This window comes from Electrona antarctica (assembly GCF_951216825.1).
Source record: "Electrona antarctica genome assembly, chromosome: 5".
Classification (NCBI taxonomy): Eukaryota; Metazoa; Chordata; class Actinopteri; order Myctophiformes; family Myctophidae; genus Electrona; species Electrona antarctica.
Window position 1 is genome coordinate 34,671,396 of NC_136810.1, and position 62,500 is coordinate 34,733,895.

General features: G+C 42.5%; 3 protein-coding genes across 5 annotated transcripts in view; all 3 read left to right on the forward strand.

The window, feature by feature from the left end:
- The window catches only part of tln2b (talin 2b), an 80,945-nt gene extending 71,627 nt beyond the window's left edge, over nt 1-9,318 (forward strand). Inside the window, exons 51-56 of the mRNA XM_079500629.1 lie at nt 658-782; nt 2,927-3,052; nt 3,142-3,204; nt 3,299-3,481; nt 3,718-3,843; nt 6,915-9,318. Coding sequence (XP_079356755.1) covers nt 658-782; nt 2,927-3,052; nt 3,142-3,204; nt 3,299-3,481; nt 3,718-3,843; nt 6,915-7,043 — 752 coding nt within the window. The 3' untranslated portion in view covers nt 7,044-9,318. The remainder of the gene's footprint in view (nt 1-657; nt 783-2,926; nt 3,053-3,141; nt 3,205-3,298; nt 3,482-3,717; nt 3,844-6,914) is intronic.
- A 16,140-nt stretch (nt 9,319-25,458) lies between these two features.
- tpm1 (tropomyosin 1 (alpha)) lies at nt 25,459-38,443 on the forward strand (the record flags this gene model as incomplete). 2 transcript variants are annotated; one of them, XM_079500637.1, is made up of 9 exons in its annotated part: nt 25,459-25,686; nt 26,392-26,517; nt 29,946-30,079; nt 30,593-30,710; nt 31,055-31,125; nt 31,944-32,019; nt 32,226-32,288; nt 32,408-32,477; nt 37,292-38,443. In XM_079500637.1, the coding sequence occupies exons 1-9, from the start codon at nt 25,573-25,575 to the stop codon at nt 37,372-37,374; spliced, it is 855 nt and encodes a 284-aa protein (XP_079356763.1). In that variant the 5' UTR covers nt 25,459-25,572. The 2 variants fall into 2 exon arrangements, with proteins under 2 accessions (XP_079356763.1, XP_079356764.1); XM_079500638.1 differs by lacking the exon at nt 37,292-38,443 and adding an exon at nt 33,190-33,272 and having other exon boundaries at nt 25,462-25,686.
- A 7,622-nt stretch (nt 38,444-46,065) lies between these two features.
- lactb (lactamase, beta) lies at nt 46,066-50,218 on the forward strand. Of its 2 annotated transcripts, none has more exons than XM_079500630.1 (6): nt 46,066-46,575; nt 47,816-47,900; nt 48,602-48,792; nt 48,895-49,198; nt 49,300-49,465; nt 49,568-50,218. In XM_079500630.1, exons 1-6 carry the CDS (start codon nt 46,129-46,131, stop codon nt 50,091-50,093), a joined length of 1,719 nt encoding a protein of 572 aa, XP_079356756.1. In that variant the 5' UTR covers nt 46,066-46,128; the 3' UTR covers nt 50,094-50,218. The 2 variants fall into 2 exon arrangements, with proteins under 2 accessions (XP_079356756.1, XP_079356757.1); XM_079500631.1 differs by having other exon boundaries at nt 47,834-47,900; nt 49,568-50,217.
- The last annotated feature ends 12,282 nt before the right edge of the window (nt 50,219-62,500 follow it).

Sequence of the window (62,500 nt, forward strand, 5' to 3'; positions counted from 1 at the left end):
TTCACCTCTCTAATGTTTCCTTTGCTCTCTCTCTCACTCTCTCTCTCTCTCTCTCCTTTCCTTGTTTTTCCATGCCTCAGATGGAGGTAAGTGGAATATAGTGTGTTTTGTTCCCGCAGATCACCTTTCATGCACTCCGAGGGGGGAAAGAGCACTAGAGGGAGGTGGAGGGGTGTAGTGGAGCAGATTTCCCCAGGGTTGAAGATAATCTACCAAAACATCATTCCATCTGCTTCCCCAAGCTGTTCCCAAACAACTCCATGTTATGGCCACTTTAAGACCTATAAAAAGACAATGATCCATCAAACGTGCATTTGTTCTCTTAGCCCATCTTATTTAACTTTAAGAGGCATTCATGTAGCCTCTGAGTAGCCCGATTGCAACTTTGGAATAAATCGAGCTGGTGAACTCTGTTGCAGTTCAGAGAGCTCGAGTTGCACCATCATTATGCATGTCTGGATTTCATTATTGAATAGCAAACAAAAACGTCAGACTGTCGTATGTTTTGACATGTTTTGTGACATTGTTTTATAGCCGTCAATCTGTGTGTTTCGTAATGATGAAAAGACATTAGACTTGGGTTAGATTTAGTGACCCATTGTGGTCCGCTCGTATGAAGTGTGTGATGATCTGTTCTTTTTGGTTTTGTTTTTTCAGGTTCAGAATGGGTGGACCCTGAGGACCCCACGGTCATCGCAGAGACTGAACTCCTGGGGGCCGCAGCCTCCATCGAAGCTGCAGCCAAGAAACTGGAGCAGCTGAAACCCAGGGCCAAACCGAAGGTATTAGTCCCCCTCTCTGTACTCCATGCCCTGCTGCTGCTTTTCCTATTTGGTCCAAATGAATCAGCAGGAAGGGCAACATTGACCAGAGGAAGGAAGAGGTGACTGTGACTTTGAAGTGAAGTCATCTTTTTCCATCGACCCAGCAGATATCTTGATGTCTTTCAAATTAAAACAAAAAGGGGTTTTGTTATTTTGAATCAGTCAGAGAGCTTTGTTGAACTAACTCCTGACGCAGAATCAGAACATTCATATAGGGCGTAATCTACAGTAGTGCTCTTTGGGAGAGTATTTTGAGTTATGTTGCCAGGAGACACAATTACATCGCCTGGTCCTAAAGCTTGTGTTGGATCAGGTTCAAATGTATGATGAACTCTCCGTGGCCCTTATTGAAGGAGAGGTCATCTGTCTTATTGAACCTATTTCCTTTGTTTTTTTGCAGCATTCCTCTTTTCTAAACTGAACCAAGAAGCCTGTTATTCCACAATCCCATAAGGTTCCGTTGTGCAAAAAATAAAGATAAAGAATTGGCAGAGAAGATTCAAACAAAACATCATTCATGATAGTTGCCGTGACTCGATGAGACAGAAGTTGCCTAGCTTTGTGCAAAGGCTCTGTATAATATGTGGTGAAGTTAGTGGTGTGTTGACTGCACGATTGTCTTGTTTGTTTTACCTTTCTGACTGGATAGCTAACTCCCAATGTCTTTCCCTGTGCCTGGAGTGCTTTAACCCCTTGTCTATACCTCCTAGTATACTGTACTGTACATACTACATGTGAGTTCACTTACACTCCTGTCTGTCTGTCTGTCTGTCTGTCTGTCTGTCTGTCTGTCTGTCTGTCTGTCTGTCTGTCTGTCTGTCTGTCTGTCTGTCTGTCTGTCTGTCTGTCTGTCTGTCTGTCTGTCTCTGTCTGTCTGTCTGTCTGTCTGTCTGTCTGTCTGTCTGTCTGTCTGTCTGTCTGTCTGTCTGTCTGTCTGTCTGTCTGTCTGTCTGTCTGAAAAACAGCAGTATCCAGGAGCCTCCAATTACTTTGGAGGAACGGTGTCAAAGTCTGTCATGCCATAATTCCATATTTATATACTACACTTATGAGGTGCTTATTATTATTATTATTATTAATATTATTATTATTATTATTATTATTATTATTATTATTATTATTATTATTATTATTATTATTATTATTATTATTATATCAGGGAGGCTTACTAAGGCCGACTAAAGACTTTCTGGATGTCTGTGTCTCCCTCTAGTGCTATGTCTGAATATTGCTTCCAGTTCTACTACAAGGCAATTAGTAAGTAAATAATGGCAATAAGTTTATTCATATAGCACATTCTGAACATTAAGTTACCAGTGCTTTAAGAAATTAATTAATAATTAAAAATAAACAAATAAATAAACGTAAGGTAAACATAAAAGTGAATGCACAATGCACACATAACGTAAAGATGGAAAGGGTTTTAAAAACGTAATTCTGGTGGCCATTACAGCAAAGGCCTGATCACATTTAGTTGTTGTTTTTTTTGCCTCAGAGTCGCAACATTTGTCTGAACTCGTAAACGGCACAGCAGGTGTTCAGCACACATATCTAACTAAAACTCCTTTTTGTTTCCCTTCTTCCTCCTTATTCTTCCTCCATAACTCCTTCTCCATGCGTCGTCCTCTCCTTGCTGTCTGCCCTCGACATAGAGAGAGTGTCTCTCTATCTCTCCTGTTCTGCAGCCCCAGCATGTTGTACCCCCCGCCCCCGCCCCACCGCCCCTGCTCAATTCTCTGACCGTTGTAGCCCTGGAAGCCGTCTCTGCAGGGCTCTGTCTGATATGTTTGATATATTAGGTTGTTATTCAGTCCAACTATATATCAAACATATTCCTACAGTGTCCCGCCCTGTCTCCAGCCACGTGTGTGCCTTAAATGTTAATGGAGATCGGTGGTCAATGATCTGTCGTTGACTGAGGCAGAGATGGCCATTTTATAAAATTTCCCTTGAGCTGATGTTGTTGTTGTTGCTGTTGTTGTTGTTGTTGATCTTCATAGGGCTTCTGTATGACAGTGTGGCGATGCTCTAGTCAGTTATACATTCACATTGTTTTGTGCATTTAGCCAGAAACCTAAACTGATGCGTGGTTGTGCTTTCAGCAGGCAGACGAGACACTGGATTTCGAGGAGCAGATCCTAGAAGCAGCCAAGTCCATTGCTGCTGCGACCAGTGCTTTGGTGAAGTCTGCATCAGCCGCTCAGAGAGAGCTGGTGGCACAAGGCAAGGTCAGTGAACACCCACTCAGTTGCACGCATCCCACAAACATGAGAGTAGCGAGCTAAGAAACCATGTTTTCTCAACCTCTGCCCTCCAGGTTGGAGCCAACCTCGCTAATGCAGTGGATGACGGCCAGTGGTCGCATGGCCTCATATCAGCTGTGAGTTATTCTGAGTAACAGATACTGTAGGTCTAAAGTATATGTTGAGTTGAGCCTGTACTCAAGTTTTCTTTTACCCGACTCTTCCCTTCAGGCGCGTATGGTTGCAGCAGCCACCAGTAACTTGTGCGAGGCAGCCAACGCATCGGTTCAAGGCCATGCTAGCGAGGAGAAGCTAATCTCCTCGGCTAAGCAGGTAGCAGCATCCACAGCTCAGCTCCTTGTGGCCTGTAAGGTGAAGGCTGACCAGGATTCTGAGGCTATGCGGAGGCTGCAGGTAACCACATCACATCATGGCACTGCTGTTTCATTGATTTAATCACTTACTGACTTACTTACTGTAAACTTTATTTTGCCCCCAGGCCCCCGTTAGCCGATCTACAAGCTTGCAAAGCGATGCGTTGTGACCTTACAGATGTATTACTTTTGCGAATAGGGATGCTAGGGTTCATATTGTTAACTGTGTACAAATGCAAAACAGAGCTAACTTTGACTCTCCTCTTCCTCCTACAGGCGGCTGGCAACGCAGTGAAGCGGGCGTCAGACAACCTGGTGAAGGCAGCGCAGAAAGCAGCATTTGACAAGGCAGATGATGACAGTGTGGTGGTCAAGACCAAATTTGTTGGTGGCATAGCTCAGGTAAGGCAATAGAGTATTGGCGTCAAATCAGAAATCTTGCACTCGAGCATGTCGGAGGGGTATAGTGTTAAGTTCCCACCGGAACACAGCTGTTGTTGTATGATAATGGGGAAGGGGTTAGGGGAGGGATGATTGTATGATATCACTAAAGTGGTGTATTTCGATTGGGCCTTTTGACTCCAAAGGTTTTCAGCTTTCAGGAAGAAACCAAAAATACACAGGGAATATTATAACCACACCTGGGGGTCTATTAGACTAGACTAGTAATGTTAACTCCATAGACACACACAAAACAGAAAAAGTACAAAAATCACGGCACTCCATCTTTAACAGGAGGAGTAGGACGGTGGGGGCTTCTCAGTGGCAGGTGAGCCAGTTGTGTACAATGCAGCGGTAACGCAAACATGTGCAGCGGGGAATTAAATGACATAGCGGCGAAATTGGGAGAAAGAAATTGTTACAAAAAAGAAAAAAGAAATGTTTGCGTTTTTTTGTTCTCGCTCCCAGGGTGCCTCTAACTCTTATGTTCAACTCTTGACATTACTGCTAGATTAAAGTCTTGGTCATTGCATCTGTACTGAAACTGATTGTGAAACGGCGGTGAGCCGCTGTGGACAAACAGCCCATCAGCTGTATTTCTGGGCTGTGGTTTACCAGGCATCCACACAGCTGCATGCACACATCCACTCTCTGAAGGGTTTTCACATTCCTCCTTTAGACCAAACGACTTATCCACTTCCTTTTCATCCGTGGCCAAACGGAATGTAATTGAAGAGTTGATGGCTACTCATTCAGGAAGCCTGGGGCCCCCTCCGCACCAAGCTTTAGTTTTGATCTGGAGTGGTTGAACCTGTGTGTGTGTGTGTGTGTGTGTGTGTGTGTGTGTGTGTGTGTGTGTGTGTGTGTGTGTGTGTGTGTGTGTGTGTGTGTGTGTGTGTGTGTGTGTGTGTGTGTGTGTGTGTGTGTGTGTGTGTGTGTGTGTGTGTGTGTGTGTGTGTGTGTGTGTGTGTGTGTACAACCTTCACACACACTTGCATTTATTCTCACACATATACATGCTGACACACACACAAACACACACACAGAGAGATTGTATTCGTACCCCTCCAGGGACATCTGTCGCAGAGCTAGTTTTCCTAAGGCACTAATATAGCCCACCCTCCCAAATCAAGATAAATAAATACTTACATTACTGAAATTCCATTTGTTGCCACAGACAAACTGTGCTGATTATAGGTTTTCAATAACCCGCTTTAAAGGAACCCATGACTTGGACATTCTGTGAGAAGAAACAAGCCAAAACCCCATGCAGTGTTCTGATGAAAAGTGATTGTTTACATTTTGTATCCAGATGTTGCCAAGCTATGGGGAAATCAGTCCTTATGAGCATTTTTGTGTTAACAAGATTTCATTACACTACAGCAGGGGTATTCAACTGGCGGCCCGCGGGCCAAATGCGGCCCACGGAGCGCCCCCTAGTGGCCCTTGGAACAATTTTGAAAGGGGGGGGGGGTGTTCATTTGTTTTTTTAGAGAGAGCTAATGAAAGTTACAGGTATGGTGTGTGCGATATGAAGTGTGAGATTATCAGTAATCCTTAACCCAGGACGGGAACCCCTTTTGGTATTTTAAGCATTATGTTATACTTTATACTACGAGCTTGTAGATCTTGCTGTGAAATATCTTGAAAATGTGGTGCAAATCTTTGAATATATTCTTTCACAGCAAACGTTTTTAAGTCAAATATTTGCTTCTGGGGGGTCCCTGGAACAACATATTTTCAGATGTGGGTCTGAAAACAGTTTGGACATATTTTTAAGAATCGGCCACGGGTTTAAATGGGTTAATCATATTCTATCATATTCAAGGGCTTTTGGAGAGAAACGACAGACACCAGTCACTTTAGACTAGAGTACTGCTGGTGTGTGTGTGTGTGTGTGTGTGTGTGTGTGTGTGTGTGTGTGTGTGTGTGTGTGTGTGTGTGTGTGTGTGTGTGTGTGTGTGTGTGTGTGTGTGTGTGTGTGTGTGTGTGTGTGTGTGTGTGTGTGTGTTCAGCTGGTGTTCGTTGACGCTCGTCAGTTAATGTCAAGGCAATTATATTCATGCACAGTCAAATAGGTCTACATCTATTTAAAGGTAGCATATACTTGTATAGACATATATCACCCTGTGCTCGTACTGTGCACAAATGTATTACATAAATCTTTGTGTTTGAACACAAAATGCATTTTGAGAACGCACACATTTGTGCGGCCCCCCCACACACAATCACAGTTGTGGCCCCCGGCCTAATCTAGTTGAATACCCCTGCACTACAGTATACATACAGTATGCTCTCTCTCTCTTCAGCGTATAGCCCAAGACCCAACAGGGCTATCCACTTTACCTCTCTAATGTTTCCCTCGCTCTCTCTCTCTCTCTTACTCTTGAGATCAATTGAATGATCGATAAGTGTTTTTTTATATCAGCAAATTGATTAGACTGATTAACCATTTAATCCCTATTTACTTTGTCGTACAACAATGTCACGCAAACATTGTGGAAATTACCAATCCACAAGCATCGCAACGCGCCACATCACATTGTTAACTTGTAAAAAAGGTTTATTTTTGATAGATCTGCTGTATTAAAAAAAGATAATTATTGTATTGATTTATTTCATTAAAAAAAATATTTTATTTTTTAGAATTAATTCATTCTATTAGTTCAATTAGCTATTGCACCGCTATAGAGGGTATGCATGTGTCATCATACCCGGAAGTTATGCGGGAATGCCTACTGAGTGGCAAAAAACTGCTTCCTGGCCTTGACATCCAAACAGAAAAGGGGACTGCCCATAAATCCGACCTCCCGTTAGTCCGACCTACGTGGCCGGTTAAGACTGAGGTTAGGGTTAGGGTTTGGGAAAGTGTTAGTCCTATCTGATCGCATTGAATGACGTTAAACTCACTTTACCACTCACTTTGCCAGTCGATTTGCCACTCACTTTATGTTGTGTACTATGTTTTGCGTACTCTATTGCAGGAGGTTTTTTGACAAAGTATCCCTCTTCCTCTCCTCCTCCTCCTGCAGATCATCGCTGCCCAGGAGGAGATGCTAAGGAAGGAGAGAGAGCTAGACGAGGCCAGGAAGAAGCTGGCTCAGATCAGACAGCAGCAGTACAAGTTCCTCCCCACCGAGCTGAGGGAAGACCAGGGCTGATGATTGGCTGAGCCAGCCGGCGACACACTGCCTGGGCATCTGATTGGACCGCTTCTTGTTACAGAGAGCGATGCGGCCAATGCACAATTGGCTGCTTTTTTTTGTTTGTTCCCCCTCGTGTATAACTGATGACTATACTCGCCACTTGATACAGGTCTGTTCAGCAAGAGGAACAAGTGCCTGTGCTCTCCTGTGTGTGTGTGTGTGTGTGTGTGTGTGTGTGTGTGTGTGTGTGTGTGTGTGCGTGTGCGTGTGCGTGTGTGAGTTTGCATGTGCGTGCACTGTGTGCCGTGTGAGTGTATATGTCAATATGTCAGACTTCGATAAGGAGAGGGTGGTTATAGCTGTCACTATAAGCAGAGGTAAGGACTGTATATCTTAATGATCGTGATAGGTTATATATGATATTAGGCTTTGTGAGTGTTACTCTACATAACAATCATGGATCGAAAGTGTTCCAAATACTTGTTGAATGTGACAACGAACGACAGGTGTCGAGCAAACAGAAATGAGATGAGACAGAACTGACCCCCAAGGTCTGTTCCACATCCAACACCCACCCATCGTAGCCAATCAAATGGCAGGACCTCTCTGCAGGACCGTCTTGCATGCACCATAATGGCTACCGTTTAAATACATATCAATGAAGCTACTAACCAATAGAGTAGTATTGCATTTTACTAATGTGAACATGAACTCGGGGGTCTGCTGTTGAACTGGCAAACTTTTTAGTGTGTGATTTGATGGAAATATATTATTGGGAGGGGGAGACTTCAGCTTAAGACCAAACGGTGCGTTAATCTTACGGAAGCCGACGATGAAGCTGTAGTAGTCAATAATCCATGATGTAATACCCCGTTATGTGAATACAGTGATAACAGTCTGATGTCTAAAGAAACTGTCTGCTTTGAACCCAAGAAAGGTGAAACGTGGATTGTTCAATGAACTAAGGTATATCTTTAAATCTTTCTTCTCCTGGAGAACACTGCCTTGTTAACCTCTCCCCCTGCCACCACCCCTCCTCCTCTCATGCACACTCCAAGCTGCGTGGGGAAACCTGTGTTTACATTGTTTGTTATGTTTGTTCTTTCTTGTCTGTGGTGTTTTAATTCCAGTCCTGCTGACGGTAGCCAGGATTTGTTAAGGAGCCCCCCACTATTTCATTACTCACCACCACCGGTCGCTGTTGGCTCATCGTGGTACATTTTCACTTGAGACGCCTATCTATAGCAATACGTCAGCGCTAAATACTCGTAAGCCAATCGATGAGAGTCTGTGTCGTATTTTTAGTGAAAGATTGTGTGCTGCCGCTGCTGTCATGTTTAGCTCTGGGCTAATAAACGAGAGGAAGGCTGCAGTATGCACTGTGGAATGCACTGAGACCCCCCCTTATGCACTGAGGAACGCGATGAATGGCTTCCCATAACGGCAATGTAGGACACTCTCCTGACAGAGACATTTTTTTGCTTGAGAATCTATTTAAGAAAACAATTATTCAATAGTTATTCTGTTTGTGCAGTACGTTATTTTTTTATCTGGTGGTAAGGCAGTGTGCACACGGGACCCATATGGGTGTTGTTCATTTAAATCCCAGGTTTAAATGAACATGCCGTGTTTTTACCGTGTTGTAGGTCTCCTCTGTCCTTTTCTTGTCAGTGTCTGGTCTGCATTGTGTACTAGTGCCTTACTGTGAGTCTGCTATGTGAGCGGTGGACTGGACGAGATCATCTGCCTTTGTCCTTCCTGGATCAGAACGTTATGCCTGACCACAGTGAAATCCTCAATGTTTATATCCATTTGGGAGTGTACAAATGCAACAACACAATGTTACATTTCTACACTCCTAGAGTTAATAAAAAGCAAGGCTTTTGCACACCTACCGGTGTGTAGGAGAAGGACACTCAGGTGCCCGACGTTCTGAAAAAGGAAAAAACTCACAGTGTCTTCAAATGCAGTTGAAAGGTTTATTAAGGGAACAGCAAAGTTTCGGTGTATTTAACCTTCACCAGGCTATCTCTCTAATAAACCTTTCAACTGCATTTGAAGACAGTTTCCAGGAGTTTTTTCCTTTTTCTCTACACTCCTAGAGTTAAATGAACACTCAGGATTTTACAGTCTTTGGCTATTAAATGGTCACCTACTGTAGTCCTATGCCATCTGCCCCCCCATCCCCACCCCCCCCACCCCATGTTACCTACAGTACTGATAGGGGCAAATAAGGGCATACCCAGATACCTTAGGACTTGGAGACTATTTTGGAGGGGACTAACACTACACTGCATTCCATGAGCATGTGGCAAGATGTGATTAAAATATAAACATCAGATATGGCTCTGCCTTGACATTCATTACAGTACCAAGTCCCTCACAGTAAATGTTTGATTAAATACGTTCCTTGCTTCATTGTTTAACCACTATGTTTTTTTTTCTTTTTATCAATAAATGTTATCCTGAGGTATATTGTCTACTCTAAGCAATTGGTCTTAAGTATTAACTGGAATAGGAAAAGTTACTAGCTATGTTATGAGTAAGTGTTGTGCTTTCTTTAACAGACTGCATTTGTTTTTATGACTTCATGCTGTATGTATAATATTTATCTGGTCATAAAAGTATTTTTGTTTTTGTATCCACCAAAAAAAGAAAAGGAAAAAAAACTTGAAACAACCACGTTGAGTTATGATTGTTTTGTGCTTCTTGTGGTCTATTATCTCACATCACTTGTTAATCTGTCATTGCAAATTCTTTCCAGTAGATGACAGTATTATCCTGCATAGTTGAGAGTGATGGGGTAAGGCCAATAATGGTCATAGCATAACTTTTTCCCCCTTTTCCATCCATAGAACAGGCTTCTCTGACTTTGCACTGATTCTCATTGGTAGAAATTGTGATTTCTGCTGCATATTACAGTACATAGCCTGATCTGGATAGAGGAAGGTGAGAAATAAAGGCGCTTTTGTGCACAGAGGCTTTTAAGTATAGAAATTGGACTTGAATTTACCCTGTTCTCCTGAGGTGACAGCTATTCCATTCTGTACCTGTCCCTCTCTGTCTCTTATCAGTGCCTAGAGCGTATAAAGTGTAGCTATAGCCTGATTTGTAGTTCGTTCTCGTGACCTTGTAGATATGTTACTTTCGGTGCGTGACAGCCATACGACGGAGCATATGGTTGGAGGTGCTTTGCACAATACACAGAACCTTACTAATGAAGACCATATTTGGTTGTTACACTGTGTGGGTCTCATGCAAGGCCCGGCCACACAGTGGAGAGGGGAAACTCAAGCCATGTGTGTAACAGGGAGGGAGTGGAGTGCCGCTCGGCCACCACATCTCTCCCTGTCTCTCTCTCTCTGTGTATTTCTGTTCTGCCTCTATCTTTTTTCCTTTCTTGCCCTCTCTCTTTCTGTCTCTCCTCCACGCATACCAGTTCATAGGATGATGAACAGGAGGATGTTTGTCTGGTTACCGTTAACTCAAGCTCTCGCTATGAGCTTTCAACAGCCTCCCTATATGAGTAATGTTTAGCGGAGGCCACGGTGCAGCCCAGACTGTCCACTTATTGCCATGAATTCCATGATTGCAGACTGATTTGCAAACCACTGTATTGCAATCAAGTTTCCACATAGGCCACACTTTTATAGTCCTGCCCTGCAAAATGTGCACTTGGCACAGAAACGTGAATACCCCAATGGCCACACTATGATTGTTCTAATAGTGATCTGATTTGGTTTTAGTGTCATGTCTTCCTTCTTTCATATTTTCACGTCCTCTAACTTATCTTTTATATACAATACACACACATATACATATAGGCTGTGTGTGTGTGTGTGTGTGTGTGTGTGTGTGTGTGTGTGTGTGTGTGTGTGTGTGTGTGTGTGTGTGTGTGTGTGTGTGTGTGTGTGTGTGTGTGTGTGTGCGCGCGCGCGCGCGCGTGTGCATGTGTGCGTTCGTGCGTGCCAGATTAACCGGCCGCTAGTTGCAGCTGCACTGGGGCACTTGGCAAGGAGGGGCAGTTTTTGAGGGGCGCTAGCCCCTCCTATATACAGCTTTTGTCCCCACACGTCTCAAGATTTGCCATTGACAATGAAAGGGGAATTCAGGTCTAATGTCCGCTAAATACAGCTCGTCCCCACATGTCTCATATACTGCACTTTTGTTTGTGGATTTTGAAATAAAAGTCCAATCATATTCTGTTTGCCTTCATGTAATTTATTGTACTGGGTTCGATCCTGGTTCAGGATAACTAATGTTACACATTTGGCTAGGCCTGGTCCATAGCCCTAATGCTTTGATTCTGCCCTGCATTAATGCAGGGCAGAATCAAAGCATTAGGGCTACTAGAATGGTCTATACAGTGGTGCCCGTTGGGCACTGGCCTACTTGGAACAATGCAAGTTGGAAATGCATGCCCCACCTAGATATTATGCGTTGGAGCCTCTACAGCTGTGCCTGTTGGGCACTGGCCTACTTGGAACGATGCAAGTTGGAAATGCATGCCCCACCCAGATAATATGTCTGTCTCCCTTTTATGCCCATATGGAGTTCTGTGTCAGGAATGCCCAAATATGGAGTGTTGTGAGGTCAGAACAGGCCAGCTCCATATGTGGATGATGGGCAGGGGCCCGGTCCAGAGCCCGGGCAGAGGCCTTTTGGGGGCGGTTCTGGACAACCGTGGGTCCGACCGACTTGACACCGGGCACTGCACCCCCTGCTGTGGTGGGGAACGCGTGTGTCGAATTTGAAGTCGGTGGGGCTAACGGTTCTCAAGTTACGTGGATCACACACACAGACATACATACAGACAGAGACTTGGTGCATTTATAGATAGATAGATAGATAGATAGATAGATAGATAGATAGATAGATAGATAGATAGATAGATAGATAGATAGATAGATAGATAGAGAGCTAACATTAGGCCTATATTGATGTGCTTATTGCCTCACTATTATTATTGCACTGAGTGTATTGTGTTCTTACCACCGGCCCAAGCTGAGCTGTGCTGTGCTTTGGGTTCTTTTTTTTGGGGGGGGGGTGGGTGCCTTTTTATTGGTAGTGGTAAGAGGAGAACGACAAAATGAATGGAGAGAGACGGGGAGAGATACAAAAATGTTAATCAAGAACGGGACTCAAACCAGCAATGCGCTGTCAGGCCTGCCAAGGTTCCGGACCGCTAGGCCGGCCCGGGCCATTTCTATATTTATCTGTCTAGCCTTGAAGAAGCTTTAATACGAATATTTTACAATTGATACACAGGTCACTGGAATTCACTGAATCTATCTAATCTTGATAGGTTGATAGATGCATCAATAGAGGCATATATTTATATATCTAGCTATGGAGAACATTAATCGAGAATCTTCTCGAAGACTCCTGAGTCCTGATAAAGTTTCTCCAATGCATGGATGAATGGAGGCCTCGCTGGAAGCTCATCTGTTGACATTCAAGAGAGTTCCTGCTCATTCACCCCTATCCTCCTATCCAGCTCATTCATGTATGGAGACCAGATGCACCTTGTCTGCACTGGGTTTGATGTCTGATCTCTTACACCACGCCGTATGCCATTAATAACAGCATGGCCACCAATAGGGTTTGTGTAGGTTTCCAAAAGGCCCATGGGACATACATTGATCCTAGCAGCACCCACACCAAGGAACTCTGACCTGTGTTGTTTTAGCTGTGTGGAGGGTTGTTACTTCATTGCAGGTGGTATGTATTGTGCTGTGCCTAATCCTCACAGCCTGGCAGCCATTTATTCCAGGCCTTGTTCCACTCTTAAATTCACAATGATTAACCATGCCAGGAGGGCCGTGGTAAAACTAGCTGCTGACAATAGGCCACATCATCCCACCTTTACTTTTTTGGTCAAATGTATCATTGTGCAAGTTGGGATATAGAGTATACTGCACACATGGCTCTTAAATCTATACTTACTATATTTTCTATACTTCTAACTGTTGAGGTGTGTTGTGTTTGATTTATTGAGAGAAATGGAGTCAATTGCACTTTCGTCATTTTGGTAATAATCTCAGTATACCAGTAAGACGCCCTAAGGGCGAGAAGCGACCACGTGCACGCATCCTCCTGGGTGATGGCAGACTGCTGGGCGAGCGCTGGCACTTTGGCATGAGGGGTCAGATCAACATAATGGAATGAATTCTGTACTGGCCAGATGGAGCGTGTTTTGAGTGTACAGGGTTTGATGAGGTCAGATCAACATGTAGAATGTCAGAACAGGAAGGACGGGTGGGGAAGGATCAACATATGGAATGTCAGAACAGGTCAGCTCCATATATGGAGATCTAAGGGTTTGAGGGAGTTGCAGGTTTTCATAGTAATCAGCTTTTCTGTTGGTCTTTTGGGTTTTGCTTATCTATAGAGTTGTATCACTAGACTAAACAGACACAAGTGGTTTATAAGATATGACGTCTGGATTTTCAGCATGTCAGAAACCCATCATGTGTGAATGGCCTCTGTCTGCTTTGCTGAGGTTTTTGTTTATTTATTTTTATATAATTCTTTCTTCAATGGCATTGTTTTTTCTCATCTACTGTACCAAACAGGCAATATAGAAGCAGTTACCGCCCACACAGTGAAAAGGATCTGTTACTTCTCCTCCAGAACGTGGAGAAAAGGGAAGCAGCGATTAGTGGAGAAAAGAAATTGCATGTCAGTAAAAAAGGAATCTGATTTGGTTTTGGGTCACATTTTTTCTACAGGCTGTTTTGGAGCTCTGATAGTGTTAGACTGAGAGAGAGAAGGCACAGCAGGCGAAAGCCATTGCCTGTACACTTTGTTCAGGTCCATTTGGTTCCATTTGTACACTGTTAAGAGTTAAATTAACACTTAGGATTCTACTGTGTAGTTGGTGTTTAGCTTTCGTCCTTTGCGGTAAGATGGCCCACATAGTGCAGACCTCAGGGCGGAGAGCTGGTTTATTTGAATTGAATCCCCTAACTCAAGTTGCACATTCATATGTTATTTTGAAGGTTATGAAGAAGAAGTTATCCAAACCTCACAGCCATTTTTGTCCTTGTCTTAGGTATTTTGACAGCTGGTTTGCCAATGCCCCCACCCCCCAAACACACTCTCTCACACATGACACACACACACACACACACACACACACACACACACACACACACACACACACACACACACACACACACACACACACACACACACACACACACACACACACACACACACACACACACACACACACACACACACACACACAAACGGCCTAGTACCTCTGCATTATGTTACATGTTTTATCATAGCCTATATCCATACATCTGTGATGAAGCCCTTCATGGTGGTCAATTATGTAGAGACCACCATCAGACCAGAATATCACACATTCCATTTCTGCAGCAACCAAAGGTATCTTTCCTTGTCAAACCTCCTCATTTCGCCAACCTTTTAAGATATAGTATATCTAGAAATGGATGCCATAGTTGGAAAAACTATCTACCTACTCCATGGAAGGGATTCCTAATTACAGTGTGGTAAAATGAAAACGAAAGGGCTCACTGAAAGAATTCCTAAGCTACTACTACACAGTAAATTCCTCAGGGTTAATTTATTGATGTGTTACTCAGAGAATGTACACATGTAAGGTTATGTGTACACTGAGTTTAAAGGACAACTTTAGTTTTTTTCAACCAAGGTTCGTGTTTTAGGTTGTTATTAGAGAAAGTAAAAAATGAGTGTTAATATGTTTTTCATTTGCTGCTTTCTTTCGTTTTAGCAATTTTAGCTATTATTTACAGGGGGGGGGGGGGGGGGCATTCGAACATGGGGTTAAATCAGCAAAATCTTGCAAAATGTTATTGCGATACATTTTTATTATTATTTACTATTTACTATAGTCCTACTAGACCCCAGAAAATTGCATATGGCCACAACAGATCACAGGATCTATTGAATGTGAAGGGGGAGGTGACAAACTGACATATTGAGCCTACAACACAGTATGGCAGCCCCCTACTGTCCTTTAATTAACACAAAGTGCAGTAGCCAATTAGGATTGTACTGTACCGTCCTAAACCAGATCATTGTGTTACAGAGTGCCCCTCATACATGCGTGCATACATACCTCTTGCGTGGATAGACAAGAATCTGTCTTGAGAAGGTTATTTTGCTCCCTAACATAAACTGTGTTGACGGCATCTGATGGATCTTTTCCCCGGGTCTGGAACGCATGACTATTTTAGGCCATCAGCGAGGGCTCTCCCAGCAGTAGGCCTACACTGGCTCCATAAACCATCCCAACATCCAGCCTGCTACCGTACCTGTCGCCATGAGAATTGTAAACAGTCCCTGTAGGGATATGTGGTTTGATAACCAGGAACGGGTCACTGTCTGGTTGGGGTTAGCTTTAGTCTTGTCACGCCTTGAGTACTGCCTATAGTCATTTGGTCATCCGCTACGAAGAAAGACATACACAACTTGCAGCTTTTCATAAATGTTTTAATTGATCAAAAAACACAGTATTCGAGGCTTTCTTCACCCTCCCAATGACTGATTGTGGGGGTTAGCAGAGATGGAGTATTTGTAGAGAGGCTGGGGAATTGGGAATTGGCTATAAATTGGGACTTGGAGGGGAGAAAATGTTTTTCTTTTGTCTTGAAGGGGCATGTTTAGCACAATAACAGTCTTTTCATTATGTCTGTGCCCACAATCTCTGATTCATACAGTAGGCTACATTTGTTTACCTCAGTCACTGATACTAAAATCTGATTTTTTATTTTTATTTTTTCTATGAACCTGTGACTTGACACCCATACTGTTATAAAACGGAAATAAAAAGATTTTGAAAAGAAAGAAAAAACACAGTATTTCTTTGACCATGGAGTATAAGAGATGAACATACCCATATGACTAAACAAGCCAGCTGGTATCTCGTAGCACCTATAGACCAAAAACACATGCATCTTCTCAAATCTTATATCTATAGAGCTGTAATAGAATGGAACACATGTCTGTCATTACATAACTAATACAAACACAAAATTCACCTTTAAGAAAAGGTTAAATGAACACCTTATGCAAACAAGCCTGTACTAATCCGCAGAGGCACAACGTTTCACATATTGTACAGTAAAGGGATTTTGTTCAGTTTTAACTGTACTACTTTTATCAAATTTTTACTTAGATTATAGTGATTGTAAAGTTGATATTATTAATGTTTTTTGTTAAAATGTTTCTGTTGCTTCATGGCAATAAACAACAGCATTTCCTATACACCATATCACCAAATCAGCTTACAACGCTGCAATGCATTGTGTGAGCTTGTAGATCTGCTATTTTTGCTAAATGTTCACCTCAGAAGATTCAAAGGGTGTTAAACCCATACTTTGTAGTAGCAAAAATGTGACTGTAGATCTTCACTTCTATATATATTTGGGAGAATTTTGAAATGTTCACTTATATGACATGCCCAAAATAGGAATGCCAGGTTGAAATGGTTGAAGTGAGATCAGAAAGTAAAAATCACCCCCGTGTGAAGTGAGGGGCGCTCTTATCAATGCTATGATTAGGTGATGTAATGATGATGTAAAACAAACGGTGTCAAAACAAACATTCAATTCTCTTTATTGTTAATGGGATTTAATGTTTGTGTTGGGGACAAGATTATGTAAATTTTCCCTTCATTGTCAATGGCGTTTTTAAAACAAACATTGAACTAAAAACAAACATTAAACCTGTATATAGGGGCTAGCACCCCTCAAAAATTGCTCTGAAGTCTGAACTTATGTGTTCTTGGATAATATAATTCTGGCTAATTGCACTTTCATACCTGGGAAATAATGAGCAGTTTGTCATTGTTGAACTCCGGGGACAACAGCATTTGAGGTTATTTTTATTGATTAGAATTGATCATATGCAAAACATTGCTGGTTCGACAGAAAGATACATAGTTGCTTCAAATTAGCTATATTTATTCATATTTGAAACCCTTTATATTTCCCCCAGGCTCTATCATTGTTTCTACAAGCTTGTAGATTTGCTATTTTCGCCAAAGTTTCACCCCAGGGACGTTAGGGTTCAGATGGTTGAAGGCCAGAGGCTATTTGAGAAGCGACTGTAAAAAGTGGTCTTATAGCTGGTGCATCATTCATGCCTTAGCTGCCCTTGTCATACATTGTAAAGCAAATATTTTGGAGTGTCAGATTGCAGGGCGGTCTCCCGCATTCTAGGCCATTGGTTGAGTACGTTTTCAGAAGTCAGAATTGTGCCATTTCACCAGATATATTTAAACAGCTGTCATGTGCTTTGATATACAGTGTGGGCTCACGGCAGGTCGGTCACCTTCAGATTGTCCTTCTGTTGGGTGACAGCATTTGCTGTCCATGTCTCCTGAGACGTCACACCAGCTCATTTAGCTATCATTTAAGGACGGCATGGCATTTCTTAGTCAGCAGTGACAGCAGGGCTATCTTGGTCCAGAGCTTGGAAGTGGAGGGGCTAATTTTGGAAAACCCTTGCAAGTAACAGAAGGTGTATCAATTAAATTGTATGGTCTAAGTCTAAGACTCCCAACACCCCAGTCTTCCAAACACAGCCTTTCTCAGAGTCTGTATAGTCGTTTTTCCCCTCCTTTTTGCTGGTTTTAGATCATTTCTGAAAGAATGAAACAAAGTGTTGAGTTGTGAGTCGTGGGAGAGGAGAACTGCCTGCTCCATTCTGTGCAGCAGACTGGAACTGATCGGTAGCGTCTCCTGGGATTTAAACTGTAGAGAGTGAAATGTAACTCGTCCATCCAATCCCGCTCTGTCTTAATAAGGAAACTTTGCTGAAGGCCAGTTAGATGAGAGGCCTCATTTCTGCACAGAAAAGTCCTTGGCTGCTTCTCTCTCTCTCTCGCTCTCTCTCTCTCTCTCTCTCTCGCGCGCGCGCGCTCTCGCGCGCTCTCTCTCTCTCTCTCTCTCTCTCTCTCCCTCTCAATCCTGTGGCTTCCCCACCCTGTATTAAAGCTGAATAAACAGCTCCACTGAATGCTCAGCAGAATTTTTCTGTACTCCAATGCCATTTTTCTTGAGTGGATTTAGACTGAGAACAGACCAGAGTGATTAATCAATGTGACCCCATCCTAGTCTTCCGCTGCTGTATTTACCCAGCTGAAGATTGACCCAGAGACGACTCAGATTTTTATTTTAAAGAGACATCCAGGGCATGATCCCAAGCCTACATGGTTTGCTCTGTCTTCAGACCTTTTCCCATTCTCTTGATGGGAGAGATGTTTTCGTTCAGCAGCCTCAGAGGATAATTACACTCTTATCATACGTTGTTATCTTAGACAGCTAAGGCCTTAGGGCAGGAACCAGCCAGACCACACTATAGTTGGATGTCTATTTTATTCTCATGTCTCATGCGCCATTCGCATTGTTTTACGACTTTGCACAACTGCTGTACAGATCGCTACCTGGGCCTTTTTAGTCAGGCTGGGGAACAGTCACAGCATCTGAACAAACACAGGGTCATAGACAGATATAGGCTTTGTTATGGGAATGCAGGTACTTGCAGAGAGGGTTCCTGGGGGCATTCCTCGCTGTAGGAAGACTACCAGTCACACCACACATCCTGTCAACTCTCAAACAGGCACCCAAAACCACACTGGAATGTCTCAGCACCACAGATTCTCACGCAGGCTACAAATTATGGCATTGCTATATGGACATTTCGGGTTTGGAGTCCGTTCACATAAACAAGCTTTAAACCTTCAGTTTCTAATTACATTTTCAGATTAACTTTATTTATTTTGTATTTTCTTTTATTCAAAACAGGGAATGGACCTGATATTCTCTTGAGATGACTTCAGGGCTTTTCTTCTCTTTGATGTCATATCAAAGATAACGCCAGACGATGTCAGAACAGAATAGAACATGATCTGCCTGACTACAGCAATCCATAACATCCTCCTCTAATTGTCATCGTTTCATGTCTCTGTGTGCCGGAACATTCTGATAGGCAGGAGTGTAATGGGGGAGAACAGTGGCTCGGCTGTAAGTACATACCAAAATGTTTTATGGAATGGAAAGTATCAAGTACATCCTTAGACCTCATAAAAAAAGCCTTGGTACCCTAGCCCCTCTCCGTCTCTTCACCTCTCTTACACAGAGCCATTACACCAGAGGGTCCTTATATGGACACATATATGGAGGATTCTCCCTCTGTGCTCAAACACGGAAAGTTCTAACCTTGTGACATCATGGAGAAAAAGAACTGAGGCAAATATTTAAAGGCTCTTATCAACACAATGTTGGTTCAAGAGCTGAATAGATACAGAACAAGTAAGGTGGCAAAATACAGCAATTATACAGAGTACCTGAACCGTCAAGTGCAGGGAACTGTTTACAAAGTAGCGCTTGACAACATTTTCTGTTCAATAATTTGGAAAGTATCAGTAGAAAGCTTTCGACAGCCTCCGATCCCTGAAGGAAGAAAAGCCCTGATGCTGTGTGAGGAATTACTTTTTCTACAGCTGGGTGAAGGTCAAGCTGGCCATAAACAATCATTGTGTCTTCACTTCAGCTGTTGGTTTGACCCTTGATGTGCACAGTACAAGTTCAAAGGTTGGCTTCCCCAATTTGAAGTGTGATTAATATGTAGGTGGGTATCCATGCTGTGACATGTCTAGTGCTTCAGTGCATTTTATTTTGAATCGGGATTCTCATGCTCGAACGGCATCGAGCATGACTTGGAAATGAATCGTGACAGTTCCCCCCTAATGCACCCCCGCTTTTAGTCCACGCTGACAGAGCGGCATCAGATATGGCTCACATTCCTGCCTCTGAGCGTCCCCATCGGTAGAAGGGGAACACAAACAAACATTTTGGGAGGAGTCCTTTGGTTGGCCACAAATATTCCTCCATTATGACTGCCACCCACAGCTGCCTTTTCAGTGCAGGAAAACCTTCACTTTTGGTATTTTTATCCACATAGCTCTGCTTGTTTTCTTTGAAAAAAGTCTAACTGCCTGCATGGTATCCCTGAGGCTGCAATCATCCTTCTTAGCAAACCCTTTTCTCTACAATACAAAAGGCTAAACTGGGGGAGGTTTTTACTTTTGTTGATGTATATTTGGAGAGCAGTGCCAATGTGTTTACAAACTTTCAAGCTGAAAATAGTCAAGTAATGCACAGTGCACAGATCAACTGAGGACTTGCTTATTGCCGTTGACTTTAAGGGCGCCCTATAACGTATAATGTCAATCTGGCTGAATTTCAATAGGGGTCTCGGCAGTCCAACCGTTGATGGAGCCTTTCCATCATCAGTCTCCACTTGTGCTGCAGCAAATACCTCACACAGGTGAGGGCACCTGCAGGAGAAATATGTAACCTCCCTGGCCCAGGAATTTGACACCACAAATTATTGCAGGGGTCTCATGAAAAATCATGCCTGTTGAACAGTGTACCGTAAGTCCCTGGGAGAAACGTAAGGGTGATGTTTCAATGACAGATTTATCATCACACGTGATTGCAGTATTGCTATAGTGCCATCTACCTGGTCATCTAGCTTCCAAAATTAGTCGTCATGTTGCATACTGTATGTTAGGCGGTGCATGTGCATTGGTTGGACTTGGTTAAGCCTCCACCTGTGTCCACCATGCCACACCAGTGGAAGTGTCAGGACTCTAAGCCAATGGAACATAACTGGCGCTCAAGTTACGGGCTGGATTGCGCCCTCCAAGTGCCCCCCTCCCCATTTGCTGCTCTAAATGAATATAGTCCTGCATCAGCTATCTAAAACTTAAGGGTGCGGTCACAGAGATCCAAGGCGCTCTATATATATATCTGCGCCCCCATGTCTGCATATCCTCAGATGGTATTCTACAAGAAGCCCTCTAACACTCTGCTTCTTAGAGGTTCAACCTGTGGACTTAACGCATTAATATAATTATTCTCAGCTTTAGATTCCCCAGATAATTTCCTCTTCAGATGGTGATAGTACGTTACTGTAGTATAGTGGTGGCATATACACAACTACTGCCCCATTACAATAATATAGTTACATAACCAAATGTTGTTGTTATTTTGGCCAAGAGGGCAGTGTAAAGACAAATGTTCTGTCTCAAGGAAGGAGTCAAAACATGCAGAATAATTATAATATACCGTAGACATAAAGATAAGGCTTAAATAATGTTCTGTCTCAAGCTAGGAAGGAGTCAAAACATGCAGAATAATTATAATATACCGTAGACATAAAGATAAGGCTTACATTATAGACATAATGATTAATTTACAGTGACATCGATTCAGCTGTGAAGTTTTTTTGTTTTGTTTTTCCTTCTTCTCCCAGAGGCCCGTTATGCGAACATATTCTCACACACAACAACTGAGTCAAGTTCAGCTCCTCCCTGAGTAGCCAACCACAGAGGGAAACCGGACATTCCATATATAGGGGAGCCTCACTGTACCAGATCAACTGATATACCACTACCAGAGCCATGAAGACAACTGGAAATAGTGCTCTGTGAATGATACTGCTACTGGGGTGTAGGATAGCTGAGTGGTAGGATATGTACTAGAAAAGAAAGAATATCTTCACACCGTTTTGCAAGCCCCCCAAGAAACTTTATTTACCAAGGCGGGGTAAAGAACCACAACGTTTCAGCCTGTGTAGCCTTCGTCAGATATATGTACCACATAGGCTTTAATGTCTGACAGTGAGTCCCCGGTTTGACTCCCGGGGCTGGGTAGACCATTTGCTGCATGTCACTCCCCTGTTCTATCCCTGTTTCTCTGTGTCCCTCAGAAAAAGACCCCAAAATAAAGTATACACGCAACTGAACCTGCCCTTGTTTCTAAAGTTGTCTAAACCAGATTGCATACAGATAATCGTTTTAGGCGCGCTAGCCCCTCCTATGCACAGCTTTGTGTGTTTGTAACACGGAATGTGATGATTTGATTGCCTGATGTATGATGATGCATGATGATAAGAGCGCCCTCACTTCACATGAGTGTGATGTTTTCTCTAATCTTGACTTGAGTTTGAATACAATAATTGTGTTATTGGAATCACTATCAAGTCCACTGTCCATCCATGTAAAAGAACAGCAATTGTGCTATCATGACAGGACTAATTCTTGCAGCCAGACACAGAGGAATGCATTCTTGATCAGGAAATGTCTGGACAGAGCATCTCAGCTGTCTGCCACCTAGCAGGGAGAGCACTGTGTCGATTCCTATAGCTTAACCTGGTGATCCTCACGCATGAAAGACACACTGTTTTGACCACTACACAGCAAACTATTATTATTATTATTAACTCCTGTCTTCATTGTTGTCCAAAAGGAACCAAATTTACCTGTAAATTAAGACTGGGATTTTATAGTTTTTTTTATCTGAATGAGATTTGTATACAGAATCATCTTGTACTATTAAATGGCTTGTATTTTACAATGCAATGCTTTTTGGAAGACAGCATTAGATTCTCTGACAAAGGCTCAGAAGCAGACTTGACTTTGAGTAGCTGTGGGTTGCTTTTTTTCCTCCCAAAGAGCACAAAATTATATACCTCTGGAGAATTTTTAACTTCAGAGGCATGGAAAGGGAAACTCTGTAGCTCCAGAAAGCTGCCACAGCCAAAACACTGACAGTACAATTTCAAAAGCTCTCTCTCTGTCTGTTGTTGCCATTTATTATAATGCCCTTTAATATGGTGAAATTAAAGACAACCTGAGCATGTCTTTTGATTTCTTTCACTATCTCCAGAGCGCACCTGTAAATAACTAAACCTGTACGTGTGAGCACAGTAACGCTTCCATTACCTCTAATTTTCCAACATCTGAGTTTGGAAGGCAACTCTAGACAGAGAAAAAGCTTTGTGACTGCTCACTTCAAAGCAGGCTCAGGACCTAGGGCTATTTTTACAGTTTCAATATGTTGAAGGAAAACATGATAATGGAGGTTATTTTCATTCCCAGAATGCCTCAGCAAATCCAGCATGCCACCACAGACCTCCCCTGAGTAGTGAAACTAAACTACTATACAATTAGTATTAGATCAAATTGCAATTCAAAAGTAAAGAAGAAAGTCATGCAGGCCCAAAGCGCTTACTGTCAGTAATAAAATGTAATGGTATAATTTACACTTTATAACACTTACAGATGAACAATGTGTCATTATGCAGTCCTTGTTTGTACTATACTGTACATGCATTGTTTGTGATATAATCGAGTAAACATTTTACCTCACAAACATTTTACCGCATTGCTCACGCATTGAGAAATGCATGAAAGAAGAAAGTGTAACAGAACACACACTCTGCCAAGATTGGTATTCTGGAAAATAATAGGGAGAAGCTGACCACAAACAAAGACAAACCATAACCTACAACCTTTGTTTCTTTTCATTTTTCAGTATGTTCTTCAAATAGAACAGCAGTGAGACAGGAAACGGAGGGCTGAGAGGAACAAGGACACAACAAGTGTAAAATAAAAAAAAACACGACGAAATGAATACATGTAATGTAATGTTTTTATGACCAAAATAAAATAAACTGAACTGAACTGAACCCAGGACTTGGTTGACACTATTTCGCCCCTATTATCAGTATTCCTTTTAACAAATGCCTGCCTGAGACTGTACAACAGGTGCTTGCAGGATTATCAGACCTCGGTATAAACCTTTGTTTTGCTGTGGCATTCAAAAGTGAATCTCTCTGCCTGGGCCGCCGCCGTGGTGGTCTGGGCACCCTAGGGCCGGGATCGGGATTCGAACCTGGCTGGCAATGCAGCCTAGGGCCTAGGCTGCATTGCCAGCCAGGTTCGAATCCCGATCCCGACAACCTTTGCTGCGTGTCACTCGATCCCCATCTCTCTCCCCATTTCCTGTCAGTCTACTGTCCTCTCAACAAAGGCATAAAAGCCACAAAAATGTATCTTAGAAAAAGGGAATCTCTCACTGCTGGCTTAAACCTGTAATGTTGCTGTTAGTAGAAATAAACACAGAAGCACCCAGGAGGATATGGACTAAGAAAAGGGAGGAGCCAAGCAGAGTTCCTGTTTTACACAAAAAAGGAGGAAGAGCCTCCAGAGGCAAAAAGAAAAAAACTTTTTTTAAATGGGTTCCCAGGTCGCTCAAAAGTGTATGACAATTTTAAACTTGACAGTACACATGCAATACATGCTTTTATTGCTGATAGTTATTTATGCAGGCTGTACTACCAATGTAATGACATAAGAAACAGACACAACATTAGGTAGGTTACTATAGATGGAGGATATAGAGGATTATTTTCAGGGCATATCCCATAGCAGCTCTACTTGGCAGAGAGTATTAGTGACACTTTACTGCATGACCAAGACAGGTGTTTAAGACGGCAATACTAAAAATATCTGCTTGAGAATCTTTGCAAAGAGCAGAAGAGGCTCTGTAAGAACCCATGTATGTAGTCTTATCATACTGGCAGTAAAACTGTTTGTGTTATAAACCATATAACAGAACGTCTTCCACACTTAAAAATAATAAAATACAATATCAATATAAAATATCAATTGATTGGTGGATTAGTGACATTAAAAGTTTATAGTATATTTAACATTTCTCTTCTTCAACGAACAACTGCTTGGTGGCTATAATTAGGTTAGCCTACAAATACCATCTAATTTGACTGCCCCTAGAGGGCTACTCAGCTACAGCCACACATCAACAGTGTACAGGGGGGATATCCAATATATTATCAGGTAGCCTAAGTAGGCTATTCACCTCCCTAATCCCTAGATATTTTACATATCTCAGACTGTGAACAATGACTCTAGGGCCTGTTTGACTTCAGTCTCTCACTGACAGAAGCTATTTTACTGGAGTAATGCTATGCATCCCTGAGGAAGTGTCTCTGCACACAGTAGCTGTAGCTGATGAAAGCCTGACCAGATTGGTCCAGATCCCAGCCTGCCAGGGCCCAAAATGAGAAATAGCTAATGGTAAAGCGAGTTACCCTAGGATTAGGATAGGTGACAGATTTTAATCAGGGTAAATCAGCCAGTAGGACATGACAGTATGAAAGCCAAACCTAATCAGGAATAAAGTGATGTCGTAAATAGAATTGCATTAGATGATGCTGAATAAAGACACAACCACCAACTTGTTACACACTTCTGCACTACAGATAATAGAAGCTGCATCCAGCCAGTGGCCCTCAAGTTAACTGCCTCCATCTTCTCAGCCCGTTCAGTGGCTTTTATTACATTGGGAATAGGAAGGCTTTCTGTATAGGAGCTGTTGGCTTGCCCATCACACCCCATATATAGGCATATCAGCGGTCAAATGTCTGGAAGCGACGAATCGCAGAGCTGATCCTTAAAAAAAACGACAGGGCACGCTGAAGGCACCGCGCACGCCCACTCCAAAAAAGTAGTGGATGTCCAAAAGGAATCCAGTGGCCCCCCCTTGAAAGTACATATTTGACAGGGCACAGTCAGGAAGAGCTCGCACTCCAGCTTTGCGTTCAGTTAGGCACAGACGCTCGAAACCTCCTCTCCTCGATTTCTTTCGTGCAGTAACAACACAAATAAACAGCCATGGATGCCATTAAGAAGAAGATGCAGATGCTTAAGCTCGACAAGGAGAATGCCTTGGACAGAGCTGAGCAGGCAGAGGGAGACAAGAAAGCCGCCGAGGACAGGAGCAAACAGGTCGGCATTTGTTTTTTGGAACGTCCCAAAGAACCGTAGAAAAAAGCAGGAGTACCGGTGGCTGAGAGCCGCAGCACTTCGGTTAAATGGATCGTCTCCTAATATGGATTAACTGATTTCACCGATGATTCCGAATAAGGATTTAAAATTAAGAATAAGCATTTTTTTCCTTGTTTTTGGGGGATATTCTTAATCGTCTCAACTGGCCAATTGGTGGTGTGAAAGTGAATGATGCCAATAATGATGTTAGCTTAATTATGTATAGGCCTAGTAGCTTAATTAATTGACTCTAGTGAAGAATAAATCTATTTTAGTTAATGCATGTTTTGTTGTAATTTTTAAACGTATACTAGCTACTTAATTGAGTAAGTTATGACTTTTTCTTTATGCATGTATAGTTAGAGGATGAAATGAGAGAGATGGAAAAGAAATTACGCATGGCCGAAGACGAAAGAGATAAAGTGTTTGAGGAGTTCCAGGCTGCGGAGGAAAAGTTGCTGAGCGCCGATGAGGTGGCGGCGAAGGTAATCCATTCCACTTGCATGAGTTCTTCTAACTTTTATCTCCATTCTCTCTTCTCCATCTGTCTGTCCGTCTTGTCTCTGTCATGCGCTCTGTGCGCCCTGTGCGCCCTGCACCTCACGCACTGTTTCCCGCTGGTCACCTCTGAAAACTATCTGCACTTAAAAAACACGCGCACCTCAGCTTGAGGACGACCTGGTAGCTCTGCAGAAGAAGCTCAAGGGAACTGAGGATGAGTTGGACAAGTACTCCGAGGCTCTTAAAGACGCCCAGGAGAAACTTGAGGTGGCCGACAAGAAGGCCGCTGACGTAAGTAATGAAGTTGGACACAAACTAATGCACCATTTATTCCTGCACTTTAATAGCTTTCTCTTCACATCTTTGGCACGTCCTGTTTTGTCACTGTGAGTTTGTGAAACGACAGCATTAACGTGACTGGACTATACGTTCTAATTGGGATGCGTTACCTGGGTATAGATGTTGCACACTTGCCCAGCTTATAGCCAATAGATTGTCAATATGACACACCGTTAGGCTACTGACAGCAAATCATGTTATGTTATAATGTTAATGTTACTGTTGTCGTTTCACTGTTCACTGGCTCACAATCCACAATCACTCACGATTCGACGCAAAGAATGTATGGCTAGAGACCTATCCACAATCTGATCTAATTTATTGTATTTATTTGGGCTTCGGCTATAAATTGTAGATATTTTCATTGTCGTGAACTCTTTGGTATATCACAAAGTGAACTTGCAGAATCAAGCCACAGTCTTCCCGGAGCGCAGAGACGCTTGGATAAATATAGCGCACTGCTTTATATGGTCAAGATAGAGCGCACATTTCGGGGCTGTGGCCGAGTCTTGCGAGTGCGACAGGATTTCAGTTCAAGCCAAGGAAATGTATATTTAGACAAATTATTGAAAAATCTTCATTCAATGAATAATTAATTTAATCTCCAGTTCTCAAATAATCTGAACACCTAGGCTACAGAATATTTTTAAATGTTTCGATAATACAAAATGAAAATTGAAAACTATGCATTGCCAATGCTTAAAAAAGAAACACTATACAGTAGGCCTACATTAGCATTGAGAGTGAACACGCCCATGCCAAATGTTCATTAAAGTTATATATTTAAAAAAATAAATAATATTTTTTGTATTTATTTTTAGATATCGTATTATTAGCCATATATTTTCAAAACGACTAAAATCCTCTTGGAAATAGGCTGACTGAAAACATCAACTCAACATATGTCAGAACCACTAGAAAAAATGGGTTTATGCATGTTGCACAAGCATTAAACATATGACAATGTCATGCTGACAGACAAACAACAACGTTCAACAATGTATCAATGAGAAAGATGACAGTCAAAATGTGGGCAGTTTAGGTAAACAACCGTCATGTAAGATTAAGCATATCAACAGCAGTTTATAGTATGGATCGACCAATAGGCTATCCATTGAACCGGCCTGGTACAGTATTTCCACCACTTATGTGTACTTCTCAAGCACGTCCGGCAGAGGGCGTTGTAGCTCAACCCAAGAAACCTCGCCATCAATCCAAAAGAGTCTGATGGATGCTCAGTAATAGTATAATAGTATACTGCTGGGCGCGTTCTAGCAATTCAAGTGACAATATTAGTTTAATAACCAATTATCGCTCATTCATATTTAATGTGCGTACACCGCAGATGCACACAGCAGCATAATGCTAAAACACTAAAAAGAGTCATTGTGTAAACATTGTTACTTCCGGTGGAAATGACTTGCCACTGTTGAGTGCGTCTTTAAAAAGCTGGCGCACTGTTCCGCCTGTCTTCAAGCAGAACACAGTGCATTCCAAGGCGTCATTTTTGGCCGCATGTCAGTTAAGGGACTTCTCTGCAGTAACAACCAATTTTAGTATTTGTTATCGTTATCATCGTTGTTTAATAACAATGTCTGGACTAGCGACGGTGCAGTCAGTTAAGCGAAAAATCAAAACCCTGCAAGAGCAGGCAGACGGTGCTGAAGAGAGAGCCGAGAGATTACAAAGAGAATTGCTCTCTCAGAGGAAAAGCAGAGAAGACGTAAGCATGTTTTACCATTATTTTAGAAAATCAGTTATTATGGCGGTCGTGTCATCCGCTATAACGTAACCTGTAAAACAAATATGAATACGTATTTGGAGGGGATGCGATGCTAGCAGGCAGCCCTCCATAGGGGAACGTCTGCTACCCTTAGAAGCTGCTACCCCGCAGTGCTGTAAACTGATCTTATTTAATCGTACAACGGTGTGTATGTCAGTCCCACATCACGGTTTTATTGCCCAGACTAACGTTAGCCCAGGGTAAGTGATCAGTTGCAGTGACATTAATATTGTTCTGCATGCATTTCCTCACCAGGAAATGCATAGAGGAACCAGTGCATTGCTGTGTAGTGTAGCCTATACAATGCCCTTATAAGGACAAGGGGTGTTCTGTTCAAAGAGTGAGTTTCCTTCCTACTATGAGAAACCATGCAGCAGCTATTAGGAGAGGGAAATAAATATAAATCTATGTAGAAAATGTTTTTTAACTGCAGTACTTTATAATCTCGACAAGCTCAATATATGGCCTATCTTTAGTAGATTTGAGCAAACATGGGGTGTTTTTTTGGGGGGTGGAGTTGAAACCAGTGTTTGAGCTGATACATTTATCTGTTTTTCACTGGTAACTACAGTCACGACTCTTTTGTCACTATTCACGACTTGGTGCACTTTGCCCCTGCACAGCACACTCAGTCTTTACAGAGTGAGTTACTAGGCTAGCGAGGTGAAGAGACCTTGGAGTTTGTCTTCTTAAAACACACACACACACACACATTGCACTGCCTCACCACACATTTTCTATTGTAAGATTATACATTCTTACCACAGGTCTCATACACAGGCCTAGCCCAACAGGCCAGTAATGGAGAAGTGATACAGGTTTCCACAGGTCCAGACAACTTATTTAATAAATACAGTAATTACTCATTGAGCAAACTTTACTATTGTGGTTCTTCTCACGTCTCTAAGTCTCTTAATGATGACCATCCTTAAATATACTAATTCCGTTTAACTTGCAGTACTTCTTACACCCTATGGTCGTGTACAATTTAGTAAATTACAGAATAAAACACATTGGCGCTTCACCTTGGGACAAATCTGTGATTGTGTGTGCATTGACAGTAGTAGTACAGTTGAATAGCCCCCAGCCTTGTTCTCCAGGGGCTTGACTAATGAGGCTAGGTATTCAACCTTCTTGCATCCTGGGACGTTGTTCTCATTAGAGATTCTCATTGAGAAGCATTTTAACAATGTTTACTTTCAGCTCAGGGCCAAAAATGACATCAGAGACCTCAATTGCACTGTAAACTCTGGAGTGTTTGTTAATTTAACTCTTAACCACTTAAGCCCTATTTTATTCTTTGGCTATTTAAAAACGTTATTATTATTAAACAGAAATTTCACCTAGATAATGGCATGCCCAAAAAATAGCATCAGGATTAATGTTAAGAGTTAAGACACTTGGAATTGATGCCGTATAGTACTACTGTAGACATTAGGGCATAGTGGAAAAAATCTAACTCGCCTGCATTCTTTGCATTGATGTTTTGTATTTGCCTTTGTGTGTAGACATGTGTGTATATATCCGTGCGTAAACCCTGATCTTGTTTTTGTCTACAACATTTCTTACATTCTCATCTCCTCTTCTTCCCCATTAGGCTGAGGCCGATGTCGCTTCCCTTAACAGACGTATCCAGCTGGTGGAGGAGGAGTTGGATCGTGCTCAGGAGCGTCTGGCAACCGCCTTGACCAAGCTGGAGGAGGCTGAGAAGGCTGCTGATGAGAGCGAGAGGTGGGTTCCTTTTAGACAGACACACATTTGGAATCTCTTTATTGTTCTCCTTTTGTGTACATTTTGCTCAAGCAGCTCCCCAGACTGTTTGAGCAAACATGAGCTGTATTCAGTGGCAGGCAGACTGGGATGCTGTGGATAAATAGGCCATGTGGCTGTGTTTCCCTTCGCTTTTGTTTTGGATACAAACAGCCCCTCTGTGCAGCAGAGCTTAATGTTGTCACAGTAGCAGAGCCTGACAGTGTACAGTCCTTTACTGTCATCTCAAATGTAAAACTATACTATATCCCATACCTCTGCTGCAGAGGGAAGCTGTCAGCCCTTGACTTTGGAAGGGCATATTAAAGATTCACCACCCAGTATTAATGTGTGTCCTCCGGGAGGACCCGTGTCTGGCATCTTCCCACCTGCGTTCTGTCTGCCCGTCCGGGCGCATTGATCCGCATTAAGTTGCAGCTTTTTTACATGAGTAGGTGACTCTTAACGCCTCCTGCCTGTTTTTTCCTCTCACAGAGGCATGAAGGTCATTGAGAACAGGGCCATGAAGGACGAGGAGAAGATGGAGCTGCAGGAGATCCAGCTTAAAGAGGCCAAACACATCGCTGAGGAGGCTGACCGCAAATATGAGGAGGCGAGTTTCCCAGATGTTGGCAGACTTACAGGAGCCACCCCATGCTTCCATGCTTACAATCATAAATATTAAAAAGATTGAAGTCTTTCATCTGTAATCACAAAGTATACATGCCAAGTTGCCAACCTACACACTACTGTACATCAAAAAAGTACACGTTATTTATTTATTTATGTTACAAAAATATTATAATAAAATCCATAATTTAACTCTGAGAGTGTGCCAATGTACCCAAATGGAACCGTAAGGGTCCATTTGGGTCCATTTGTACACTCTCAGAGTTAAATTAATACCATTTGGTGTGTATTGACTGTATTGTAACACTTGTTGTGCTACACCTAAAGGTCGCCCGTAAGCTCGTCATCGTTGAGAGTGAGCTGGAACGCACAGAGGAGCGTGCTGAGCTTAACGAGGGGTAAGACCTCTACACACATCTACACTTCTAACCTGCATGGCTGCTGAGGTTTCTTAACAGCTGGTTTTGTAATAACTAATCCTCAAAACACAAAGACCTGTTCTCAATATGTGCAATGTGCCCTTTGTTCTTATTGCATGTGCTGGTCATTTGCATGCACACTGGTTTGAATGGCTTTGGGTATCGTATGCCACACCCACTAACAGACGGACTCGAAGAGCGGAGGAACAGCTCAGAGTTTTGGAGCACAGCCTAAAAACACTAGACTCATCCGTTACAAAGGTACTGCAGACATAACGACAGATGCATCTTTGGTAGGAGTCTCTTCTCTTTTGACTTTCATTCACCTTGTTGAATGAAATCTCTGTCTTGTTTGTTCCACTTGTTGGGCTTTTCATTATTCACGCTTATTTATTTTATTCCGGGCATCTTTGACTCTTTCACACCTCTAACTTGGCAGGATGTGTGCAACAATTTAAACTCTCATATTTAAAGAGACTTATGTGAAATATATTAACTACATGAACTAACTTTTATACTAAAGCATGTTTACTTTTAGACTCTACTAAAAAAAAAACGTTGCATTCCTGCCCCGTTGGGGCACTTTGGGTTTCTCTCTTCTTTGAATCTACTTAGTTCTTACTTTTTTGTTTTTTCTTTCCTCTACCCCTTTTCTTACTTTTCCTATCCCTTTTTTGTGTCTATCCCCTGGTCTGTGTACTTCTTTATCCCCCCCTACTTTGTCATCCTTTCCGTTTCCTCCCATCCTTCTTCTATTCTTTTGCACTTGACCCCCCTCCCCTTGTCTAAAACACCAGCAAATGCGCTGAGCTTGAGGAAGAGTTGAAAACTGTGACCAACACCCTGAAGTCACTGGAGGCCCAGGCTGAGAAGGTATGTGTGGCTTGTAGACCAATGCATGCCCATTGAATCCCTCAGCTCCTCCATGTCCTTGGTGGGTAGGGAACAAAAGAGCCTGGAGTGCCACACAGAAGTCCTTTATTTCATAGGCAGCGACCATCTTACATGTACTGTATGAAAATAAGCCGACAAATTGCCATTCATGTATTTGACTCGTATTACTCTTTTCCGTCTTACAGTACTCGCAGAAGGAGGACAAGTACGAGGAGGAGATCAAGGTCCTCACAGACAAACTGAAGGAGGCAAGTTTCCCAGGGCCTTATCTGGAGATGTTGGCCAGAGGCCATGTTATTTTATACTTGCTGTAGGATCAGCATGACACTGTGAAAGAGTTCTAATTAAATCTGTCCCTCCACCACAGGCTGAGACTCGTGCTGAGTTCGCTGAGAGATCAGTAGCCAAGCTTGAGAAGACCATTGATGACCTGGAAGGTATGATTTTCTTAATTTTCACTTCAGAGTGGTATTGTAGAACTTTCCTCAGTATTTTTCCAAGGTAATTAAGTTTTAAGTCACATTGATGAGGGTAAGTGGTTGTTACAACTTTTTTTTTCTCTCTGCAAAATTGTCCCACTTAAGCTTATTCATTTCTTTGTTTCAGAACCATTTCCATTTCCTCCCTTTATATTCATTACTGTTCTTTTTCAAACCCAGCTATATATCTTCTTGTCGCGGTCCATAACTTTTCTGGCATAGTGTACTTTGTTTCTGTAGGTGGAAGTGAGTTATGGCTTCACAGTGTTAGGATATGTTTACTTCTTATCAGGATATGCAGTTTTACTGGTAGATTATTGACTTCGGGCAAGGGGTGAAGGTAAATCATGTGTGGGTAGAAGAATGTTTCACATGGCTGTCATAGTAATTATGAAGGCTGAGGCAGTTGCTGTTTTGGTATGGAAATGGGTGTTACATTCCTTGGAACGCGGCGTGTAGGAATTTGCCATGGCCTCTGTTACAATTCTATTCTGTCATCCTCTGCTATAACTTCCTTCTCTTTTCCCGTTTTGTTTGTCTGCCTGTCATGGCTTGTGTATCTTCTCTCTCTGTGGCCTGGTTGCTCCACTCTTCACCGCCTACCTTTCCATGTATGCTGCCATCCCCTCCCACCACCTCACCTCACCTGTACCCCCTGCTACCCCAATAGATGAGTTGTATGCCCAGAAACTCAAGTACAAGGCCATCAGCGAGGAGCTGGACCACGCCCTCAACGACATGACCTCCATGTAATTCACTACCACCTACTCCTGCCTGCGTGTGCCCTTTGTCACCCCCTCCACACACCCAACCCCCACTTCCCCTCTACATTCAAGCACTCTGCACTTGTCACCCTCTCATGTCCTGCCTGTGCTCATGTATACGTTCATTATAGCAAGCCCTTCCTCCATCTGTCTCTGTTCCTAAAATTTTGAGACTATTCATCCAGCTTAACATTCAAAATTATTTGTATAGGCCAAGTATAATACTAAGGTGGTATTAAAAGCCACTGCTGTATAGTCAAAAGTGAAACCACAATAACCGAAAGTGGATTAGTCACTCTCATATACTTCCTTCCTGACAAGTGTGGCTATGAAGAAATGCTGCGTTGCGTCAGCAGTGTCAGTCCTTGTTTGAACAGAAGACAGTATGGAGGGTCTTTATTTAGGGGTTTATTCTCTTTCGACTGCATTACTCTTTAAATTGAAAGTAATCAGTGTTGTTTCAACTGAATTACTTTTAAGTTGAAGGTAATCGGTGTTCTGTGTGAGTTTGTGCATTTTCCCTTTTTCTTGTCTTTATTATTCTTAATTAAGTATTGACTATAGTTTTGTAAAGCTCTCCAGCATGTGAGAATTCTGTTGATGCACTAGATTGTATTCAACGAAAACCTTTAATGAGTCTTGTTGATTATGCTTGTAGTCCAGGGTTAATCCCTCTCTATCAAGCATAACTCACTCCCTGTCACTTGTTTTGACTACTAACATGGTCTACTTCTGTCTGGAAGAAAGGCCACTTGTATGTTTGTGGAGGACCTTTCTTGTTGCACCATTTTATCGGTTGAAATGTCATGGTCTACCATCATCCTGGCTGGTCTCCCCATGTGAGATTCACATGGTACACTGTTTTAAGAATGACTTGGTGTGCTTCTCCACACAATTCAACAACAATCAAGGGCTGGTTATTCCAACCTTGACTTTGTGTGTTGAATCTTGAGGCTGGAATGTATCTCCACGTTTAAACTGGCGTCCATTTTTGGGGCATGACATTAAAGTTGAACATTTTCAAAAATCTTAAGTGGTTAGGAGGTGCATCGTGGTTCTGCCGTGCGTGGATTTGTGGTGCGCATCCCAATATTTCACTGCCCCTTCTTGCCCAGCAAGCCCCCCTGGCTCACTCTACTTCTTCTCTTCCACACAGATAAATTGTTCACACCACATCAAAGACGCCTCCTGCCGGCTGAGCGGCATCTGTCCGCTCTCTTCAGCCTGCTCTCCATTTTCCCAGCCCCTCTCTGTCTTTTTTGCTTTCCTCTCCTCATGTTTTCACCTCATGTCAACGTTAGTTGGATCCCATCTCTTGTACAGAATCTTAGAATCTCTCTGCGTTGTGTAAAAATAAACGTCCTTTCCTTCTATGTAAGCTGTATCTCTTTAATCTGTCCTTTTTCTTTTTTGAACTTTCCTTTTTTTTCTATTCTCATGGCTCAAATAAAACCAGTAAGCCTTAATTTTATGTATTTCATTGTTTGTTTGTGAAACTGAAGACCGTTTTACTAGTTCCAAGTATAGTCTCAATTTCGCGGGCATTGCAACCATAGTAGCTGAACTGAGTTGCGACTGCTCTCATGATTTTAAAACTGATGCATGCTAGCACTTTTCAACACCTTTAGTATTGTGGCAGGAGTAGAAGACATTGGAAATGTTTTGAAAAGCAGAAGGCATGAATCAGCGTTGATTGTTACAGAGAATGTGGCCAGGTGGAGTAATCGTTGGAAATGGAGAGGATATAGTGCAGTATAGCCTAATCTGTGCTTCAGTGGAAGAAGTACTGTGCGACATGCCGTTGGACGAGGGATGTATTTTCAACTGGATAAAATATCATCACGAGAAGCATCAATGAGGCTTTTGTAGGATCTTTTTAGCCTCATCGTGGTGGTGGTGGTGGTGGACGAAGTACTTTAGGATGAGAGATTGTTTGAATCCATTGGGATGCTAGTGATGACTCATGAGATCTTTGTACAGTATCCTGTCACTAATCTAAATAAATTATAGATTTACACTTGCTGGTTCTTCTTTGATTAAAACTCGTATATTCCAGAGAATTTGGAAAACATTTGCAGTTGCCCGTCTAAAAGTATTGGTCATGAATGATTAATGCTTAATTTTTTTTAAAGTAAAACAGTTAAGCCAACTTCCTTATGGTCTCAAATTTGTCTTCACGTTTATAGTCGGATACAGTGCCTGTGCTAATGACTGTTATCAGATGTTGATTATCCATGAGAATTGACCACGTTTGACTGCTGATATGACTATATAGAATGGTATATGGTACAATATCATACTCTTCGTTTATTTACCTAAACATCCTCATGTAGAAGTATTAAAGGGATATTTCACTTTCAAATGTGTGTAACTTCAAACTCTACTTGAACCATGATAGATTCATTTAAACACCTGTCCTTGGTTCTAGTGACTGATATTGTCAGTGAGATAAGCGAGTGAGATAAGTGAGAGGACCGTGATTTTTACCATACCGTTTTATTACTTTATTTATATATATATCCCTTTTGATTTTCATACATCCCGGTTGCTCAAGCCTAATTTATACTTTGCCGTACCTCATTGTCACTTACCGGTCATTTCAGTTGTTAAATCGTTTTGGGAAGCATAAGACTAAATTATTTAGTCTATTCTTGGTTGCGTACGGTGTCGTGCATTGAAAATGGCTGATCTGCTCAGCCACCGACTGAGCACACGACTAAGTATAAACCAGGTCTTATGCTTTAGCTTCAGTAATACAAGTTCTCATGGGGGGGTTCCTACACTGACCTGTTCCAGATGAGGTAGGTACAGTAGTACAACTGGCATGGTACATTCTCTGCACTTTTCCAGTTTTCCACTAAATCCTCTTCTTTTCTTTCCTCCTTTCTACTTGCTTTCTGACTGCAAAGATCCTCTCTATCAGCAACTTGAGAAAAAACGCCTTCTCACTAATGAACTAAGATTGGTCTTGAATGAGGACTAAACAGTGACTGTTACATTTTAACCATGTACTTTAAATGTGTATACTGTACAAGTATTCAGGAAAATTATGTTTGCATTGTATGATGCCTGCTCTGCTCGAGATATTGTGTTGCTGCTTGTGTACACACAGTATTGTGCACTCAAAATCAGGGATTACTAAAGTACGCACATTAGACGGAACCTATTAAAAAACAATAACGCTGCATTATATTGGTGGATTTATATGGATGTAGTGTATATTGTATTATATCAATGCATTCTATATATAGACAACGTTTTGTCGTAAGCTGTAATCAGTGTGCATGGTTTGCTTGCCTGCAATCACCCTTGTTATGTCTGGTTTGATCAGTGGTTCGCAAATGTTTTAGCTTGAGATCCAAAAGATACATTTGGTGTAGGGATGTACCGATATAGAAGTTCTTGGCCAATTCCGATGTTTAAAGTAACAATTTAGCCCATAGCCAATACTGATACCGATACGTGATTTAGTTTTTGTTTCCCCCTTTTGTGCCAGGGGAAACAAATACATCTTCAATACAAGAAGAAATAAATGTTCAGAATTTACACAAAATGTATGCTTATCAACAAAAGATAAATATTGGCTACTGCCATCCGTTAATGTCAGTTGTATTTGCCGATACCGATATTGGCCGATACTGATATTGACCGATAACGGCAAATATCGTCCGATACAGATATGTGGCTGATATATCGGTGCCACCCTAATTTGGTGTCTACCTGGCACCCAAACTTAACAAAAAATATATTCTGAGCCTATTCTCAAAACGGTGATAATAGCCCATCTACAAGCTCAAGCATGACACGTGCCCCTTAAAAATGAGTCTGCGACCCCAAAATTGGGCCAGACCCATTGTTTGGGAACCACTGTGTTACATGATTGGTTAGATTTGTGACTGACCTGATACATTGTGGCCAGCTTTAGTATTAATGCAAACTAAACATCTGATTGAATAGTGCTTGCGTGTTTGTGTGATAGTTAATGTTGTTCATTTGATGTTCTCACAGAGAAACTGTCACATGCTAAAGAAGAGAACCTCGATATGCACCAGATGCTGGACCAGACTCTAATGGAACTGAATAATATGTGAAAACATTGTCTCTCTCACTCACACACACACACACACACACACACACACAGGTTTTGGCTTTTTGTACCTGCACCTTGCTTGCCATAAACCACCCTCCTTCCATTCCATCTCCATGGAGTACAAACGGCCAGATGCTATTGTTATTGCACCGTACTGCTTTAAGTGGAACTCAACCGAAGAACAACGGAACACAGTAAAATCCTCAGTGTTCTTTTAACTATAAAAGTGAACAAATGTAAGTTACCAAATGGGTAAATTAACAGTGAGGATTCTACTGTGTAAAAGGGATGGTATAACATTTCCTTAATGAGACCCAAATTGAGAAACCGTTCTTTGCGAGCTGATTTTTATTCTTGTAACAATGTATGCATTCTGAAATAATTGTGTTTTGCTTGACAAGTCATGTGGTAAAAATACATGTGCATTGGTTAAAAGGGTGTTATAAATCTACAATGTTGTTAGTCTGGTACAACCTAACCAGCATTTGGTAATGCACATACTATACATTTCTATCAAAGGACAAAGTGGAGAAATTTTGCACTTAATTAAACCTCAATGTCATGCACATGTTAATATTGTCTGTCCTTGCCCTTCCATCCCAGTTTCTTCAGGAGTGTAAGTAGACATTGAATATGCCTGGTTGTACTGTATCATATGTATACTGGTGCTACTGTATTATCAAACGGTTTGGGGAAATGTAATTATTTTTTGACTACCTTTTTTATGAAGGCCAAAAATCAATTTTATTTTATTTACGTTCATTTGTAACGGTGGTTATACAGGTATCTTTCTTCACTCCCAAAGTTTATTTATGTTTCTGTGTGAAATTAATTACAATGTAAAGCATTTTGTTTGTGGGAACATAAACATACTTTTCAGTACATTTGTCTTTTTCTTTAAACCACAGTTCAAAATTTGTTCATCTTGTCTAATAGAATGATCTTTGGTTATCTGGTTGTGCATCGTTTTACCAATGTTTCGTTAATGTACATCATGTTTCAAATGTATATGATAACTGAAATGTACAAATAGTGAATATAAATAAAAGCACACGTTTGAGATTTTCTAATTTGTTTTGTGCTGTAAATTGTGCTGACATATGATATATATAAAATGGCCAATAGCCTATGCCCTATACTGTCAATGCAATTGCTTTTTCAGGTGAGTTATAAGAGTTTTCTGGCATGTGACAAAGTATGAATTTGGGTAGTGTCAGAACCATGTCCATCAAAGTCATACGATTTGTCACACGTTCTTTGCATTTGACCCATCTCTTGGAGCGGTGAGCTGCAGCCATGCCACGCTCGGGAATCATTTCATTAGTTGATTTGACCCCCCAATCCAACCCTTTGATGCTGGGGGGGCAAGCAGGGAGGCATTGGGTCCCATTTTTACAGTCTTTGGTATGACCCAGCCGGGGATCGAACCCCGACCTCCCAGTTTCAGCGTGGACACTCTAACCACAAGCCCACTGTCTGGTTACCTGTTCATCTTACAGCTTTATTAGTGTGGTTGCCCTAACAGGGCAACCAGACTATTGTAATTGTAACACTTTATTATTGTGGGCTCGCAACAGCGAGCACACACTAGTTATTGCCAGTTTATATTTATTATTCTTTATTCCGCCACTTACTTTGTACTCCTACTACTTTCACACACTTTATGCTAGAAATTTAGTTCAAACTTCAAACTGTTCAGCTCTCTGCAGTTATTTATGCTTGCATTTTTATTTTTACAATTGTTTATACTTTTTTAACTTTTAAACTTTTAAACTTTTTTTTACATTCTTTATAATGAGAGTCGATGGGAGAAACGTCCCATTTTTCACAGTTGACTTTTTTGTGCTCTTATTACTCTGTCATACTTTCACTTTGAAACTCCATTCAAACTTTAAAATGTTCATCTATCTTTGAATTTTCATTGGTGAAAACGTTTTTTTGAAAAAGTTTATACTTTTTAAAATATTTAACTTTATTTATAAAATGTTTCTCTCATAGACAATGTATGGGATGCAATCTCTAAATCCACCTCACTTTTGCACCCTCATTACTCTGGCATACTTTGTCGTAGAAACGTGATTTAAACTTTAGCTAGCTCACACGACAACATCGAATATGTTACACGGTTTTTCTGAAATCGCAGTTCAATCGCAGGCCGTTTCGCCTAATCAGTGTCCCCTTAGAGTGCGGGGCCTCCTTGAGTAGAGTGTGGAAACTGAAATGCTTCCCTCGGAAATCTACCAAACAAATTGTCGTCCTGGCCAAAATATTCACTTTACACGGATGTTCTTTGGTCATTTTGTAGCCACACATGTCCTCTTTCACACAATGTAACCACCAAAGCACAGATACATACAGAATGTGAACTACGGCCTTTTAAGTGACACAAATACAGTCAAGCTGCCCATTGACCTCCATTGTATAATTCTTACGAGGAAAGTATCGTGAAGACAATTCTTAACTCGCTCTTATAACCACATTTTCGATCGTACCAACACCACCATCGCACATGTTGTACCTCAATGTCTCAGGCCACTCAAAGTGAAAAAGATATTTGCATTCGACTTTTACTTTTTGCGATAGAGCAATTTGTTCGGGCATAGGTTTTTCCCTATTCAGGCCCATTGAAATCTCCCAGTCATAGTGAAGCACTGTTTTACTCTCCCACAGCTGAGACATATAAGGGCTTAATTACAGGGCTGACATTAGAGTTACAAGATCTCAATGAGTTGCTCTGTGAAACCTTGTGAGCTTGTAGGTCTGCTATTTGTGCAATTAGGCTCTACACACAGTCACAGACACACGCATGCACGCACACGCACGCACGTGCACGCACACGCACGCACACGCACACACACACACAAAAACCCTGTCTTTTGCTTGCAGCATGCTACAGTCTTGCAATTTGCTCCATGGGCTTAGACCACCAATAGGAGCACGCTGTACTTAATTAATTGCTTAAGCCCCGCCCTTCTGTCTTCCCATTGGCTGGCCTTTACACAGCTCTAACTTTTGTTTGCAGCATGATACAGTCCTGAAAATTTGTTTATGGACTTACACCACCAATAGGAACACTATAATAATTACAAAAAAACAAAATTAAAAACTTTTTTTTTTTTTTACTTTTTTTTTTTAAACTTTTTTTTTTTTTTACTTTTTTTTTTAAACTTTTTTTTTTTAAACTTTTTTTTTTTAAACTTTTTTAAAAAACTTAAAAATAAAAAACTTAAAAAAGAAAACTTAAAAATGAAAAACTTAAAAAAAACTTAAAAGAAAAAAAAACTTTTAAAAAAGAACTTAAAAAAAACATTTAAAGAAAAACTTAAAAAAAACTTAAATACTTAAAAAAAACTTAAAACAAATGAACTTAAAAAATAAACTTAAAAAAAATAAACTTAAAAAAATTAACCTAAAACAAAAACTTAAAAACACAAAAATGAAAGAAAAGTCTTAGACCATTGTCAATAATCATTGTGTTTATGCTTTTAAAGATAGGCCTATATGCTATTTGACCCTTTTTTTACATGTAAACGTATGCTATTTAATACAATTTCTGCTCATTAATGCTTCCATATCCATTGATGTTGTATTTTTTTCTTTTTACCTTTTCTTAATTAATCAAGAATACATTGTAAAGCATTATTCATACATTACAAATCATTAGTAGACACAGTTATAACTTGACTTACTTTATTCTGCCACATTTTGGGCATCATACTACTTCCACATACTTTACTGCTTACGGTATATTATTTTTTTTACAAATTGTTATACAACTTTTTGTACTCCGGTCCCCAGGTTTCAAACTTGGTGGTTGGTCCCACAGACACAGCTATAACTTTATACATTGCGTTTTTAGCGAGCCCACGCAGTTTCTACAGGAACTGCTTTCTAGTTATTTCACTTTCTAGAGTAACCCTAAACTTTGGCACGCTACTTCTCCCACAGTTTTGACTGTACGCACTTGAGCCATATGTCAAATTGACCGGATAAATCGGGAATCGTGAGCTTGTACTTTGTTAAGAGAAATGTTCTATAGTTTAATTGATATGAATTAGGCTTGGGCGATATTGATTTTTTGAAATCGATATAGATAACGTGAATAATATCGCGATAATCGGTATTATCGGTTTTATTAATAAAACATTAATATATCACACTGACGGGCTGAATTTCCCCTCTCCTCTCCTCTCCAGTCAAAATGTCCCCTCCCCTCCACTCTCCTCTCCTCTCCAGTCAAAAATTTTCCCTGGATTTCTTGGGTTATGACGCATCTCCCCATATAGGCCACGCCCATTTGCGTCATGATAGATTTTCCGCCATTTTGAATTTTCTCCAAAACACACTTTTGGCTCCTCCTCCTACATATGTTGTCCAAATCTCACAAAAATCGGCACACATGATCTCGGGGCCCATCCGATTAAAACACCAACTGCAGAATTTTGGTAGTGCGTATCGTTCGGCCGTAATCGTCGTCCGAAGTTAGTAGGAGGGGCCTATTTTACAAAGAATGCCACAAATCACGAACGGAATGTCCAAACCATCCCAAATTTGAATCACATGTCCCGGGTGGTTCAATCAACCAAGTTCCAAAAGCAATTCCATTTTCATCCATAGGGGGTGCCGCAAATGCGAAAAATTTAACCGATTGTTGCAAAAACATGATTTTGGGGGGATAAATCCCCTCCGAATTACTTACGCATGATCACAAGGTTGACGCGACATTGTAATTGGCTAGAAACATTAGTGGGAGGGGCCTATGTAAGCGACTGCGGCAACCACACCTTTCCAGTTTATATTCATATTTGAATAGAAAAGAGAGGTCGCACACAATGCATCGCATCGCGACGCATTGTGAGCATGTAGATCAGCTATTTTCAAATGGTCGAAATGTATATAGGGTTGAAGTGGTTACAGTAATGTATGTTTTTCTAATCAAAATGTAAATCTCCAAAGTAACTAGTAACTAAAGTTTTCAAATAATTCTAGTGGAGTAAAAGTACAAATGTTGGCTCTGATATGTAGTGGAGTAGATGTAAATGTATTGGAAATTGGAATACAGTCAAGTAAAGTACAAATACCTCAAAATTGTACTTAAGTACATTATTTGAGTAAATGTACTTAGTTACTTTCCACCACTGGGTTAACGGCAGGAGGATGAGTTAACAAAAACGTCAACAAAGAGAGAAGTATATGACCAAGCTGTCCGTCTGATGACAAAAAAGATTACGAAAGAAAGGAGAGAGAAGTATGACTAAGACACAGAAGTGGTCAATGTTATCCTCAACTTCATATTGACATCTGTTGTCCAGATCATATCTCACACCAGGGCTGCAGGGCTGAATCATTCAGACCGCGGTAGAGCCATAGAGTATAGACAGAGTTGCGACATTGAGGGGGCAGAAAACAGCCCGGTCACGTGGCGAGCCCTATCGACTACAATAGATTCTGTAAACTTCCGGTGTCCCTATTCGCCAATAGAAGTCTATGTAGAAGAGGACTGGCCCCATAAAGTGAACGGAGTTGTCGTAACTCTGTCTATACTCTATGGGCTCTGGATTACAAGTAGGGCTGCACGATATGGACAAAATTTCATATCTCTGTATTTATGCCAAATATTGCGATATCGATACGATATACCGTTAAAATTTCATATTAAGTACATTTTAAGTGTTGCAACACTTATACATACATGTGTGGGGATTGAAAAACCATAAAACCTGGGTGATCTACTGTATGCTATCAAATTGTATGTTTATTCACGCAGCATAGTACTGTACAGTATATGAATGATACATTCTCTGGCTGATTTTAGTTTCTACCCTTCTAAGGACCAGCTGAGACCCCAACTTTGAGAACCAATGGTGTAGTGACGGGCGGGAACCCCTTTTGGTGTTTTAAGAATTATGTTATACTTTAGCTATATTCGGATTCAAAACAGGCCGTATGCGTGTACACTATAGTAGCTTTTCGTGCTGGGGCCCTTTACTTTAGAATCATATGATAGACTGATGAATTATGATCAGCTGGTTATGTTCTTTCACCACTTTATTATTTGTATATGTAACAATACATAACATTATATGAGAGCCGCTATAATTAAGATTTCCAGGGTGAATGCCTCTGACTTAATTGGCCTAATTTTCTACAGTGCCACCCTGCTCTTTGGGCCCTGCAGGGCTTGTGCCCAGAATTTCCCATTCAGGAATCCAGCTCTGACGCATCTCCAAAGCTAGTTATTGTGGTTGCCCAAAGGGCAACCAGACTATTGTAATTGTAACACTTTATTATTATTATTATTATTATTATTAGTGCGTCATGATAGATTTTCCGCCATTTTGAATTTTCTCCAAAACACACTTTTTGCTCCTCCTCCTACAAACTTTGTCCAAATCTCACAGAAATCGGTACACATGATCTCTGGACCTTTCCGTTGAAAACACCACAGGCAGAATTTTGATAGTGGGTATCGTTCGGCCGTAATCGGCTTCCGAAGTTAGTGGGAGGGGCCTATTTTACAAAAAACGCCACAAATCACAAACCAAATGTCCAACCCACCCCAAATTTTTGAATCAGATATCGTGGGTGGTTTAAGCCAAAAGCAATTCCATTTTCATCCATAGGGGGTGCCGCAAATGCAAAAAAAATAACCGTTTGTTGCAGAATATTTCTTTTGGGGGCATAAATACCCTCCGAATTACTTACACATGATCACAGGTGTGACTTGAAATTGTAATTGGCTAGCAACGTTAGTGGGAGGGGGCTATGTAAGCGACTGCGGCAACCACACTTTGCAATTTTTAAAAATTGCGACCTTTCTAGTTTACTGTTGTTACACCACTGTTTCCCAAACAAATAAGTGAGTGAAAATAGATGATCTACAAGCTCACAACGCTTATTTGATGCATTGTAGATCTGCTATTTTAACTAGTTTGGGTTGGATCCTGGGGAGACCTAACATTTCTCTTTTGGGTCTCAAGCTAAAAGGTATAATTAAGACTTAAGTGGAACCAGTGGTCTACGCACTTTGAGTTCATATTTCTGCAGACTGCAGGCCATGCAGGCACCTAGGCTATTACTGAACATTGCTATTTTTAGAATCAAAACATTGGATTAAATAAAGTGAAACAAGCTTACTTGTCCAGTGTGTGTTGACAGGCCCTTGTCTGGTGGTGGTGCTAAAAGGGAGTTAAGTGGCTATGACCTCTGTGAGAGTCATTTTTTGTCACCTCAGCAAGGCGATAAAGTGTAAAGTGAAGTGGACTGTTGACCAGTCGTGTGTGTGTGTGTTGCGTGTAAAGTGAAGTGGACTGTTGACCAGTCGTATGTGTGTTGCGCGTGTATGTGTGTAGGCCTATAAAGAGAAGGGCAAGAAAGGTAAGAGGGCAAAAATCCATTCTTGTATGAATAACTTGCAATAGGCCTACTCAAACGCAAACAATTGTGGAGATTATTTACCAATTGCAAAATAAACACACACACACACACGTCATCAGCTTGTGACTACAAATTGTTCCTGTTCGCAGATGACTCAGCACTGCTGGTCTCGGACAGGAACAAGCTGCAGGTTGAAAAGGCCCTCAGTTCTGAACTCGGTAGAATCTGCACCTAGCTCACTGATAACAAACTATCTTTAACACCTGGGAAAAACTGAATCCATTCTATTTGGATCAAATAGTAATCTCAGAAAGGCAGATTATCAGACAGTATTATCACACGAAAAGATGAAATTACAAGGTTCCATCCTGAAGGCAAATCTTTCCGGTAACAAAATGGCCACCAACGTAATCAAAAAAGTCAACCAAAGAAGATTCCTATACAGGATCTCCTCACTGGTCAACAAAAACACCTTGAAGACCCTAACAGGAGCCCTCGTACAAGGGTTCTTTGACTATGCATGCTCCTCTTGGTACCACAGCACCACTAAGGCCCTTAAAACAAGGCTCCAGACTTCCCAAAACAAACTGGTCAGGCTACTACTTGGCCTCACTCCCTGAACCCACCTCACCCCTGCCCACTTTGACAGGCTGGAATGGCTTAGGGTTGATGACAGAGTACAGCATCTTGCAATGGGTCTGGTCCACAAGATTCGATACACCACCAAGATACCCATGTACCTGTCTAAATACTTCCTTAATGTTAACGAAGTCCACACCCACAACACCAGAGGGAGTGCAACAAACCATGTACAACCCAGATTCGGCACAAACAAGGGACTAAATTATTTTCGCTCCTATGCCACCAAAATGTGGAACGCCCTACCAACAGTCATTAAGACATGTGAATCCCTTGACTCCTTCAAAACGGCTCTCAAAGGGCACCTACGGACGGCTGCAATTCGAAACTGGCCCCCGTAAAATCTGAATCCCCCCCACCGCCCCCCGATTTTTCCCCTCACTGTATATGTTTCTTTTCCCTTTTTACCTCCTTTATGATGAATTCATGATCTGTTCTGTTCTTTGACTATATAGAAGTGTCTATTTGTAAGTCTCTAAATGTTTTGATGAATTGAACATGGTGGACCCTCTTGTAAACAAGTGAAATGCTTAATTGGGTCGTCCACTCACAGTTAACAGTCTTTGTATTGAGTTTGTGCTTGAAATGTACTGTAATTCTGCAAACTGTTAATAAATATTTCAATCAATCAATCAAAAGGGTTCAGGGCTCAGGGCTTGAGAGAGTAGCCTATGGATCGTGAATTGATTAGTTCTGTCTGGATTTGGAACAGGGGGGTAACAAAAAAAACAGGAAGTAAATGTTCATTTGTGCTAGATGTAAACACCAGCAGCCAGTGAAAGTTTTTAGTATTTGTTACTTTTTAGTATTTGTTACAATGTCAAGATTGTTTCTGCCAAATCGTTTTTATACCAGATGTAAATACTGCCCGCCGCTCACCGCAGCGCGTCGTTTCACTTTGTTTACACCGCGATCGTTAGATAAACAGACATGCGTTTTCTTCCTCCGGCAGCAGCAGTTCGTCTGGAGAATAAGGTCAAGTAGAAGTAGTAGTACATCATGGTCCTTCAGAAGTAGATGCAGGTTTTGGATTTATGGCATTGGTGCGGGGGTTGCTTTAGCGTTAGGACTGAAATATCACACCGATGCAACTAACTGCTCGTGCGACGCGGAGGTACGTGACAATCACAACGAGCGATACTTTGCTGCAATTGCAGTCAGCAGAGACCTTCTGGGACGCATAAAGGTGGGTGTCATCCAGTAAATCAGTAGTTCTCAAACTTTTTCATATCAAGGACCCCTAAATTTACACTTATTAGCCCGCGGACCCCCATTTGAAATGAAGATATGCCAGGGGCCCCCATATTGAGAATATTGTTTTACCGCTCTAGCAGTGATTCTCAACCATTTCAATTTGAAGGACCCTCAGTTTGACATGCATTAGGCATTTCTATCTCTGGGAGTCTGGGACCCTCATTTATACAGTAAAATCAATGTTAATTTAACTTTGAGAGTACAAATGTAACCATTCGTACACTCTCAGAGTTAGAGTGCCCTTGAACAAGGCATTGAACCACTATGTTGAAATGTTCTATGAGCAGGGCCTGGCTGGAAACAAGTTCTTGAGCTTAGCCCAGATACCCTGGGTAAATATAGTAATCATTTCATTTCATTTCAGAGACCCATGAGGGTCCATTTGGTTCATAACTAATTTGCTGACCCCTGGCCTAAATGTCATCTATCAGTGGTTCTCAACCTTTTCAGGTGGCCACGACCCCCAAAAATAATCATATTTTGAAATGTCCCCACCAGTAGGCCTATAGTAGCCTAGCCCCGCTCGGGACCCCCCCGGTTGAGCTCTTTTGAACCCTCAAGAGCTCAACCGGGGGGTCCCGAGCAGGGCTAATAGTAGCCCATAGTTTGTTGATTACTTTTGATGCAGTATTAAATGGTCTTTTTTTATTCCCCCCTTTTTTTCTGTGTTCTGCTGAATTTTGGGAGTTTGATTCTTTTATCAGGCTTGCTTTACTAGCAATTTCAATTAAAATGAGCTTTATTGGCATGAGAAAACATACGTTTACATTGCCAAAGCAAAAAAAAAAAAAAAACTGTTAAAACATGTTATACAGGGTATTAGCATTGGAAAATGATGGGATTCAGCCATTAATACGCAAAATGGCCTACAGAAATGTATTTGATGACTGAAGCAATGTAAGACCCATCTTTAATAATATTAACAATTCATTATGGGAACATCTCTGTATGATTGCATGCACTGGCCAGACCCCCCCCAGGAATATATCATATACCATATAACATTTTAATATGGTAGATGTGAGTTCCTGTGTTCTGGTGAATTTTGCGACTTTGATACCACATCCAGGAGTGTTGGCAGCCATGGTTCCAAACGGGGCTACATGTCATTGTGTAATTTCCCTTACTGTCCCCTGCCCATGCCCAGCCGTGTATCAGCTCTGTTTTCACAGATCTCTTGCTGTTGTCAGGATGAGGTGGCGGCACCAGGGTTGGTGGTTGGAGTGTCAGTTGATGGCAATAAAGTCTGGTGTGAAGGTTGGTGGCATACAGCATGCTATTATAAATTAATACGATTTACACATTAAAATCCTCAGTATGAATTGAACAAATTTAACCCTGGGAGAAAACAGTGGATTCGTCCGTTATCACTGTGTTAAATATACGAAATCAACCGTTATCAGGACGTTGGAATATGGCTAATAAGGCCATACTGGCATACTAGACATTGTGGTGTTTGGCTGTGTTCACCCGGACTGCACGCATGCAGGGTGGTGCAGACATAGCCTGGTCAAGGACAACCCCTGCTGAACGGGTCATTTCCAACTCTATTGTCGGGGCATGGAAACTAGGGGCTACTAATATTTACTATTCTCTGCCTATCGGGACATAACTCGGACGGCGCTGAGTCGGGTCTGGTGGCCATCGCAATGCTCGGCACGACGACTCGCTCGGCCATCGCCTCGCTCGGCGGTGCCTCACGTGGCTTAAGGCCACCAGACACGGCGCGCCTCCGTCAGTGACACAAAAAGCAAACGCTCCCATAGTTCCAGTTCCGGATTTCCCAGTATGTTGATTATCACATACTGGGAGTATTTCTAAGGTGCTGATTACAAACATTCTGTTGATTATCGGGTGATAACATCCGAAGCGGGTGGAGAAAATGAACAAAGAGAGAAATTGAAGGTTTATTTTACACTGCCAGTGTGTCATGCCTTTCAATCTGTGCTATTTTGCAGGGCTTGGTTATGCTGATTTGGAGAATCGTCTTCCATGTGGACCAGATACAGTGATGCGAATAGCCAGCATCAGTAAGCCCCTCACAACTGCAGCTGCAGCACGTCTGTGTGAAGAGGGCAAGCTAGATCTTGATGTCCCAGTCCAACATTATGTCCCAGAGTTTCCCCAAAAACAGTTTGATGGTGAAGATGTAAGTTAGTCAGCATGAACACGAGGAGCCATAGTTAAATCATCTTCAACAACCATACTCCTCTCCATATTGAGTTCAGTTCCCTCTGTTCCTGTCTTTCAGGTCACGATAACCTCACGGATGATTCTCTCCCACCTGAGTGGCATACGGCACTATGAGAAAGATGCCAAGAAAATACGGGAGGATAGGGAGAAGGCGAAGCGACCTTTGAAACCCCCGGTGTCAGAGAAAAAGTGCTCAGCGGAAAACGTAGATAAACCCAAACAAGAAGACAAGAGCAAGGATGCCAAGCCATCTCAGAGGAAGAAGGAGTTTGAGATGGAGGAGTACTACCTAAAAGACAGCTATGACAGTGTCATTCAGGCCATGGACTTGTTCAAGGACGACCCACTCATTTTCAAACCTGGTAATGGCAGCATCAGCTGTAGCAAAAAGCAAAACTTTTATTTTCTTTCCCTCCAGCATTTAGTTAAAAGTGGTTTTATCTTTTTATCACTGTACATGCAGGTACCACATTTCTGTATGCCACGCATGCCTTCACTCTACTCAGCGCGGTGGTGGAGCGGGCTGCTGGCCAGCGCTTCCTGGATCATATGATGAACATGTTCCGTGAATTAGGCATGCTCAACACTGTGCCTGATGCGAATGACCCAATTATTTACCACCGCTCAAGGTAATCAGTAATCTACAGTAACTGATTACTGACCCCCCATTTGATAAATACATTTTGGGAGTTTCTATGAGGATATTTTTTACTGATTGTGCTCTTTCTCAGGTTTTATCACCTCAACAAGAAAGGGCGGGTGGTGAACTGCCCATACGTGGACAATTCCTACAAATGGGCCGGAGGTGGCTTTCTGTCCACGGCAGGGGACCTGCTGCTGTTTGGTAACGCTCTGCTCTACAGCTACCAACTGGCCCAACTCAAGGACCCTAAAGGCTTCCTGCCTGGCTTCCTCAAACCACAGACGGTCCTGGATCTGTGGAGCCCGGTTGACAGGACGGAGGGCAGCTGGGATAAGGAAGGGCTGTACGCCCAGGGCTGGCTTGTGGTGGAGAGCCTTCAGAAGTACGGCCAGTGCAGGCGTCGTAGACACTACGTGTCGCATACAGGAGGTGCTGTCGGGGCTAGCAGTGTCCTCCTGGTATTACCCAGTGAAGAGACCATTCAGCCTCACGGGCAGTGTCCAGCCATCCCACAGGGAGTAGTAGTGACCATCATGACGAACATGCAGTCTGTTGGACTGAACAGTACGGCACTGAAGATTGCACAGGAATTTGAGAAAGCCAGAAGCCAGTAAGAGGATGTTGTTTGCCATACAAATATGTTTACATTACATTACAGTCATTATTTTCAAATAAGACACAGTTTGTCTGTGGGTAAATTTAATAAATTTGATCTGTTATGTAACTTATGTTGTACATTTACATTTATTTTATTATTGTTGTTCGCAACCAGGGTACTTTTGAATGTGTTGCAGTCACTCTGAACTGAGCCCTGCCTTGGAAGCTTATTTTACCACTAGGTGGTAGCAGTGTACCATATTTCTACAAACAAAGGAAGCCCACTGACATTATAAGATGACAATTTGTTTGCTAATTACAATGTAGCGGTTGAGGCAAGTTCACTTTCCATTACAGACACGTTTTTGAATTTGACTAAAGCCATGCCTTGAAAGCCTTGCTTCAAAGAATCAACAGTCTTGAAAGTGTTTGAAGTGCACATCCAACATACAGTACATTTACAGTTATCCAAATACAGTATATTTGGTGGAATCAGCAGTGTTTCAATAGCACAGATACAAAACTCGTTACCTCATCACATGTTACATCTGTTGGGTGGAGCCCTGTGCTGTAATGGCCTAACACTGTGTAATAGATAATACTGTAATTCAGTAGGCTTGCCTAGTAGGCCTACTATACAAACAATGAAATCTCTGATGTTGTGAAATATCAGATTCAATCCACTGCATTTCCTTCCTGCTGAATGCAGTGAAACTGATTAGCTATTTGACAGTGAAGCCTAATATACTTGTCATTCACAAAAAATAACCGATTTTCAAGTGAAATTTGTTTAGCTTGAACATATGACTCTTGCTATAGTTCTGAGCTGAAAAAGAAAAACAGACTGGGTACTGTTGTATTTTAAAGTCAGTGTCTAGCATGAAGATCAGAGGTGCTTTGGCTCATATTGGGGTTCAGTTCCAGACTAGCCAGGCCATGCAGTCCAAGTGCAAGAAACAGAAAACATTAGTTAAGCTCAAAAAAGGGCATGGCAATGGTATCTAGGCCTTATTTAAGGTTTATTTGAATGTCCAAAGGGAGGGTGTCCATATGAGACACATGGTTTCCACCAGGACCAGAACTAACAGACTATGAAGACTGGTGTGAAGTTCCGAGTAACATTCTATACTTGTGTTTTTTTTAGTTTTTACACCTTTAGCACTTTGTTATTGGTGACGTTGCACGAGATCTGTACGGATCAAGTCATTACAGTGTACAATGACATAAATACTTATGCATACTATTTTATACATGGACAATAACAAGGATATTTCACTTTCAAACATGTTTGAAAGTGTCTCTGGCCTTTGTGTTGCACCCCAGACAGTTTTTAAGTTGAATGGGTTTGTATAGGAAGGGGGCATGTCTGATAAAATACTGAATCAAGCAACTTCAAAACTGTCTGAGTTGAAACACATACGCTTGAGTAAAGTCAAAATGACCCCAAACATATTTGAAAGTGAAATATCCCTTTAACTCCTGTATTTTTGCCAAATTCCAATCCAGGACTTGCAGTTACAGTCCACAAGAGCATCCCACCTTGAACATTAAGTTTTGCATAACTTGTGTGGATGTGAAAATAAATTTTATTGCATGTATTTACACAAATTACATTACTTAACAAAAACTCAATTATTTATAGCTTAAATAATGACATTGTATGTATTAATGAATATAATTTAGTGATCTCAATATAATACATTCAACATTGACTAAAGTGAATTACAAATATTAAAAACAGTAGAAAATAGCATTTACATGGGCCAGTTGTGCTCTGTAAATGTATTGCAAGCTATACAAAGCACATTGAAATGTGACTTTTTTTTCTGTGTAACTACAGTGAAACATTAATAGTCAAATTAAAAACAAGTCTATACTGTAGGTGCCATCAATTTTCAGCTATAAATCTGATGTCCATCAACTTTTGGCTTTTGCCAGGAGGTCAGGTTGCAGCATGGTTAAACACAGATGTCCGAAGTCCATTTGGTCCGTCATAGCTGCATTTTAAGCAGCATCAAGTCCCATAGAGTAGCTCCGTCCAAAGATTCTGAGCGATTTCATCATCCATCCAGTGCATGACCAAAACGTAACAATAAATATAAGATCGACGTGTGGTTATACTCTTGGCTTTACCCTCCAGTACTCTTGCTTACTGCTTTTTTGGCTCTCTGACTTGGATTTCCGCATCCTGTCAAGAGACAAACAATGTCTATTGGCTTGGACAGAATAAGATCATGGGCAGAATAAGATCATGGGCAGACTTCAGAGTGCAATAAGAATAGTAATATAACAATAATATAGTAATGCCATGAACGGTTTTGACATCAACGTCCTGAACCAATTTCAGATGAGAACAATTTCAATTTTTAGTGAGTGAAAAAAGGAGTGATGCAACACGCATTGATTACTTACTTGCATACGTAGTAGATAACAACTGCAAGCACGACTAAGAGGAGAAGAGCAACAATGACCACGGCTGCAATTAGTCCTGTCTGCCCTGCATCGCTCGAAATGCTGAAGAGCTGGAACTGCTCACACCTACTGCCTTTATAGTTGTCACCACACCTATAGCAGAAGATCAAACATGTCCATTGTCAACACAGTATAGAAAAGAATAGAATAGAAACATTACCACTCACATAAACCTTGGAATGGTATAATGTTCTGGAATTGTGATTTAGGGAATGTTATGAAAACTTTACAGTATATAATGCACCCAAGTTACTTCCAGACCATACTGTAAAAATGCAATTTGTATGAAAACTTACACACAGGAGAGTGTGTCCTGCATGGAAAGTATTTTATAGCATGTTCCTCCATTCATGCAGTAGGTGGACTCGGGCTCACTGCAAAGGTCACCATGATCTACAGGACATGGACACAAACAGTGGTGGAAAAAGTACTCACATTCTTTTACTTAAGTAAAAGTATCAATACTGCAATGTAAAAATACTAAAAGTCTAGAATTCTAAATGTATTTGAGTAAAAGTACAAAAGTATTGGTATCAAAATGTAATTAAAGTACCAAAAGTAGAAAGTACTCATTATGCATTTCACAAGTTTTCTAATGTATAAGAATCTTTTGAAAATAGCCGATATACCAGCTTGTAGTTTGTCTATTTTCAACTGGCCGAAATGTAGGCCTAAAGGGCTGAAGTGCTTAATGTATGTTTTGTAATAATAATCAAAATCTTCAAAGTAACTAGTAACTAAAGTTTTCAAGTAACTGTAGTGGAGTAAAAGTATAATATTTGCCTCTGAGATGTAGCGGAGTAGAAAGTGAAAGTACTGAACATTTAAAATAGCCTACTCCAGTAAATTAAAAGAAAGTACTAAAGTACAATGCTTGAGTAAATGTACGTAGTTACTTTACACCACTTGACATAATTAAATGGCAACATTTACAGGAAAGAAGCTATGCAAGGCATTCATATCCCCATGCTTTTCACAAGCTGAACAGGTTATGTATTTCCTTGTCCCTATAGGTATCCTCGAGTATTAGAATCTTGGTGGTGTAGGAGAATTCCCATTACAAATCAGACTACATAACATAGTTTATTTCTTAGTACAAAACCAGGAGGTTGTGATTTAATTCCTAATCATAATTGCTCTATACCTGCCATCATTTGGGATGCCCTTCGTTCTTGTCGTCTGCTAAAATTCCAAAATCGGTGTTGATAAATACCTGAGAACATGTGAGGCAAAAATGTCAGAATGATCAATCGTTTGACCTCCAAGGGTAACAACTGAACATAAACTATCAGTTATAAACAATCCACATGTGTTAGATCCATTTATTTGCACCCCATGAGGTCTCAGGTCTCACATGAGGAAGATGTTTTGAATTAAATAAAATGTAAACCCCTTACCTGCTCAAGTAATCCTATAGCTTCTGTTTAGTACAAGTTCCCAAGGTGAGTCAGAGTGAATGCTCTAAATAACTGCATGAGAACTGCTTTTTGTTCTAGGCCTATAGCCACTGTCATGTGGGCGGGTTCCACAGAACTGAAATATGTTGTTTGTCCACATTGTAATTTATGACATGCTAAATGCCAGGATACTACCCGGTGCTGTGAACTAATCTGGGAAGAAAGTGTGATTTGGAGAAATAGTAGGCCTATTATACAATATGTGGCTATGTGGCTAAAAATAAGTCATTTGCAGGAATGCATTATAATAATCTGCACAGTAACATCCTGAATGTTCATTTAAAACTGAGAGTGCATGTGGCCCTATAACAGATAAGATTTGTTTTAACATTGCATTAAAGAAATAATAGCATTTGAGAAATAACATTGGCCTCAAAGTAGATTTGTCTATGCTGAAATGCAAATGCTTTAATTTAATGAGGTCCATATTGGTGATGACCTCACCTGTTTGTCAGACTTCCGCATTTTTTGGAAGCAGACAAACTCAGATTTTTCTCTGTTTTTGCTGACAGACAGGTATGAGCTATGGCATAAGGTACCACAGTGCATGCCTAAATGCTCAGGCATGAATGGAATCGTGGGAACTTTTACAGTCTAATGGTATATTGCATTCAGACATGTAATTACTAGTTTTGGTCAAGAACCGTTAGTTGACTCATTTGTATTCTTAGCAGCCATTAGACGATAATGGCCCTAAGCCATGTAATAGCCATGCAATTTGGGCAACCCCCAAGTTAGTTATTACAGTATGTGAGATCATAACGTAAACTCCTCTGATCAAGTAATATGATTGTAAAACATTTACCACTTTAATGTGTATCTGTTATGCCTATACTAAATAGGCCAGTGGATCTCAAAGTGGGATCCGGGGACCCCCAGGGGTCCTTGAGGGAGTTCCAGGGGGTCCCCAGCTAAATTATAGTTTGGAACAAAATGGGCCCTTATGGGTCCATTTGTATACTCTCAGAGTGAAATTAACATTGATTTTATGATATAAATTGGGGTCTCAGAGTGAATACAGTTATAGAAATGCCATTAAATGGGGGTCTGTAGATTATTACATGTCAAACTGGGGGTCCTTGAAATTAGAATTACTGCTAGAGATGTACAAATCTTCTCTTTTGGGGGTCCCTGCATGGCATATCTCTTATGGGGGTCCCTGCATGGCATATCTCTCTTATGGGGGTCCCTGCATGGCATATCTCTTATGGGGGTCCCTGCATGGCACATCTCTTATGGGGGTCCCTGCATGGCATATCTCTTCTCTTATGGGGGTCCCTGCATGGCATATCTCTTCTCTTATGGGGGTCCCTGCATGGCATATCTCTTATGGGGGTCCCTGCATGGCACATCTCTTATGGGGGTCCCTGCATGGCACATCTCTTATGGGGGTCCCTGCATGGCATATCTCTCTTATGGGGGTCCCTGCATGGCACATCTCTTATGGGGGTCCCTGCATGGCATATCTCTCTTATGGGGGTCCCTGCATGGCACATCTCTTATGGGGGTCCCTGCATGGCATATCTCTCTTATGGGGGTCCCTGCATGGCACATCTCTTATGGGGGTCCCTGCATGGCACATCTCTTATGGGGGTCCCTGCATGGCATATCTCTTCTCTTATGGGGGTCCCTGCATGGCATATCTCTCTTATGGGGGTCCCTGCATGGCATATCTCTCTTATGGGGGTCCCTGCATGGCACATCTCTTATGGGGGTCCCTGCATGGCACATCTCTTATGGGGGTCCCTGCATGGCACATCTCTTATGGGGGTCCCTGCATGGCATATCTCTTCTCTTATGGGGGTCCCTGCATGGCATATCTCATCTCTTATGGGGGTCCCTGCATGGCACATCTCTTATGGGGGTCCCTGCATGGCATATCTCTTCTCTTATGGGGGTCCCTGCATGGCATATCTCTTATGGGGGTCCCTGCATGGCACATCTCTTATGGGGGTCCCTGCATGGCACATCTCTTATGGGGGTCCCTGCATGGCACATCTCTTATGGGGGTCCCTGCATGGCACATCTCTTATGGGGGTCCCTGCATGGCATATCTCTTCTCTTATGGGGGTCCCTGCATGGCATATCTCTTCTCTTATGGGGGTCCCTGCATGGCATATCTCTCTTATGGGGGTCCCTGCATGGCACATCTCTTATGGGGGTCCCTGCATGGCATATCTCTCTTATGGGGGTCCCTGCATGGCATATCTCTCTTATGGGGGTCCCTGCATGGCATATCTCTCTTATGGGGGTCCCTGCATGGCATATCTCTTCTCTTATGGTGGTCCCTGCATGGCACATCTCTTATGGGGGTCCCTGCATGGCACATCTCTTATGGGGGTCCCTGCATGGCATATCTCTTATGGGGGTCCCTGCATGGCATATCTCTTATGGGGGTCCCTGCATGGCACATCTCTTATGGGGGTCCCTGCATGGCACATCTCTTATGGGGGTCCCTGCATGGCACATCTCTTATGGGGGTCCCTGCATGGCATATCTCTCTTATGGGGGTCCCTGCATGGCACATCTCTTATGGGGGTCCCTGCATGGCATATCTCTCTTATGGGGGTCCCTGCATGGCACATCTCTTATGGGGGTCCCTGCATGGCACATCTCTTATGGGGGTCCCTGCATGGCATATCTCTTCTCTTATGGGGGTCCCTGCATGGCATATCTCTCTTATGGGGGTCCCTGCATGGCATATCTCTCTTATGGGGGTCCCTGCATGGCACATCTCTTATGGGGGTCCCTGCATGGCACATCTCTTATGGGGGTCCCTGCATGGCACATCTCTTATGGGGGTCCCTGCATGGCATATCTCTTCTCTTATGGGGGTCCCTGCATGGCATATCTCTCTTATGGGGGTCCCTGCATGGCATATCTCTCTTATGGGGGTCCCTGCATGGCACATCTCTTATGGGGGTCCCTGCATGGCACATCTCTTATGGGGGTCCCTGCATGGCACATCTCTTATGGGGGTCCCTGCATGGCATATCTCTCTTATGGGGGTCCCTGCATGGCACATCTCTTATGGGGGTCCCTGCATGGCACATCTCTTATGGGGGTCCCTGCATGGCATATCTCTTCTCTTATGGGGGTCCCTGCATGGCATATCTCTCTTATGGGGGTCCCTGCATGGCACATCTCTTATGGGGGTCCCTGCATGGCATATCTCTCTTATGGGGGTCCCTGCATGGCATATCTCTTCTCTTATGGGGGTCCCTGCATGGCATATCTCTCTTATGGGGGTCCCTGCATGGCACATCTCTTATGGGGGTCCCTGCATGGCATATCTCTCTTATGGGGGTCCCTGCATGGCATATCTCTCTTATGGGGGTCCCTGCATGGCATATCTCTCTTATGGGGGTCCCTGCATGGCATATCTCTCTTATGGGGGTCCCTGCATGGCATATCTCTCTTATGGGGGTCCCTGCATGGCATATCTCTTCTCTTATGGGGGTCCCTGCATGGCACATCTCTTATGGGGGTCCCTGCATGGCCCATCTCTTATGGGGGTCCCTGCATGGCATATCTCTTATGGGGGTCCCTGCATGGCATATCTCTTATGGGGGTCCCTGCATGGCACATCTCTTATGGGGGTCCCTGCATGGCATATCTCTCTTATGGGGGTCCCTGCATGGCATATCTCTTCTCTTATGGGGGTCCCTGCATGGCATATCTCTCTTATGGGGGTCCCTGCATGGCACATCTCTTATGGGGGTCCCTGCATGGCATATCTCTCTTATGGGGGTCCCTGCATGGCATATCTCTCTTATGGGGGTCCCTGCATGGCATATCTCTCTTATGGGGGTCCCTGCATGGCATATCTCTTCTCTTATGGGGGTCCCTGCATGGCACATCTCTTATGGGGGTCCCTGCATGGCACATCTCTTATGGGGGTCCCTGCATGGCATATCTCTTATGCGGGTCCCTGCATGGCATATCTCTTATGGGGGTCCCTGCATGGCACATCTCTTATGGGGGTCCCTGCATGGCATATCTCTTCTCTTATGGGGGTCCCTGCATGGCATATCTCTTATGGGGGTCCCTGCATGGCACATCTCTTATGGGGGTCCCTGCATGGCACATCTCTTATGGGGGTCCCTGCATGGCATATCTCTTCTCTTATGGGGGTCCCTGCATGGCATATCTCTTCTCTTATGGGGGTCCCTGCATGGCATATCTCTTCTCTTATGGGGGTCCCTGCATGGCACATCTCTTATGGGGGTCCCTGCATGGCACATCTCTTATGGGGGTCCCTGCATGGCATATCTCTTCTCTTATGGGGGTCCCTGCATGGCATATCTCTCTTATGGGGGTCCCTGCATGGCACATCTCTCTTATGGGGGTCCCTGCATGGCACATCTCTTATGGGGGTCCCTGCATGGCATATCTCTCTTATGGGGGTCCCTGCATGGCATATCTCTCTTATGGGGGTCCCTGCATGGCATATCTCTCTTATGGGGGTCCCTGCATGGCATATCTCTCTTATGGGGGTCCCTGCATGGCATATCTCTCTTATGGGGGTCCCTGCATGGCATATCTCTCTTATGGGGGTCCCTGCATGGCATATCTCTTCTCTTATGGGGGTCCCTGCATGGCACATCTCTTATGGGGGTCCCTGCATGGCCCATCTCTTATGGGGGTCCCTGCATGGCATATCTCTTATGGGGGTCCCTGCATGGCATATCTCTTATGGGGGTCCCTGCATGGCATATCTCTCTTATGGGGGTCCCTGCATGGCATATCTCTCTTATGGGGGTCCCTGCATGGCATATCTCTCTTATGGGGGTCCCTGCATGGCATATCTCTCTTATGGGGGTCCCTGCATGGCATATCTCTTCTCTTATGGGGGTCCCTGCATGGCACATCTCTTATGGGGGTCCCTGCATGGCCCATCTCTTATGGGGGTCCCTGCATGGCATATCTCTTATGGGGGTCCCTGCATGGCATATCTCTTATGGGGGTCCCTGCATGGCACATCTCTTATGGGGGTCCCTGCATGGCATATCTCTCTTATGGGGGTCCCTGCATGGCATATCTCTTCTCTTATGGGGGTCCCTGCATGGCATATCTCTCTTATGGGGGTCCCTGCATGGCACATCTCTTATGGGGGTCCCTGCATGGCATATCTCTCTTATGGGGGTCCCTGCATGGCATATCTCTCTTATGGGGGTCCCTGCATGGCATATCTCTCTTATGGGGGTCCCTGCATGGCATCTCTCTTCTCTTATGGTGGTCCCTGCATGGCACATCTCTTATGGGGGTCCCTGCATGGCACATCTCGTATGGGGGTCCCTGCATGGCATATCTCTTATGGGGGTCCCTGCATGGCATATCTCTTATGGGGGTCCCTGCATGGCACATCTCTTATGGGGGTCCCTGCATGGCATATCTCTTCTCTTATGGGGGTCCCTGCATGGCATATCTCTTATGGGGGTCCCTGCATGGCACATCTCTTATGGGGGTCCCTGCATGGCACATCTCTTATGGGGGTCCCTGCATGGCACATCTCTTCTCTTATGGGGGTCCCTGCATGGCACATCTCTTCTCTTATGGGGGTCCCTGCATGGCACATCTCTTCTCTTATGGGGGTCCCTGCATGGCACATCTCTTATGGGGGTCCCTGCATGGCATATCTCTTATGGGGGTCCCTGCATGGCACATCTCTTATGGGGGTCCCTGCATGGCATATCTCTTATGGGGGTCCCTGCATGGCATATCTCTTATGGGGGTCCCTGCATGGCATATCTCTCTTATGGGGGTCCCTGCATGGCATATCTCTTATGGGGGTCCCTGCATGGCATATCTCTCTCTTATGGGGGTCCCTGCATGGCATATCTCTCTCTTATGGGGGTCCCTGCATGGCATATCTCTTATGGGGGTCCCTGCATGGCATATCTCTTATGGGGGTCCCTGCATGGCATATCTCTGTCTTATGGGGGTCCCTGCATGGCATATCTCTTATTGGGGTCCCTGCATGGCATATCTCTTATGGGCGTCCCTGCATGGCATATCTCTTATGGGGGTCCCTGCATGGCACATCTCTTATGGGGGTCCCTGCATGGCATATCTCTTATGGGGGTCCCTGCATGGCATATCTCTTCAAATGGGATTTGAATTTGGGGGTCCTTGACATGAAAAGGTTTGAGTACCCGCAAATAAACTACTTTAACCCAATTATGTAATTAGGATTTGGCCAACAGATGTCTTTTGTTAATGACATTTGCTTGATTGATTGATTGATTGATTGATTGATTGATTGATTGATTGATTGATTGATTGAAGTATTTATTTGCAGAATTACAGTACATCATTTCAAGCACAACTCAATACAAAAACTGTTAACTGTGGACACCATAAAGCATTACACTTGTTTACAATAGGGTCCACCATTTTCAATTCATCATAACATTTAGAGACGTACAAATATACACTTCTATATAGACAAAAACGGGAAATCATCATAAAGGATGAGAGCGGTTTTGAAGGAGTCAAGGGAATCGCATGTCTTAATGACAATGACAATGGGCGTTCCACATTTTGGTGGCAGGAGCGAAATTAATTTAGTCCCTTGTTTGTGCCGAATCTGGGTTGAACTCCCTCTGGTGTTGTGGGTTGCAGTGGACTTCGTTGACATTAAGGAAGTATTTAGACAGGTAGGCTACATGGGTATCTTGGTGCATGTGTATCGAATCTTGTGGACCAGACCCATTGCAAGATGCTGTACTCTGTCGTCAACCCTAAGCCATTCCAGCCTGTCAAAGTAGGCAGGGGTGAGGTGGGTTCGGCGAGTGAGGCCAAGTAGTAGCCTGACCAGTTTGTTTTGGGAAGTCTGGAGCCTTGTTTTAAGGGCCTTAGAGGTGCTGTGGTACCAAGAGGTGCATGCATAGTCGAAGAAGCCTTCGACGCGGGCTCCTGTTATAGGGTCTTCAAGGTGTTTTTGTTGACCAGTGAGGAGATCCTGTACAGGAATCTTGTTCTTTGGTTGACTTTTTTGATTACGTTGGTGGCCATTTTATCACCGGAAAGATTTGCCTGGATGGAACCATATATATAGGTATAGGTAATTTAATCTTTCCGTGTGAATATTGTCACCCACTCTAACCAAGAAGCCATCTGCCTTGCTGAGATTAATGCTTGATCCAAAAAGAATAGATTCAGTTTTTCCCAGGTGTAAAGATAGTTTGTTATCCGCGAGCCAGGTGCAGATTATACCTAGTTCAGAGCTGAGGGCCTTTTCAACCTGCAGTTTGTTCCTGTCCGAGACAGTGCCGAGTCATCTGCGAACAGGAACAAGTTGCAGTCACAAGCTGATGTCATGTCGTTTACATACACATATATTAGGCACAGTAAAGGGCCAAGGCCCTAGTATGCTTCCTTGTGGAACGCCACAGCTCAATATAGACTATAGGATTATTCGGATAGAATATAGGCAATCTTGTTGTATTATATTGTTTCATAAATACTCGTTTATTTCCAAGGATACTCTAGTCAATCTAACCTATTTCGTCGACGTATAGGCCGGCCTATATATGCTGTTATCGCGAGGAACTGTAGCTCAAGAGGTGAAGAGAAGCGCGACTCGCGAGTGTGTTTTTTTCCTCCTTTCCTTTTTTACGTCGACGTTTCTAGGGTGGCATGAAAAGAGGACGTCTGCACTCTGCAGGCTCTTCGTGGTTCGCAGCAACAGCAATATAAGATTAGTATAGCCGATCGCCTCGATTTATCTCGGCTACCGCTGTCCTTGCGAGTTGTGCTCGTCACACATCCGTAGGTAATGGAATCCCCGTTTCAGCACCTGGACAGCGCCTGCTTGTGAACCTCCAATACAGTCAGTGCATTATTATTACTGGGTCTGGGCACATGGAGTCCCTAGCGTGATTGTGGGGGAAGCCCCGCGAGCAGGGCAGGCGCGAGTTGGGTATTATGCCATCATCAATCCTTAGTTTCAAAGATGTCGTTATAATGCAATGAAAGATAATCTTGTTGAAGGATGGTGCTTTCAGTCGGCAGTGGGCTTTTTCGTGTTGCACTGTTAAGAGACAATTCGGCTGCTTGGCCAATGCAAATGAGGAGAATCGCAGCCTGCACACAGCACCATCCGAGCATCGCTCCCTGCATGCACTGATCATCATCGACGAGGGAGATGTTACCATCATCACTACGAGGGCAAAGGAGTCACGACCACACTTTACACAATGTAGAAGGTAGGTGTGCTTCGTGAAGCTCGACGGTGTTCAGTTTCTCTGGGCTTTTAGCCTTGAATTCCCACCCGATGTCCTCCATTAGTTGTTAGCAATAAATGTCATGTTGCCGTCTACATCCCATCTTGTATTTGTATTTTGTGCACATTAACTAGAACGAGAAACCAAAGCTGGTCATAATCGTATTAGAAAATATTAACTGTATTTGGCTTGGTGCATGTAACTTGATGCATCTTGATCTGGCTGAATTGGGAGGACTGGACTAATGCATAGGCTATGCATAGGCTA

Coding starts and splice junctions, on each gene's coding strand:
- lactb (XM_079500630.1), top strand. CDS start 46,129: ATGTTCATTTGTGCTAGATGTAAACACCAGCAGCCAGTGAAAGTTTTT. Junction 47,901..48,601: donor CAATAAAGTCTGGTGTGAAG/GTTGGTGGCATA, acceptor GCTATTTTGCAG/GGCTTGGTTATGCTGATTTG. Junction 49,199..49,299: donor CCCACTCATTTTCAAACCTG/GTAATGGCAGCA, acceptor CTGTACATGCAG/GTACCACATTTCTGTATGCC.